This window comes from Ictalurus punctatus, chromosome 5 (assembly GCF_001660625.3).
Source record: "Ictalurus punctatus breed USDA103 chromosome 5, Coco_2.0, whole genome shotgun sequence".
NCBI classification, from domain to species: Eukaryota; Metazoa; Chordata; class Actinopteri; order Siluriformes; family Ictaluridae; genus Ictalurus; species Ictalurus punctatus.
In genome coordinates this window covers 15604906-15676994 of record NC_030420.2, presented here as the reverse complement: position 1 = coordinate 15676994, position 72089 = coordinate 15604906, and the positions used below count along the sequence as shown (strand labels likewise).

At 40.2% G+C, this 72089-nt stretch overlaps 1 protein-coding gene and 1 pseudogene across 4 annotated transcripts; one reads left to right on the top strand and one right to left on the bottom strand.

The window, feature by feature from the left end:
• Positions 1-34808: 34808 nt before the first annotated feature.
• Positions 34809-57955, top strand: LOC128632877 (uncharacterized; annotated as a pseudogene).
• A 5361-nt stretch (positions 57956-63316) lies between these two features.
• Positions 63317-71540, bottom strand: snap29 (synaptosome associated protein 29). 4 transcript variants are annotated; one of them, XM_017466819.3, is made up of 6 exons: positions 71401-71540; positions 68556-68828; positions 64813-65006; positions 64480-64565; positions 64066-64161; positions 63317-63917 (listed from the first exon to the last, which is right to left on the bottom strand). In XM_017466819.3, exons 2-6 carry the CDS (start codon positions 68790-68792, stop codon positions 63757-63759), a joined length of 774 nt encoding a protein of 257 aa, XP_017322308.1. In that variant the 5' UTR covers positions 68793-68828; positions 71401-71540; the 3' UTR covers positions 63317-63756. The 4 variants fall into 4 exon arrangements, with proteins under 4 accessions (XP_017322308.1, XP_017322310.1, XP_053535969.1 ...); XM_017466821.2 differs by lacking the exon at positions 71401-71540 and adding an exon at positions 71304-71328; XM_053679994.1 differs by lacking the exon at positions 71401-71540 and adding an exon at positions 70192-70246.
• Positions 71541-72089: the final 549 nt, after the last annotated feature.

Genomic DNA, 72089 nt, shown 5'->3' with positions numbered 1-72089 from the left:
TCTCAAACCTTCGATGGTGAAGATCGAGAAGCCCTCGCCATCAAGTGGGCCATTGAGGAACTGTGCTACTACTTGGTGGGCCGACATTTCACCCTGGTCATGGACTATGCCCCCCTGCAATGGATGGACTGGGCTAAAGACACAAATGCCAGAGTCAAAAAGTTGTTCCCCACCCTACAGGACTTCTTGTTCCAATTTCAACACTGGGCAGGGGTCCAGCACAGGAAAGTGGATGGTCTCTCAAGAAGGTATGCCCTCTGGACCTAACACAGGCTAGCAGCAGTAGGCTCAGAGCCGAGGGGGAGTACTGTGACAGTGGACACACAACAAGAAGCATGCTCCTTGTACAACTGCTGGCGAGATGCTGAAGGGACAGCACCATTTTCAGCACCTGGAGCGCACATGCATGCAAGGAGTGGTGGCAGAAACACCCATGGCTGGTGGCCAATGATTTGAGCAGCTTCTCTCCACCATCCAGCAGAAGAGATGTTGCTATAAACAGGAGCGGAATCCCCAGTGGGGTGAGTTTGTGCTCTGATTGCATGCATGCTAACGTGTCTCTCTCTCTCTCATTATAGATGCTGACAAAGAGGAGGACAGCAGAGAAGAAACTCCCTGGCTGTGCTACACCTGTCCAGACCTTCCTCAGCCTCCTCAATAGCTCCTCAGTCTCTCCAAGTGGCGGCTCCAGCCCCTTTGTCACCCATGCACTCACAGGATGGCACTTCCCCCTCTCTCCATCCTCACCCTTGCACACACCCTCCAATTCCTCAGTATAAATGAATAGCACTGGTTTGGCACCACCTCAGCCTCCTGTGTCTGTGTTCTGCCTTTGATATATATATATATATATATATATATATATATATATATATATATATATATATATATATTGTCGCGACGGACTGACAGCCGGCGCGCAGGAGAAGAAAGGCGCTCCTTCCCCAACTGCCGCACTGGCACGAAGCGGACAGCCTCGTGCCAAACACACCAGCAGCCGGAAGGACCGGCACGGCGGGGCGGGACTGCTGACACTACGCCGGCCGGCGATTGGGGAGTCAGGCGGGAAAAGTCCACCAATCAGGCGAAAGAGGAGGAGGATAAAAGGGCGCGCTTCCGGCCATACGGGAGGAGGAAGACCGACGGTGAAGGAACAGAATCCGTGCGTGCACACCGGTAATATTGACTCACGCAGACCACTAATCTCTCTCTCTCTCTCTCTCCCCTCTTCTCCCCGAAGGTGTGAGCGCGGCGAGGCCACCGGGCAGTGAAAACGCACGCACCGGTGGATGACGGCACGGGAGACCCACGCCCTCGCCTCGGGAACCCCGACACGCCCTCAAGAAGGTCACGCGACAGCCACACCCCCCACGCACTCACACACACTCGCACTAAGCTAAAATAAAACACCCTTAATAACTGCAACCTGTCTCTTGTGGGTCTGTGCTCTGCCCTTCCCCCGAGCTAACTCCCTACACTGGTGGAGGATGCAGGCATAGGAGCACAGACTCACCTGCAACGAGCACAAACAAAAAAAAAAAAAAAAAAGGGGGGGGACCCTGAGAGAGAAAAAAAGAGAGAGGAAAAAAGGCGAAGACAACCATGGATCCCACACTGAAGCACCTGCTGGAGGCCAGCCTCCAGCAGCAAGCAGTGACCCAGCAGCTCAGCTGGGTCAAGCCTTCAGCTTGCCACCCAGGCGCTGATTGACCTGAGGACGGAGACCCCCGCAGCCGCCGTGCCCCTCCCCAACCCGAGCCGCGAGATCCGCCACCTGCTTCAGACTTCCATCGCTGGACTTACCGACCGGGGGCCCGACCACGCGGCCAGCTGAACACCCTCCTCCGGATCACCAAGAGATGGCTCCGGCCGGATCAGCATACCGCCGCAGAGGTGACAGAGAAAGTCTCGCCCGCTTTCTGAGGGCGCTACCCCAGACAGAGCGCCAGGCAGTGGGGGCACAAGCCCCGACCACGACCCAGGAGCTCCTGACGGCCCTCGAACGAACCATGGCCACCCTGGAGCTCGACCAAGCTGAGCAGCCGCCCCTCGACCGACTCCGCGGTGCCCCTGTACCCCGGCCCAACCGCCAGTCCCCCCCCCCCCCGCGCCTGGAGGGCTCGCCAGAGGTCGCCCATTCCTGGAACCCCCCCGGATGAGCCCATGCCTACAGAGCCGGAGAGGGAACCCTCCTGGCCGCTTTCAAAGCCATGGCTGGCGGCCTGCGCCCTCCACCTACAGCAGCCATGGCGACGCACGAAGAGGAGCCAGGCCCGGCAGGCCTACCTGGCCCAGGACGGCGGAGAGACCTCCACGGAAGGTAAGACCCCCCAACCCACTAACCCTCTGTGGTCTGTCTTTTCCCAGGTGAACCGGGAGGGGAAGTTCGACCGGGAGCAGAAGGAGGACGACCGTCTGAAGCACTGCTGGGCCCAGGTGCGACTGATAGAGGGGGTCGACCAGAGCCCCGACCTGAGACTCCCCGCTTCGTACTTCCTCGTCCGGAACGGGCTCCTCTACCAACGGACCTGCCGGCGTGGGGAGCAGGTGGACCTACTGGTGGTCCCCAAACCCAGGACACCCACCGTCATGCATCTGGCCCATACACATCCACTCGGCGGCCACCTAGGGCCACGAAACACCCTGGAGAAGCTGAGGGATCGCTTTGTGTGGCCCGGGATGGACGCGGATGTCCGGGCCTTCTGCCAGCAATGCCCGCAGTGCCAGCACACGGCCCCACGGCCGCCCCCCCCGGCTCCCCTTATCCCTCTACCCATCATCAGCGTCCCCTTCGAGCGTGTGGGCATGGACCTCGTGGGCCCCCTACCCAAGTCTGCCCGGGGCCACGAGTACATCCTGATCATTGTGGACTACGCCACTCGGTACCCCGACCACTAATCTCTCTCTCTCTCTCTCTCCCCTGTTCTCCCCGAAGGTGTGAGCGCGGACGAGGCCACCGGGCGGTGAAAACGCACGCACCGGTGGATGACGGCACGGGAGACCCACGCCCTCGCCTCGGGAACCCCGACACGCCCTCGCCTCGGGAACCCCGACACGCCCTCAAGAAGGTCACACGACAGCCACACCCCCCACGCACTCACACACACTCGCACTAAGCTAAAATAAAACACCCTTAATAACTGCAACCTGTCTCTTGTGGGTCTGTGCTCTGCCCTTCCCCCGAGCTAACTCCCTACACTGGTGGAGGATGCAGGCATAGGAGCACAGACTCACCTGCAACGAGCACAAACAAAAAAAAAAAAAAAAAGGGGGGGGACCCTGAGAGAGAAAAAAAGAGAGAGGAAAAAAGGCGAAGACAACCATGGATCCCACACTGAAGCACCTGCTGGAGGCCAGCCTCCAGCAGCAAGCAGTGACCCAGCAGCTCAGCTGGGTCAAGCCTTCAGCTTGCCACCCAGGCGCTGATTGACCTGAGGACGGAGACCCCCGCAGCCGCCGTGCCCCTCCCCAACCCGAGCCGCGAGATCCGCCACCTGCTTCAAACTTCCATCGCTGGACTTACCGACTGGGGGCCCGACCACGCGGCCAGCTGAACACCCTCCTCCGGATCACCAAGAGATGGCTCCGGCCGGATCAGCATACCGCCGCAGAGGTGACAGAGAAAGTCTCGCCCGCTTTCTGAGGGCGCTACCCCAGACAGAGCGCCAGGCAGTGGGGGCACAAGCCCCGACCACGACCCAGGAGCTCCTGACGGCCCTCGAACGAACCATGGCCACCCTGGAGCTCGACCAAGCTGAGCAGCCGCCCCTCGACCGACTCCGCGGTGCCCCTGTACCCCGGCCCAACCGCCAGTCCCCCCCCCCCCCCGCGCCTGGAGGGCTCGCCAGAGGTCGCCCATTCCTGGAACCTCCCCGGATGAGCCCATGCCTACGGAGCCGGAGAGGGAACCCGCCTGGCCGCTTTCGAAGCCATGGCTGGCGGCCTGCGCCCTCCACCTACAGCAGCCATGGCGACGCACGAAGAGGAGCCAGGCCCGGCAGGCCTACCTGGCCCAGGACGGCGGAGAGACCTCCACGGAAGGTAAGACCCCCCAACCCACTAACCCTCTGTGGTCTGTCTTTTCCCAGGTGAACCGGGAGGGGAAGTTCGACCATATATATATATATATGGATAACAAATACCTCTATTTGCCAAGATAACAGCTCTGAGATTTCTCCTATAATGCCTGATGAGGTCCAAGAATATATGTCAAGGGATCTGAGACCATTCCTCCATACAGAATCTCTCCAGAGCCTTCAAATTTCCAGATCCACGCTGGTGGACTCTACTCTTAAGTTCACAACACATGTTTTCCACGGGTTTCAAGTCAGAGGACTGGGATGGCCATGGCAGGACTTCAATTTTGTAGTCAGTAAACCATTTTTGTGTTGATTTTGATGTATGATTTAGATCATTGTACGTTGAAAGATGCAGCCACAGCCCATTTTAAACTTTCTGACAGAAGCAGTCAGGTTTTCTTTTAATATCTGTTGATATTACCTCCTCTGGTGTTTATTGCCAAAAAGCTCCATTTTGGTTTTATCTGACCATAGAACCCAATCCCATTTGAAGTTGGGATTAGAAGTTGATGAGAGTAGAGGCTTTTTTCTTGAAACCCTTCCAAACAACTTGTGGTGATATAGGTGACTAGTTTTAGAGACTTTCTGACCCCAAGACCCAACTAACTTCTCCAATACTCCAGCTGTGATCCTTGGAGATTTTCTGGCATCCTCTTCACAGTGAGTTGAGACAATAGAGACACACGTCCAATTCCAGGTTGATTCATAACATTTCCAGTTGACTGGAAACTTCTCAATTACTACCCTAATGTTGGAAATGGGCATTTTCAATGCTTGCGCTATTTTCTTATAGCCAATTCCCAGTTTGTGAAGCTCAACAACCTTTATCTACACATCACAGCTCTATTCCTTGTTCTTACCCATTGTTATGAATGCCTAAGGGAATTTGGCCTACGTGTTGCCTCATATTTATACCCCCATGAAACAGGAAGTCATGGTTGAACAGGTTCCTGTTCCTAGTCACCCAGATGTACTAAAAAAATGTAAATCTCAATGCGAATATACTTCAAATATATTTATTCTCATATGAATTCATAAGGGTGCCAATAATTGTTGCACACCTATACTTAACAAATATTTCTTTTCTTTTTTGATAAACCTGTGTTGTGTTTGCAATTTATTGATATCCATGAGAGCAGAGTATTTTTGTGATTTCTTTTTAACAAAAGATCAAAAGGTTAAACAATAAAGACAATTTTTCACAGCCATATTTGCTCATATTTACCAAGGGTACCAATGTTAGTGGAGGGCACTATATATATATATATATATATATATATATATATATATATATATATATATATATATATATATATATATATATATATATATATATTAGCTATTGGGATTGCTATTCTGCTTTGGTGTTTATCTTGTTTCCTGGTTCCTGATTGTAGTCCTTGTAAGGCTTTGCCTGTTGTAACATTTACGATGTAATGCCTTACATTTTAAATTTAAAAAAGAAAGCATTACAACCTGCACCTGCAGTCATCTCTGCTGCCTGACAGAATACTTTGACTTCCACATGGATGAAGAAGCTGAAAAAGAAGCTAAAGAAGAAGATACAAGTAAGTAGCAAGTTGAATGTTGACCTGCTGGTGTCTTTGGTGTCTGAACGCCGAGAGCTTTATGATAAATGCCATAGCAACTACAAGAATGTTGATAGAGAGTTGTTGTGGCAAGGAATTTCAGACAAAATAGGATTTGATGATGAGTTTCATCACCGTTTCATCACCATTTCCTCACCAATCGCCTACCTGGTGTCCTACCCTCAGGTCACCCCGCAGACCTCTACAAACTATGAGTGCCACAACATTAGGTCTTGGCCACAACAGTAGATATGTGTATTTATATGCAATTTTATTTATCTGTAAATTTATCTTTTTAATGTACATACAAGAAATACTTTGTTTACAAATCTAGTTCTTCTGTTAATAGCACTAATGTTTTGCTACTTGTTTGCACCACCATTCACGGTTTGCACCGTTTATTATTGTTATTGTTGCAAAACATTGTTCATTCATAACAATAAATGTTGGACTTTTCACAGATTTTTCAGCTGTATTATTTCAGAACAATGTTATTCAACATACAAAATGAAACCTCTTTACTAGCATCCACCATTTTAATGAGAGTGACATATCTGAAATAAAATGCTCACTGCTAATAAATCCCTCTGCATACACACATAAAAAAGTATGCTTTGAAAGCACCAGATTAAAAAAAACCCACTATATAATAAATATACTATACAGTGGGGGAAATAAGTATTGGATGCGTCAACATTTTCTTCAGTAAATTTATTTCCAATGAACATAAAATTTTCAAAAGACATCAGTATTAATTATTCAAGAAATCCAGAAATATAAAGAATTCACAACATTAAAGTCCATAAATAAAGTTGTGTAATAAAGTGTAATGACCAAATAAAAGTATTGAACTCACTAAGGAAAAGCAGTTCTCCAAGTCAAGGTAAGGCAAGGAACCAGCTGAAATCCGTAAGTAATTATACCCATATCTGTGCAAATTTATATCAGCTGGGTTAGTAAATTGATGGTCTATAAAAAGACTTTTCATTACCGAGGTGTCACACAAGAAACATCTCATGATGGGTAAAAGCAAAGAGTTCTCCCAAGACCAAGGGAAAAGACATTGGAGAGTGACTTCTGTCTCTAAGCATAGGACTAGCATTCGTTATTCTAGCAGCTGGTAGTGACTGGAACAAACCTCTAAAAGCTGCCTACTGTCAGGGATGACCAAGTATCCATGGATTCATTCTTTGACCTCTCATTTGTCTAAACCATCTGGTATGGAACCACGGGCAATGAAGGGCTGAGTTGAACCCAGTCTCAGAACCAAATGCACCAGAGCCCATGCAAGTTGGAAAGGTCAAGCTTGGTTAGCTTGACCTGTCAAACTTGCATAGGCGCTGGTGCACTTGGTTTTGCACATAATAAATTTTGTAAAATTTATTATGTGGCTGTGGCATTCCAGAGAAACCTCTCTGGAATGCCACAGCCACGATAAATTTTACAAAATTCCTCCACACTCTTTCAAATAAGGCACTCAGAACTTATTTCTACTATTTCAGCCCTGATCAACTCTGGAGCAGCTGGGAAATTCATTTTCTGTTTTCTGTTTCTGTTCAATTTTCAGAAAATTGGAAATGAAGCTTTCCATCTGACTGGAACTATGGTTCTTCGTAACAGTGAGGTTTTGGAATTTAAGTTGGTCCTGGATGAATGGCATCAATGGCTGGAGGGGGCTGCACACATTCATAATCTACACAGACCACAAGAACCTGTAATATATAAAGGCTGCTCAAAGGGTGAAATCTTGACAAGCAAGGTGGGCACTATCCTACACCAGGTTTCATTTCACCCTCTCGGATTGCCCTGGCTCTAAGAATACTTACGCTTACTCCCTCTCGTGCTTATTCCCCGCTCCTCCTTAGAAGCAAAATGAGGAGATTTCTTACCAAAGACCTGTTTTGTAAGTGTTTTAACTTGGGAGTCGGCCCAAGAAATTGACCATGCCCCGGAACAACAAGTACCCTCTTAATGTCCATCTTGCAGAAAATATGTACCACCATATCTTCAAGACAATCTCACCATCTGGGCACACACCTCCCCAATGTGCCAATTGTCCAGGCACCAATAAAAAACCATCAGCTCCTGCAATGCAAATAGTGGTGGCCTGATATGCTTTGTATTTTGGATTTGCCTGCCAGTTTTAAAAATTAAGCATTTAAACGTGCACCTGCAAACATTTTTGCATTTTGCATGTGTGCAAAAAAAAATCTCACCCAAGCAAAATATGCGAAATCTAAATGTCCAGTTTGTTTTTGTAAGAGTAGAAAAAATCCTGTTGGTAAAAAATTCTGTTCATGTTTATTTATTTATTTATTTATTTATTTTTATTTTTGGCAGTAAAATAAAGCCAAAGTCTTTGTTCCTTTAAATGGCCTCACAGGTTTTGTACTAAGCCCTTTTACTTACCATAAAATCACTCCTCATTCATATCTTAGGTAGAAGTATGAATCATATTTTAGAATATTTAATTTAAAAGGCTGTAGTAAGTTCTATTCAATTGTTCTAACTGATTCTAATACAGAATCATATCTGGGTAAATTAGGCTTCATTTATAAAGTTTTAATATATTTAAATTCTGTATTCTCTACTAGTTCAGATTTATAATATGTTAATTTTAAAATTGAATCTCTGCAATTTGCATGTTGCCTTTTTTCTCTTTTAGCCCTGGTCATAACTCACTTTTAATGGAATTTAATGGACACTATGGAAGGTTGGTGGCTGCAGGTAGCAAACTTGCAGACAGAGACTGATTTTCCCAGCAAGATATTCTGACACAGCACTCTGAGAATAAAAGGTCTTTCCACAGACATCAATGGTGGTGGATCAGAGGGCAGACATGTCTGTTTTTTCCCTTCCTCTCTGTGCATTGTTTCTGTGCTTGTCTTTAAGGGAGCTACCAAGCCATGGCTGGTGACAAATAGAGAAGGTTGAGAAGTGGCCGCTTGGTGCCTGGCATCAGCGTCATCATGGTCTTCAAGCCAAAGTGGGGAGAGACACTGTTGCCAGTGGAGATGAGCTTCCTCAAGGGGCCTGCAGGGCAAAACGGACCCCCATAAATCAGTCTGTTTGAAAGACCAGACCACGGAGTTCTACTCACCATCCATCTCAGCCTTAATGTCCCAGAGGAGACAGAGTACAAGAGAAAGAGATAGAGAGAGACAGAGAAAGAGCAGCGCATAGAGCAAAGAGAGAGTGAAAAGCCTTGAGTGAAAAGCAAGCGTGTGTGATGTGACTAAACTAAATTATAGCAGGAGTGTATATGTGTATAAAGAGGGAAAGAAAGAGTGCTGTTAGTCATTGTTGTATGTGTAATGCTGTATTCCTTCATAGGGATGCAGAATCTGTTAACATATAAAATCACTTGTACTAATGTGGCCTCATTCATGCTTTTACAGGCTGAACTGTGTTGTGTGCATTGATGTGTTAAACTGCAGTATATATCCATACATATCCATACAATTAAAAATAAATATATGGTACATGAAAGGAAGAGTGATGTGAATGTATGATTTATTCCTTATATGTCAGCTACACTTAATAGGCCCTATAAATATCTTATGTCTTTATGTAATAAAATACAGGAAATGTACTTCTGTAATCAGATCTCCTAAAAGAAATTAAAAACGATAAATCTCTTATGAGTTATACTTCTGTGTGTGTGTGTGTGTGTGTGTGTGTGTGTGTGTGTTACCTGAGGCCATGACAAGGGGTGTTCAAACAGTAGTGTGGGGCTCTGTAAGCACTATAGCTAGGGGCTCTGCAAAAAGAGATGCTGCTGTAGGGTCTCAGACAGCAGAGCCACATCTTCAAAGGTATCAGACACTACCACAGGCAAACACAGCTAGGCTCAACACATCTGATCTTCCTCTGTCTTGTCTATACACATGCACATATGCTATTATAACTGACCTTCTAATTCAGGTGCTTCTCTCCATAACATAGATTCCAGCTCCATAACTTTCACACACATCATACATGATGTTAATGCACTGGTGTTGATTTTTCTTCCTCTAGAGTTCATACTTGTGAGAAAGCAAGGTATGGATTTGGAGGCTGAAGAGATAACCACAGAGTGGGAGCAAAAAAATAGGCAAGCAGAAAGAGAGATAAAGATTTAAAGAGGTTGATTTTTCATTCCCCATCACACACAGCTGTGAATTTTGTATGGTAAAATCTTCCCCAGAGCTTCAGCTGAGCCAAAAGCAAGCTGATAAATAACAGTCACCATTCTTCAAATGAATGCTAATTTCTGCTCTCTCTCCCTTTCTCTCCCTCCCCTCAACTTTGCTCACATATTGATGTGCTCTGAAATCAACTTCAAATGGTGCCAAAGATATCGCTGAGAAAGGGATCCCTGATTCCCCATCAACCCAAATCCACCCACCACCCCCACCCCACACACACCTCCCACCCCAAACCAACTGCAGTCATGTCCTGAATGGTGGTTTCGTTAGCCAGCTGCTAATTAGCCTCCTTCTACTGATTTGCAAGTCAATGAAGGTGGCTGCAGGACAGGCAGCTTTGAGCCCCTTTCCCCCTCTCATCTTGGGGTTCCTCCCTTCCCCTCATCCACTTCACAGAGCGCTGCAGCCATTGGACAATTAGTTCTAAAAAATTCACATTCTTCTCCACAGATTCATTATTCATATTGTCTCCATACTTAAATAAATCATAATGTTCTGGAGTGTTCAGCTGAATGTACCCATATCTTACACTATTGGGCCTGTAGAGAAATCTTATAAAATGACCTTAGCACACTCACAACCCTTTTTCTTTCAGAAACTCCAAAACATACTACAGTTTTACAGGAAAACTACGAAATGTCAGTGGCTCAATCCATACACCCTCTAAGAATTTAGATTAGCAAAGGTCACTAGAGTTCAAACTAATCCATCAATACAGCCTAGGGCAGAAGGCTGTGTGGTGAGTGGTTTCACACATCTGGTGTTGATCAAGTGTCTTGGCTTATTTTGGAGCGGCGCTAAATGGACAGACATGCCACAGTCATTTCAATGATTTAGCCACCTCACTTTGTGCTATCATTAATTTTTTATTAAGGGAGGCCAATTCCAGCCAAGGGGCTTGCATGTTTTATAACTACAGGAGGGCAAACCTAGTGTTCTTTCCAACTCACTACTTCATTTAAGAAATAGGAGAAGAGACTCATTCGCAGACGGAGGCATAAATGTGAACAAACTAATATGGCAAGGTTCAACGTGTGCCAGCAGAGACAAAAAAGAGGTTTGGGGTTATAAGATCTGACAGTGGACTTAAGCTTATGATGCTATCGACTAGAGGACATAACTTGTAATTCTCAACCACCGACCAGGAAGAAAAGAAAATGTGCCCTCAACTTGGAATTCCAACGCAGGTACTCGGGATGGTCTCTTTAACTTTAACAAGTTCAGCAAGTGATGGCACCGTGCGGTGTGCCAATACTTTTGAGCGCCGGCCAGATAGGGTACCAATACTTCTGAGAGCCAAACAGATCGAGTGCCAATACATTTTAGAGCCAAATGTGTACGGAGGCAATACTTTTAGAGCTTTCTGTTTAGAGGGCCAATACTTTCGCAACTCAATGCAAGTCTATGGGAAATATTCTGAATTTGAGCTTCTTTACTGGGAATGCCGACATTCTGATCACTTCTGAAAGTCATAGCACACCTCTCCTCAATAAGCCGATCGATTTGACACCTCACCTGTCGATCTCCGACAAACGGTGCGGGACAAGTTACGCGCCGAAAAAAAAGTGGAAGAAGAATAATAATTATAACTAGACCGGTACTTTTCCTGAAGAAAATGTGAGTGGTGCTTGACGTGGCGAAACCAGGATGCGGCGCCAATACTTTCGAGAGCCGCCCGCATAGGGCGCCAATACTTTTGAGAGCTGGACAGTTAGGGCTCCAGCACTGTTAGAGCTGGCAGTGTAGTGCTCCAATACTTTTTAGAGCCGACCCTCAAGGGCGCCCGTACTTTTGAGAGCTGGCCATGCGGGGACCCTGCCAATATTTTTGAGAGCCGGCCGGATAGGGTGCCAATACTTCTGAGAGCCAAACAGATTGGGTGCCAACACATTTTACAGCTGAATGTGTACCGAGGCAATACATTTATAGCTTTCTCTTTAGAGGGCCAATACTTTCGCAACTCAATGCAAGTCTATGGGAAATTTTCCGACTTTGAGCTTCCGTAATGGGAATTCCGGCATTCCGATCGCTTATAAAAGTCATAGCCCACCTCCCCTCAATAAGCCGATCGATTTGACACCTCACCCATCGATCTCCAACAAATGGTGTGGGACTAGTTACGCGAAAAAAAAAAGTAGAAGAAGAATAATTATAATTATAATTATAATAAGTATGCAAGCGATTGGAATTCTGGCATTCCGATCGCTTATAAAAGTCATAGCACACCTCTCCTCAATAAGTCGATCAATTTGACACCTCACCCGTCAATCTCCGACAAACGGTGCGGGACTAGTTACGCGGCGAAAAAAAAAAAGTGGAAGAAGAGGAATAATTATAATAATAACTAGAACGGTACATTTCCTGAAGAAAATGTGAGTGGTGCTTGCGGTGGCGAAACAGGGATGGGGCGCCAATACTTTCGAGAGGCGACAACGTAGGGCATCAATACTTTCAAGAGCCGGACAGATAGGGCACCAGCATTGTTAGAGCCGGCCGTGTAGTGCGCCAATACTTTTTAGAGCCGACCGTCACAGGCGCCAGTACTTTTGAGAGCTGGCCGTGCGGGGTGCCAATACTTTTGAGAGTCGGTTAGTTAGGGTACAAAACTTGATTCTTGTGTAGTTTCTTCTGACTATTGGGTATTGTAATTTCTGACCATGCGCCTCTACAATTAGATATTCATTTTTCTATTTATAAACGTAGCCCACCGCCTTGGAGATTTAATTCTCTTCTTTTAGCAGACAGTGAATTCTGTGAGTTCATTTCTACTTCTATTGATGACTTTCTTTTCTTCAATCAGAATGATTGGAAGGTGACTCCACCTCTTATTCATTGTTATGGGAGACACTTAAATCCTATATCAGAGGGCAGATTATTTCTTATTCTGCTCGGTGTAATAAAAAACGCACTGCTAGGGTTAACGAACTTACATCTGCGATCAGTAACCTCAATCAAAGATGTGCATTGAACCCCTCTCCAGAACTTCTTAAACAGCGTCTTGACTTGCAGGCAGAATTTAATCTTATGTATTGTTACGTACTCGTGGTTCATATTATGAACATGGCGACAAGCCGAATCGTTTACTGGCACATCAGCTATGGCGACAGGCCACTTCCCGTCTCATACCTAGTATAAAAAACACTTATAATATTGTCACTACAGATCCCATGGAAATTAATGCTACTGTTAAATCGTTTTACTCTTCGCTTTATAAGTCCGACATTCCAATAGACAATACTAAAGTGAATGCATTTCTTCAAAATCTTTGTAACCCTGTTATTGATTCGAATACTGCTATGCAACTGGACTCCCCACTCTCTCTTGAAGAAATTTTAATTTCAGTTAAAACTATGCAATCTAACAAAGCTCCTGGCCCGGATGGGTTTCCAATTGAATTTTTTTAAACTTTATTGGAAAACTAGCTCCATTGCTTTTGGCTATGTTCAACGAATCTTTGGAATGTTCTGCTTCTTAAGGAGGGTAAGGATCCATCCTCTTGCGGTTCTTATAGACCACTGTCTCTGCTTAATGCAGATGTAAAGGTGTTGGCAAAAGTAATGGCATCTCGTTTAGAGAATGTACTCCCTTATATTATATCTGAAGAGCAGAACGGTTTTATAAAGGGACGTCAATTGTTTTTTAATATCCGTACACTCTTTAATATAATTTATTCAAAGCATTCGTCTGTGCTCCCTCAGATTGTGATTTCATTAGATGCTGAAAAAGCATTTGATAGGGTTGAGTGGGAGTATTTGTTTGCAGTCTTGAGGAAGTTCGGATTTGGGGATAAGTTTATTTCTTGGATTAGCCTCCTTTACTCATCCCCAAATACCAGGGTTCAGACAAAGAATATTTATTCAGATTATTTTCCTCTCGGACGAGGGTGTCATCAAGGTTGTCCTTTATCTCCTCTGCTTTTTGCTGTCGCTATCGATCCACTGTCTATTGCACTAAAATCTTCTCCCTTGTTTAAAGGAATAGTTCGATACGGTGTAGAATACAAATTGTCGCTATATGCTGATGATTTGTTATTGTATGTAACCGATCCAACTGCCTCTATGCCAGCTGTGTTGGGTGTTCTGGAGTCCTTCGGTGTTGTCTCTGGTTATAAATTAAATTTACATAAAAGCGACTGTTTTCCTGTCAATACTGCAGCATTTTCTCTCCAACAGTCAGATTTACCATTTCGATTTAGTCAGTCAGGTTTTAAATACCTAGGTATCAACGTGACACGTTCTTTATCTAATCTTTTATCAGCTAACTTCACTCCCCTTATCTCAAAGGTTAAATCTAACATTCAGAGTTGGGGTAACTTACCCCTTTCTCTAATTGGCAGGATCACTGTCGTCAAAATGAATATATTACCGAAGTTTCTTTTCTTGTTCCAGCAAGTGCCTATTTCTCTGCCAAAATCATTCTTTGATTCATGGGATAAGATAATTAGTACATTTATTTGGGGAGGGAAGATCGGGTGCCAATACATTTTACAGCTGAATGTGTACCGAGGCATACTTTTACAGCTTTCTGTTTAGATGGCCAATACTTTCGCAACTCAATGCAAGTCTATGGGAAATTTTCCGAATTTGAGCTTCCATACCAGGAATGCCGACATTCCGATCGCTTATAAAAGTCATAGCCCACCTCCCCTCAATAAGCCGATCGATTTGACACCTCACCCATCGATCTCCAACAAACGGTGCGGGACTAGTTACGCGCCGAAAAAAAAGTGGAAGAAGAATAATAATTATAATTATAATTATAATAAGTATGCCGAATAACAATAGTAGTGCTTTTCAAGCACCACTAATAATTAAAATAATAATTATAAGTATGCAAGAGAACAATAGTAGTGCTTTTCAAGCACCACTAATAATAATAATAATAATAATAGTAATAATAATAATAATAAGTATGCAAGAGAACAATAGTAGTGCTTTTCAAGCACCACTAATAATAATAATAATAATAATAATAATAATAATAATAATAATAATAATAATAAGTATGCAAGAGAACAATAATAGTGCTTTTCAAGCACCTCTAATAATAATAATAATAATAATAATAATAATAATAATAATAATAATAATAATAATAAGTATGCAAGAGAACAATAGTAGTGCTTTTCAATCACGACTAATGATAATAATAATATGTATGTAAGAGAACAATAGTAGTGCTTTTCAATCACCACTAATAATTATAATAAGTATGCCGAATAACAATAGTAGTGTTTTTCAAGCACCACTAATAATAAGTATGCCGAATAACAATAGTAGTGTTTTTCAAGCACCACTAATTATAATTATTATTAGTGGTGCTTGAAAAGCACTACTATTGTTCTTGTGCATTATAATTGTACTTATTATAATAAGTATGCACAATAACAATAGTAGTGCTTTTCAGGCACCAGTAATTATAATAAGTATGCACAAGAACAATAGTAGTGCTTTTCAAGCACCACTAACTAGACTGGTACATTTCCTGAAGAAAACGTGATGTAGCAAAACCTGGTTGGGGCGCCAATACTTTCGAGAGCCACCCATGTAGGGCGCCAATACTTCTGAGAGCCAGACTGATAGGTTGCTAGCAGATTTTGGCATGATGCTAACATGTTTTAGCGTGATGCTAGCAAGTTTTAGCATGTTTTAGCATCATGCTAGCATGTTTTAGTATCATGCTAGCATGTCTTAGTATGTTTTAGCATCATTTTAGCATGTTTTAGCATGATTCTAGCATGTTTATCATGATGCTAGCATGTTTTAGCATCATGCTAACATGTTTTAGCATATGTTAGCATGATGCTAGCATGTTTTAGCTTGATGCTAGCTTGTTTTAGCATCATGCTAGCATGTTTTAGCATGTTTCAGGGCCTTTTGGACCCTTAACATGCTCAAAAACTTGAAAATTTACAAAAAAAAAATTTCCACACCTGTGTGAAGTTGGTCCCCCACCCAACGCAAAACCTCGGCAAAATAATCTCAATCGTTTGTGCTCCGTTTGTGCTGGTTTGTGCCGATAAGTTTCGTTTTTGCGGCTGTCTTTTTTTTACAATACAGTTGAAGAAACAAGGTAAAATCCAAACGACAAAACAAATTGTGAACGGATATTGGATATCTTGAACGGTGTTCCCTTGGCAAGGGATTAAAGTAATGACAAAAAAGAAAACAGGAGGAATCTCATATCTTCTAAACAATAAATTATACAACAGTTATTTCCATATAAAATAACACATAACATATTTTAGAAAAAAAAAACACATTTTATTCTATTTTTTTGTATTGCACATGTATGTGTAAGTTAAAAATAGGCAGATTGGTGCTATCTGGTTGAAATAAACAAATGTAAAATCAAAGTATATACATAGTATAACCACTAGATGGTAGCATAGGCCTATTTTTAAATGGTTGAGAAAACTTGATATCACTGTGTTGCTGTGATTACAGTGTTGCTGGGATCACTGTTTGTTGAGAACACTGTTTTCAGGTATAATTACTTTTAGTAGGTATTGTATTTGGAGGTATATTTAGACATGATCTAAGACTAATTTCTGTCACAGTATAGATTTTCTTTTGTTTAAAATGTTGAATCTTCTGGCTCAACTAACTGGTAAACAGTTAGAGCATTTGATCTATCTCTCTCTCTCTCTCTCTCACTCTCTCTCTCTCTCTCTCTCTGTGTGTGTGTGTGTGTGTGTGTGTGTGTGTGTGTGTGTGTGTGTGTGTGTCAGTTACACTCTTGATGGTTTAGCATTTAACCCTTTCACTGCTGTGTGCTTTGGCCTGCAATAAAGGATACGAATTTATAGAACTTATATTCAAACTTATAGAAAAAGACAAAGCCTAAGACATCTTAGGCCTTGTCTTTTTCTATAAGTTTGAATAACAAAATAATGGCATAGAACCATTTCATTTGTAGGTCACTGACAACATAGTTGTATATAATTTGTTTAATAATTACGTAATAAAAATATTTTTAAAAGACCTTTAAATACTAGATACTACTAATACTAGATTTCTGATGTTACAAAGTTTTGAGCTGCAAATGATACCTTCACACTCATTAGATATGACATCCTATGACATCCTATAACATGAAATTTATCTAAATTTAAATGATCTTGTGGATATGGCTGTTGTGGTTTTGGTCATAGTGGCACCAGCTGGCTGCTGTGAATGTGGCATATTCAAAAGATTTGAACATTTACCCACTTTAAAGGCAAATTGCCCACCATGCACAGCTGCCCTAAAGCCACCGGGGTAGCGGTGGCTCTGGGCTTGGGCCCATCATCACTGCTGGCAGCTATATTTTATTATTTTAGTAAAACAATACTTATTATTATATTATATTGTTTTCATTAGTTTTCTTCTTCTTCTTCTTCTTCTTCTTCTTCTTCTTCTTCTTCTTCTTCTTCTTCTTCTTCTGCTTTGGAAGTCTATGGCAGCACATAGAACCTCTTGTGGGAAAGTTATGAAATGAATGAATGCCTTTTTATTGTCACTATACATATGTACAATGAAATTAAGAGCCACTCCTTTTTGTTCCATGCAAACATGTACATTCAATAAACAAGAAGAATAAACAGATAAATACACAGATAAATAAACAAGATAAATAAACAAGATATACAAGATATGCAAGATAGATATTGGGGTGGATGGGGGAGGTACTATGAAATGCACAGTTTTGAGACACTATATACATATGCTGTGGACTCAGTACATGTATTTGTTTATAATGGTAATAGCTTTCGGGAAGAAACTATTCTTAAATCTACTAGTCCTTGTTTTGATGCACCTGTAACGTCTCCCTGAGGGCAACAGATTGAACAGATCAAAGCCAGGGTGAGAACTGTCCTTAATGATGGTTTTTCCTCTGCTGAGGCAACGGGAAGTGTAAATATCCATCAGGGAGGGGAGAGGGCAGCCAATGATCTTCTGTGCTGCTCTTACTACTCTCTGAAGCCTCTCCCTGTCTGCTGTGGTGCAGCTACCGTACCACACCGTGATACAGTATGTCAGCAGGCTCTCGACGGATGAGCGGTAGAAGATCAGCAGCAGATTGGAGTCCAAATTGTACTTCCTGAGAACCCTCAGGAAGTGTAGCCGCGTTTGAGCCTTCTTGATAACCGCTGTGATGTTGTCCGTCCAGGAGATGTTTGCAGAGATAAGGATGCCAAGAAACCGGACGGTGTGGACCTTCTCCACACACTCACCATTAATGAAGAGGGGGGCCAGCTCAGTGTTGTGTTTTCTGAAGTCTACAATAAGTTCCTTGGTTTTCTTGGTGTTTAGAGTCAGATTGTTCTTTGAACACCAGGCTGCCAAGTTTAGGACTTCCTCTCTGTAGGCTGCCTCCTCTCCTTTTGAGATAAGTCCGACCACTGTGGTGTCGTCAGCAAACTTGATGATAAGATTATTGTTGTAGACTGGTCTACAGTCCTATGTGTAGAGACAGTACAGGAGGGGGCTCAACACACAGCCCTGTGGAGAACCTGTGCTCAACGTGCGAGTGGAGGAGAGGTGGGGTCCAAGTCTCACTGTCTGGGACCGGTTGGTGAGAAAGTCCTTTATCCAGGCACACGTGAGGCGGGGGAGGCCAAGGGTGACCAATTTGGTGACGAGAATGTCCGGAATTATTGTATTAAAAGCCGAACTGTAATCCACAAAAAGCATCCGGACGTAGCTCTGTTGCTGCTCTAGATGTCTCAACACGTAGTGGACAGCTACGGCGATAGCATCCTCTGTGGATCTGTTTGCACGATAAGCAAATTGAAAAGGATCGAAATCCGGGGGGAGGTAGTCCTTGATGTGCTGAAGAACCAATCTCTCAAAGCACTTCATGATAACTGGAGTGAGGGCCACAGGACGATAATCATTCAGGCTAGTGGTGGGTGACTTCTTTGGCACTGGGATGATTATGGCTGATTTTAGGCAGGCCGGGATGACTGCTTGGGCCAGGGAGAGATTGAAAATTCTGGTAAAGATGTGGGCAAGCTGGTGGGCACATGATCTGAGCACGTTACCAGGTACACCGTCTGGGCCAGCAGCCTTCCTGGGGTTCACTGCCAGAAACATCCGTCTAACATCGTGTTCCCTCACAGTAAGTAGAGTGGTGCAGGAACCAGAAGGGGATGGAGGCAGGGCTGGACTGGTACGGGGGCCAGATGAGGGTGGAGGTGGGGCTGGAGCAGATGAGTGCTGTTGTTGTGATGTTTCAAAGTGAGCAAAGAAGCAATTTAGCTCTTCTGCCAGCATCGCACTCAGGTCTCCTGTTGTCGCCTCACGGCCTCTGTAGTTCGTGATGTTATGTATGCCCTGCCACACCTCCCGTTTATTTGGTATACAGATAGAGGACAGTCTGTTCTGTTAAAACAGCAAATTTTCAGTCTCTGCCTCAATCCCTCTAGCGCCACCAACTGTACAAATTTGCACTCACGTTTATGTTAATAACTTTTGAACTGTGAGTCCTAGAAATGAAATTCTTTTTTCTCCGATTCCGTGGCTCAAGCCCTATGATGTCATTTTCCTTCATGAGAATGTTTCTGCCATTTTGAATTTTCTGTGAAGCCTACTTTTTTGAACTCCTCCTAGGCCCTTTGTCTGATTTGCACAGAAATTGGCCTGTGTCATCTAGAGATACTCCCGACAAAAAGGTATTAAAAGAATTTTGATACACAATACCCTTTTCAAATGGCACTTTAATGAATTTGACAGCGAGCATGCCAAAAAAGATGTGACAGTATATTTCCATAACCCTTTGAGGGATTGTGATGAAACTTGATATCAACATTAGGCCCTGAGGTTAACTGCAGAGATTCTGCACATTCACCCCTACTGGTCAAGTGATAGTAATGGCATTTCTAGTAAATAACTCTTGAACACTTTCCTGCATGATAACCCTCATGTCCAGATGCTACCTGAGCGGTTTCAGAACAGCACCAAATACTGGACAAAATTTCTAAGAAGTAGCTAAGTAAAATTATTGTTATTATTAGTGACCAACCTCCAGAGGTGTGCTGGCACTTATTGTATCTGTTAGTGGTCCTCTTTTTATTATTAGTGGGTGGCAAAGCACCAACAGTGTATAGGCATCTATTGTTATGTTGGTTTGAGAAAGCCAACATACTGAAATGTTATTTATGTTGGCTTGAGGAAACCAACATAATGAAATGCTATTTAGTGGTACTTGCTATGCAAAGCATCACTATTGTTCTCTTGCATACTTGAGAAAGCCAATATACTGATTTGCTTTAATTCAATTCAATTCAATTTTATTTGTATAGTGCTTTTTACAATAGACATTGTCTCAAAGCAGCTATACAGAAACATATAAACATGTTATACAGATTTTAAATGTGCAAATTTATCCCAATTGAGCAAGCTGGTGGCGATGGTGGCAAGGAAAAACTCCCTAAGATATTAAGAGGAAGAAACCTTGAGAGGAACCAGACTCAGAAGGGAACCCATCCTCATCTGGGTAACAACAGATAGTGTAAAAAAGTTAATTATGGTTTTATATGAAGTATGTTTGGCCTTAGAAGCAGCCCTAGTCCCCGCAATCTGGAACTGGTGTAATGAGAGCTCCACCCAGAGGTAGGACCTCCAAAACGGATCAGGAAGGTCCGGAGAGCAGAAAGGATCAAGATCTCTAGTATCTCCATAAAATCATGTGTGGATCGACAGGAGGAGAGAGTGAGAGAAGAGATTGTTAGGACTGTGCTTAGCATAACAGAAAGTCTAGTCATGGTAGGCTTGAGTAAATAAATATATTTGAAGCCTAGATTTAAACACTGAGACTGTGTCTGAGTACCGAACACTAATTGGAAGGCTATTCCATAACTGTGGGACTCTATAAGAGAAAGTTCTTCCCCCTACTTTTGCCTTCGCTAAAGCTTTGTATGCTTTATAAGCTTCTAAATTATTGCTCTATTTATTATTATTATTATTATTATTATTATTATTATTATTATTATTATTATGTTGGACTGAAAAAGTCAATATACTGATTAACGTTATAAGCTTATAATAATAATAATAATAATAATAAATAATAATAATAATAATAACAATTATTATTATTATTATTATTATTATTATTATTAATCTAACTCTACAACCATCGGCACTCTATCTATCTGTCTGTATTTCTAGCTTTCTATGTTCTATTCCCCTGTACAATTATTGGCACACTATCTATCTAAGTTTACAACTATCGGCACTCTATCAATGTATCAGTCTATCTATCTATCTATCTAGATATCTATCTATCTATCTATCTATCTATCTATCTATCTATCTATCTATCTGTCTATCTATCTACTTTACTAACCAATTCTACAACTATTGGCACTCTATCTATCTATCTATCTATCTATCTATCTATCTGTCTATCTATCTACTTTACTAACCAATTCTACAACTATTGGCACTCTATCTATCTATCTATCTATCTATCTATCTATCTATCTATCTCTAATACCATTGGCACTCTATCAGTCTATCTATCTATCTACCTATATATCTATCCAGTTCTACAACTGCATGGCATGCTATCTATCTATCTATCTATCTATCTATCTAGGAAAGTCACATTTAAACACAGAGGTCCTTTAGTCTCTCTTAAGATTCCACTCTATCTGTCTATCTGTTTATCTATCTAACTCTAAAACTATTACCTCTTCTACGCCTGAGAGGACAAGACGAGAATTATCTATCTATCTATCTATCTATCTATCTATCTATCTATCTATCTATCTATCTCCCAATACACACTAATGTAAAAAAAAAAAAAAGTCTAGAGAGAAACAGAAAAACTGTTTTTGCTATCTCCATAGGAAATATTCTGCACCTAACTAGTCCCACAGACTCACAGTCACGGATCATACGTCGAATCTCTCGGAATTGCTGGGATATGTGTGCGATTGCTTTCTTCACTGAAAGCATAATATATATATATATATATATATATATATATATATATATATATATATATATATATATATATATATATATATATATAAGGGTCTAAGGATATAAGGGTATAAGGATTATTTTTCATAGTTGAATCATTTTCAATCAATGACTGCCTGAGCTCTGGAACCCATGGGCATCATTAATTGTTGTTTCCTCCCTTGAGATGCTTTGCCAGACCTTTACTGTAGCCGCATTCAATTGCTGCTTGTTTGTGGAACTGCCTTCAGTTTTGTCTTCAGTAAGTGAAAAACATGCTTTGTTGGGTTGAGCTCAGGTCACTGACTTTGCCATTTAAGAACATTCCATTTCTTTGCCTTCAGAAGCTTTTGGGTTGCTTTTGTGGTATGTTTTGGGGCATTATCCAGCTGTACTGTGAAGTGCTATCCTATCAGTTTTGCAGCATTTGACTGAAACTGAGCAGAAAGTATAGCTCGATATACTTCAGAATTCCTCCTGCTACTTCTATCAACACCTCATTGGACCACATATTGAGAGTTCCCATGAACAGCTAGCAAATGCAAATTCAACACTTGGAATCAACTCCAGATCTTTTATCTCCTTAATTTGCACTTCAGTAAATTGTCCAATTACTTTTGACCCTGCGACATTAGGGGGGCTATTTAAAAAAATGGCTGTAATTCCTAAACAGTTAATGCAATATTTTTGTTAAACCACTTGAATTAAAGTTGAAAGTATACACTTCTATCACTTTCCAAATACTTATGGACCCCACTGTAAATACCTTTTTGCTTTACAAGGGTACACTTACTATATTATACTACTCTTAAATAGTACTATTCTTAAATGAGGTGCCTTACCACTTTAATAGCACTGAATACCTTGAGATGGACATAGTGACCAAAAATATAGTGTTATATGTGTTAGCTTAATGAAAATATTTGTATTTAAAACTAGCTTTGCTATAAGAATAGCATGTGGAGATTCAAAGTATCATTTGGGAGAAAACATTAACAACGAAATGTCATATTTAAATATCAGGTAAAGCAATTTGCTTACTACCAATGTGTATCTTCCACAATGACTGCCAAAATTTGCTCCCCTTCAGCAGTCAGTTCAAGTTCTGTAAGCTATTAGAGATTTTCAGTGGACTCGTTGAGAGCAGCAAATAAGCAAATATGAATATTTGCCTTCATTTGTCTATCCAATTAGGATGCTGTTTGTGCATTTGTTACATTTTTAAAGTGTTCAAAATGCTTACGTGTTCCAAAACTGCTCTTTAGAGAGGGGCACAGACCCATTTTGGATGATTTGTAGCACAGATTGTCCATTTCTTTGTGTGGGTCAGAAACACTGACTCAGTGAATCAAAGGTGAAGAAAATGGGGCACCCCACAATTTTAGCAAGTCTGCTGAATCTCTAATGAAAGGAGAAGGGGAGGGTGAAACTGATTGGGAGAGTGAGAAGAATGAAAATAAAAGTCAGGGGGGCAAGGCAGACAGAACAATACACATTGTGTCAACCGAATCATTTAAACCAGACCTAATTATAGATGAGAACTGTGAGGGAAGCAAGTCATTTTTAAAGGTAACACTAATCAATGAGCTGACTATAATCAATAAGCTGACTCTAATCTGTCAGATAGACAAGTCATCATTTGAGGGTCATTACATCCCTGCTGCCCAGTGTGTTACCACAAAAAGCACAGAGAAAACAAAGGCTCCTGTGGCATCTGTATAATAGTCTACAAACACTCATTTGTTAGCTCTATTGCTCTATCAATTCCCAATGAGTTGCACATGTAAAAGAAAGAATTTGTATTGTGGCCTACTACAACTCTCAAAGCTGCCAACACTGTTAACCTAGTAGCAGTAGTGCTAACCCGTGCTCAACTGGAAACTAAGGGCTGCATATAAATGCCATTTTGTGCTGATCTTGACCTGCAACTGGGGTAGTTTATGGGCCTTTCCATGCACCACCCAGGGGAGATTGTGATGTGTGTGGCAGGGGTCAAGGTGGCAGCACTAACTTGGCTGACCATGGCTTGTTGCATAAAGCCCCAGTGTTCTTACTTGCCATCTGTCATGATGATGGTGTAAGCCAGAGTTTCAAGAACAATGCTGGCTCTGCTGGCTGTATGCATGGCAGCTGGAGTCATCACACAGCATGTATTGGCAGGGGAGTACATTGATTTCTTGTCAGCACATTTTTACATCTTATAACATGGGCCATATTTGCACCTGGCCATGTGGGCCTTTCTGTATTGTCATAATCTATCCGTGTATCTTAGCTGAGAAGGATCCTGGAGGAGATTGCTTAGGATAATACAATCAGTTTTAAGGATGGCATTGCATAGGGAGGAGATTTCAAAGCCCCTGGGGGCTAATTAAAAAGAACTTTAAAAAGGCACCCACAATGTTGTTACATTGTGGTTTGTATTAACAATCTCCGATTTCTTTTTGTAATACTTAAGAGCGTGTCCCACTATGACCCTCGTTAGATCCTCATTAGAAAAACAATGCAAATAACAAAAAATAATGATAATTCTATTTAATTACACATTTAATCATACATATACAGTAGGGTAGATTATATAAATTCCAATTTTATACATTTAATTGATCTAGTTATAATTTGAAAATACAGTTTAGCCAATCTGCACTGATGAACAGTGATATTTTTTGCCCACCTAAATGAAATATATATTCTATCAAACAAAAATTACAGGAAATAGATAAGAAACTCAAAGTGAGAGAGGGAAGTTGACAGAGAGAAGTGACTGACAGAAACCAGGGAAATTATTTATAGCTTTAGTGTGTGTGTGATCTTTTATAGAAATCCACAGTTTGGAATAGAAGAGTATTCCAGTCCCTATCGATCTGGTTCATTTTTCACATCCTGCTGCCCAGGCCAAGAGCCCATTTTACTCCCCTGGATAAGGCTGGCATAGGCCAATGAAACATTGGTTTATGAATATGAAACAGAAACAGAGAGAGAGAGAGAGAGAGAGAGAGAGAGAGAGAGAAAGTGAGAGAAAATAACAGATAAAGATTTTGTTATAACATCTGATTAATTCAGAAGTGCTAATTTGGAACCATAACTAAGTTCTTTAAGCTTAAATTACTTTCATAGAACAAGTATGAGTCTCTACAAGTAAGAATCATTATTTCTCATATTATTATTGAGCTCCTTAGTGCAATCTTGCATCGTTTGCTGTAAAAATCTATTTGTCCTTTGTCCACATTTTATTCGTTATCCAGTCCACATTTTATTTGTTATTCAAATCTGAGATGTGAAAGGTGTTTATGAAACTCTGACAAATAAATCCCTTTTCCATCATAGTCAAGACAGTGTATATACTAATTAATAAAGATATGTCCTTGCAAATATAACCAATCAACAAATAAGGTAAATATGTTAAGTCAGTTGCCTGTCCAGGGGTGGATAATTCAACCTACATAATTGAAGCATAATTCAACCTCGATAATTCAAGCCCTCCACTAATATTGGCACCCTTGGTAAATATGAGCAAAGAAGGCTGTGAAAAATTGTCTTTATCGTTTAACCTTTTGATATTTTGTTCAATTATTTCACAAAAATACTCTGCTCCCATGGATACCAAACAATTGCAAACAAAACACGTTTATCAAAAAAAAATCATTGTTAAATATAGGTGTGCAACAATTATTGGTACACTTATGAATTCATATGTGAAAAATATTTTTGAAGTACATTGATATTTTAAATTTTTTAGTACACCTGTGTGACTAGGAACAAGAAATTGTTCAACCATGACTTCCTGTTTCACAGGAGTATAAATATGAGGTAGCACATAGACCAAATTCCCTCCGTCATTCATAACAATGGGTAAGACCAAGGAATATAGCTGTGATGTGCGGCAAAAGGTTGTGGAGCTTCAGAAAATGGGAAGTGGTTATAAGAAAATAGCACAAGCATTGAAAATGCCCATTTCCACCATCAGGGCAATAATTAAGAAGTTCCAGTCAACTGGAAATGTTATTAATCAACCTGGAATTGGATGTGTGTCTATATGGTCTCAATGCACTGTGAAGGTTCGAGGGTCCAAAAAATCTCCAAGGATCACAGCTGGAGAATTGCAGAAGTTATTTGTGTTTGGGGTCAGAAAGTCTCCAAAACTACAATCTGAAGTCACCTACATCACCACAAGTTGTTTGAAAGGGTTTAGCCATAGAGGTAGCCATATGGAAAAGTACCTCATGTCCATGGTTAAATATGTCTGTCAGAGGACCTGGACATTTTGTTAGGATACATGGCATCATGGACCACAAAATCAAGGTTTTGCCATGGACATCCCAGCCCCTTGACATGAAACCCATAGAAACTAAATCCTAGTAAAGGGATTGAACTGAAGAGGAGAGTACACCAGTGTGGACATTAAGATTTGAAGGATCTGGAGAGATTCTGTATGGAGGAATGGTCTCAGATCCCTTGCCATATATTTTCCAACCTTATCAGGCATTATAGGAGTGTCACGTAATGGAGGTTAGGACGGATGCAAGTCCAGATATGAGCTTTATCAGAGATAGGCAGACAAATTTAAATCGAAAGGCAAAGGCATGGTAATAAACAGGCAACAGGTCAGGTGACTGGCAAATGGCCATAAACTAGGCTAAACAAGAATCGAATAATGAGGGCAAGAACAAGATCAAAAGGCTTTGTATTTGGAAAACACACAATGAACATTGAGACATGAGGGATTTTAATAATAAATTAATTCAGAGGTGAAACAGAAAACAACTGAATACAATGAATACAATGAATACACATATAAGAGAAACAATCAATAGGAATTCAGCAGGTGACCTTGTAGGTCTCATGCTGGAACTCTGGGGATGAGGTCACCACGTTGATCTCTGGATGGAGCTCTGCAGGGGAGACCACCTTGTGGTTCTCCGGTAGGGCTCTGGAGATAAGGTTGCCACATTGACTGCTGACTGGAGTACAGCAGGTGAGACGAGACCACCTTGTAGGTCTTATGCTGGAACTCTGGGGAGGAGGTCGCTATGTTGACCTCTGGCTGTGGCTTTGGGGGTGAGGTCGCTTCATTGACCTCTGGCAGGAACTCTGCAGGTGAGACCACCTCTTGGAGCTCAGACTGGAGTTCTGGGGATGAGGTTAACACATTGACCTCCAGCTGGAGCTCTGAAGATGAGACCACCTCGTGGGTCTCAGATTGGAGCTCTGGAGATGAGGTCATCACACTGACCTCTAGCTGTAGCTCTGCAGATGAGAACACCTTGTTGGTCTCAGGCTGGAGCTGTTGAGAGGAGGTCTCTGAGTTGACCTCTGGCTGGAGCTCTGCTCTTGCTCTCTTGTGGAGCCATTTGTGGGTATGCCAGCTGCTTTGTAAACATTCCGGTGAGCAGAAATAGGATCCATGGATCCAGAGTTTACTGCACATTGGACACTGAAGGTTGGCTTCTTTACTGCAGCCCTCGGACTTACATGCCTGTGTCACCCCCATTGCCGCCTTGTCTGCCTGGGGCTGAAGCTGAGCTATGGAGGCAGCCCTGTCAATCCACTCATAAAAGGTGTGGAACAGCAGATCTGGCTTGCGCATCATGCTGACTCCCCTCAAAAGTTGATCCAGGTTGTAATTCTGCCCTGGACTCCCAAACATTTTCATAAATAGTTCCACAAACTAAGATACATTATTGAGGGCACTGGACTCTGTTCTGGCAAGAAGCTCCATTCACTCGCAGGCTGGGCAATAAAGCTGGGACACAATGAACCGAAGCCACTGCCTCTTGTCTGACTTGGGGTTCGCCAGGCTCAAAAAGTACATTTGGCATTGGAACATGAACTGCCTCAGGTACTCAAACAATCCATAATTTGGGGCCAGGAGGTCTATGGCTGTCAACTGGGGAAACTGGACTGACATGAATGGTGGCCAGACATCCCTTGGTAAGCTGGCGTGATGCTCTCCTGCTGCTTCCATGTTGTGGTGAAGTATTGTGTCACATAATGGAAATTATGATGCATGCAAGTGCAGATGAAAGCTTTATTAGAGATAGGCAGACAAGTCAAAATCAAAAGGCATGTTAATAAACAGGCAACAGGTCAGGCGATTGGCAAATGGGCATTAACTAGGCTAAACAAGAATCGAATAATAAGGGTGAGAACAAGATCAAAACTATGAAACATAAAATGAGGAACAAAGGCTTGGTATATGGAAAACACACTTAATACTTCATGATGAACAATGAGACCTGAGGGGTTTAAATACTAAACGAAATCAGGGGTAAAACACAAAACAGCTGAATACATTTAAGGGAAACAACCAATGACGATACCGGGGCGGAGACAGGACATAAACCATAACAAACTACACCTGACCAAAGTAAACAAAGTCAATGTCACTGTAAAACCTGGAAGCGCGCACCTTCGCTTCGATCTTCGGAGCGCTCCGAGCTCCCGTGCTAGCTTGAGGGGAAATTGTGACAAGGAGAAGACTCAGAGCTGTTATCTTGGCAAAGGCAGGTAGCACAAAATAACTAAAGGGGTGCCAATAATTGTTGCACCCCTATGTATAACAAAGATTTTTTTTTGGATGAACCTGTGTTTTGTTAGCAATTGTATGATATCCATGAGAGCAGAGTATTTTTGTGAATGTTTTGAACAAAAGATCAAAAAGTTAAACAATGAAGACAATTATTCATAGCCTTCTTTGCTCATATTTACCAAGGGTGCCAATATTAGTGTAGGGCACTGTAGGCACCCAGAGCAAGCAGATTAGATATTACAAGAGGTATTCATCATATTTGAGGCTAAAAGTTTACATAAACATAGGCCAAAGATATTCATGTTACCATACATTTCTTGTTAAGGCAATTATGGTCTGCACTTATATAGCGCTTTTATCCAAAAGCACTTTACACTGTGTCTCATTCACCTATTCACACACCTATGATAGCAGAGCTGCTATGCAAGGCACTAACTTGTCATCGGGAGCAAATTGGGGTTCAGTGTCTTGCCCAAAGACACTTCGGCATGTGGAGTCATGTGGGTCGGGAATCGAACTGCCAAACGTACGATTAGTGGACAACCCGCTCTACCACCTGAGCCACAGCTACCCAATTAGCATTTGTACTTTGCTTCCATAAAGCGATTTATTTCAGCTTTTATTTGTGATATCAGATTTTTAGTGGATAATTCTTCCTGACAGAACTGATGTAACTCAGTCAGTTTTGTGGGCCTCCTTGTTTGGACATGCTTTTTAGTTTGTTTAGTCCACAAATTTGTGATTCAGGTGAGAGTCTTATATTTCATCAATTTAAACACAATCTATCTGACTGTGGATTGGTGGAGTCTAATCTATTTAGAGATGGTTTTGTAACCTTTTCCAGCCTCAGAAATGTCCTTTATTCATGCCATAATACACTGTCACAAACATGTGTTGTGAAGATCAGACTTTGATAGATACTTGATCTTTAAATAAAACAGGGTGCTTACTCATACCTGATTGTTACCCCATTGATTGAAAACACCTGACTCTAATTTCATCTTCATATTAACTGCTAATCCTAGAGGTTTGCATACTTTTGCCACTCACAAATATTAAATATTGGATTATTTTCTTCAGGAAATAAATGGCCATGTATAATATTTGTATCTCATTTGTTTAATTGGGTTCTCTTTGTCTACGTCTTTGACTTCTGATGATGTTTTAGGTCATATTTATGCTGATACTCTATAAGGAAAATTCTAAAGGGTTCACAAATTTTCAAGCACCACTGTACCTTGCTGGGTGCTAAGGGAATGCACTGATTAGCTTGCTGATGTCCTTACAGGCATTTTCAGACCTCTCCCTAAGACAAGCTTCTGTCCCTGCAAGATGAGCACCATCTTCCCTGTGCCAAAGAGTCTGTCTGTGTCTTACCTGAATGAATACTGGCCATTGCACTCACAACTATCATAATGAAGTGCTTTAAGTGGCTAATCCGGAAACAAAAGATCACCCTTCCCACCACAGTGGACTGATTTTGAGCCTGAATCACAACATTTCAGCCACCAAATAACCACACCTGGGCCAGAATCATGACTTCATTGTGCAAGATTTAGTGTGGGTTTGGGTTATTTCCAATTCAGTTTGATTTAATTCAATTACCTCCAAATTGATTTTATTTCAAGTTCATATCTAATACCCCACCAGAGATATTCAACCCAAAACTGAGGGAAATAAAAAAAAAGAGTAAAATAAACCAAGTAAAATAAAAAATTAAAAAATAACAATACAAGAGCCAATACATAGAGGTAATCACTCGAAGAAAAAAAAATGGAAAATTAAAAATAGTCAAGCAAACAACTTTTATTGGACCACTTGAAATGGAATGACCAGAAAAAAATCATGACAGAATACAATTAGCCTATAAAATGTATTTATTTTTAACCAGAACCCTGGAGCTATGACATACAGTCATGGGAAAAAATAAAGTGCACCCTCCTTCAATTCTAGGTTTTTATGCATCAGGGCATAAATAACAATTGTGTGGTCCTCACCAACCTCTGTAAAAAAAACAAATTCTCTCAGGTGACAACAAAACAACAGATTCCCTTTCAAAGGGAACTCCATGTTGCGTTAGCTTAATGCTGTGGGAAAGCTCCCTTGCGTGTGACCGGTATAAGCTTGTGTAGCATCATGCCTATTTATAGGCCTGCCATGATCAGGTGACGTGGCAATTAAGCGTGTCGCATGATATATAAATGACACCTGTGAACTGCACTCTCAGCCTTAATATCCTCAGCGAGACTGCATGTCGATCATTTGTGTAATGCTCACAAAAAGACTCTTCATTTCCTCTCTATCTTTTCCAAAAAAAAGAAAAATTTCTTTTCTTTTCTGTCCCTTTGAAAAAAGTAGAAAAGTATAAGTGAGAGAATTCAGGAAGTGTGTTATGCCAACATATTTTCTGTATGAAGTGTCTAGGGATGATGCAGGTCAGGGCAGCCCTTGAGAGGTCTGACTGTGCGCATTGTGAAACAAGTAGGCAGCTCCGCTCACGACTCGCTCTTTTCTTGGCTGAAGCGAGTTGGGTTTCAGAGCCTCGCGGATCTGGGCCGGCCGCTGCAGGGGCAACCAGTCGTCTCAGGTCCTGGGGATCTCGTATGGATCTGGAAGAGGAGCCAAAGACAAGAGCTGCTCTATCTTTTGCTGTCTTATGGACCGGCTCTCCGTTGGATTTTGGAGCTTGCGTCGTGACTCCTCTTACCACTATGGAAAGCCAAAAAATTCTCTGATTCCGAGGAGTCAAAGGGGTGTGCTAAAAACTGAGAGCAGCAAATAAAGAGCTGCTTGAATGGTCTGCACTTATATAGCGCTTTTATCCAAAGCACTTTACACTGTGTTTCATTCACCCATTCACAATACTGGTAGCAGAGTTGCCATGCAAGGCACTAACTTGCCATCGGGAGCAACTTGGGTTTCAGTGTCTTCCCCAAGGACACTTCGGTATGTGGAGTCATGTGGGCTGGGGAATCGAACCGCCAACCCTACGATTAGTGGACAACCTGCTCTACCACCTGAGCCACAGCTGCCCGAAGTGATTTACTGAGGCTGGATGAGCTTTTTTCTCCCCAGTGAAAAAAAATTCCTCACACTGCAGAAAACTCCCCTTTTTTCCAGAAGTGAATGACAAAATATCACGCTTCTGGGCGAAAAAACATGCATAAGACGTATTTATAAGCCTGCGATGTCTGATTATTCGGCCATCATGGGAATGAGCGGCATGGCTATTTAGCTATGATGAAGCTGGAGGAGGCGCTTGGCAGCTACCTCTCCGTCGATGGCAGGTAATTTAGGGGGGCCGGCTTTGCCATCCAAGCCATGTAAGGCCACTTTGGCATTGGTGGGCAAGGTCTATGCAGTAGTGGGTCTTGCTGGTGAGTCACTGCAGACAATGGCAGTGTTGCAGGCCTACCAAGCAGACCTGCTGAGTGAGCTCAACATACGGCGGCATTCAGCCAGTTCCTTCCCTGTTGTGTCGAGTTCACCCAGGCATCTACGAGCACAACCAGGCCAGCGGTAGTGCAAGGGAGGCACAGAAGACGAGTACAGCAGCCCGCCTCCACCCACAGACAGCCAGGGGAAGTGGGCGGCCACAGTCGGGGCCTGCTACTAGGCCTGATCTGAGAATGGTCATAATGGCCAAGCAGACAAAGGAGGAGTGGTCCTGAGGGGCCATGGAGTGACGTATCAGGGGACATGAGGTTGTTAGGGCAGTTAGCCCCCAGTACTACTATAGGGCCTCCCCTAGTCAAGGCTGTCCTAAGTTTTCAGTGTTCACTGGCCAGTGAGCTGTCACAGGGCAATGAACATCTGAAGCTTTCCCTCCAATAGAATGTGGAATAGTTAACGTTACTAGAAGCCCGGCTGGCAGCGTGGAAACTATTGCCAAATGTGTCTCCATGAGTTCTGTGTACCGTAGAAAAGGGTTACCCGGTCTGTATTTTATTTCTGTTTTTAATACAATCATTCCCCAGCCACTGATACATAAATTGGAGATTCTTAGACTGAGCTATTAACTGTACAACTGGCTATTGGACTTTTTAAACAATAAAAGACAGTCTGTAAAGATCCATAACGTTATTTCCTCCCCCATTGTTCTCAACACCGTCTTGCCACAGGGATGTGTCCTGAGCCTGCTGCTGTACACTCTGCTGACATATGATTGAGCTGCCAGACATCCGAGTAACCATATTGTCAAGTTTGCAGACGATACTGTTGTGGTGGGGATGTGGGGAAACATTTGGCGCTTTCAGATGTACTGCCTTTTCTTGGAAATTCCATGCATTTTACTTTTAGAGGTGATATGTGAACAGGGCCTTTTTGGAAATACCGGTAAATCAGTTTAGGCAATTTCCATGGATGGGAAATTGTAACATTACAGGTAAATTTCCATTTTAATGCTTAGTTTCCCTAAGTAAATAAACAAGACTGGATAACTGGGTTTTCTGCTTTTCAGATTTTTAAATCAGGCAAACAAATGTAATTTGGATAGTTCGCTACATTGAGTGTATTAACCCAGATTGCGTGTTTAATCGAAATAGCCATTAAACATGAAGAACGCCTATTTTTTACATTCTTGATTAGCAGACTTACCAAATCTAGTAGGTCAACATGACACTGGTTTCAGTCTTTTAAGTGTTCAACTGTCGGTGCTATACACATTATAAAAAGAGTTGCTATAAAAAATTTTTTTTTAAAGATTTTGGAATGGAGGACTGCGTCACCTGCGTCACCGGAATGACGCATAACATATGCTATTATTTACATGTTTATGACAGTGCATTGCAGATTTATAAAAGTGTGGAAATTTCCAAAAGAAATCTTATTTTCAAGCCATAAACTATCTTTACTGAGATGCCACAAACACCAACAATCCTGCTTCACAAAGGCATCAGAAACACTATTGCATTCAGATTAGTTGTAATGTAATCAGGTCCACTTCATGAGATTGATGCACTGTCATACTCCACTCCTCTTTTACCGAGCATCCACTGATGCATTTTGAAATAGGCGGATAATTGTCATTTGACTGACTAACTGAAATAGTTTTAAATAATTAACTGAATACAGTTAGAAATCAGCAAGGTATCTCACCTCGCTATAATGAAAAAAAAAAAAAAAAAAATTCGTCTTGATATATTTCAACTGATATTAAACTGTTTCAGAACAGAGAATATTTTAGGCCACAGCCCCCCTGCAATACCACATTTTGGGCATTGTACTCGAGATAATAACATAACTAATCAACTTGTTATTTCTGATCTAATTTACTTAGTGTGTGATCGCTTGTCTCTCACTATTCCATTTTCCTTTAGTCAGTTTTAAAAAGCGGTTAATCTATGCTGTGGTGTACAGATCCTCAGGATGTTGATGTGGGGTTTGGGCAGTTTTGGTTTTGTTGACAGTGTGGCAATGTTCATCTTCTCCTTGCTTTCAGTTGTCAGTTTTGCTGTAGTGTGCTGTGCCTAATCAGTGTTGCACAGTGCCTGTGAGTTCTTCTGCTGCTGTTGTGCAAGGTCAGGATTATCCTCAGTGCAGACATTAGGGACAGGGTCATTGCATGCTCTAATGCCAAAAGCAGTATCAGGTTTAGGGTGCAGTGTTTCTTTCAGTATTGAATTTATTTTATAGTTACTTTTTGAGGGTGTTCACACTTGGGTACATTCTTTACAAGAACCAACTCTTCTTCATTTTCAAGCGTTAAACCCTCAAGCTTTTATTTTGGCAGAAAACGACAAGGAGACCTTTAGGTTTTTGTGTTTAGTTGACAACAGGTTTATAAATGTTTCTCATTACAAATCTGGTGAAATGCTGTAAGCTTCTGTCCACAAAAATGTTGGAAATTATGTGAATGTGAAAATAAAGTGAACCCAAAGCATGTTGCATTCCCAAATGCAGGTTATAAGTGACTCAGAGTCACAGGACATGCAGAGATGGAGTTCATGTGAAGCAGCATTTACTGTGAACCGAGCTGCTCTGAGATGCTGAAAACACTGTATCATGAGCTGCATGCATGTAAAGGAACACAGTACCACACTTCACTCTGAAATGACAGAGCAACAGACTATATTTAATTTAACAGACTTACTTAATTAAATTGCACTAAACCATATCACCATTTCAATTTTATTTCCTAGAATTTAACACATTGTTCTTAATGGACTTACCTGTAGAGATAAATATTAATAAAAATAATTATTATTCTTATTAGATGCATTCTGGTCATTTAAAAAAATGTCATCTCAAACAGCTTAATCCTCCCCATCACTGAGCCCTGGTGGTCATCAATCTGAAGGTAACTGCACCAAAATTGCATAGTGTATTGTTATACAATGTTGATTTTTAAAAGATATCAGTGTTTCTGCATTGGTTTTGTTGAGCTTTTACCTTGTCATTCATTCCAAGTCCAATGTGATGTGTTAAGATTAACTGAAAATTTACTAATGCAGCTAAGCAAAGGGTTTCATGAGGTCATGGTTCTGCCAGAGGACATCGTGCTACCTCTGAAGAATAGGCTGACGCTAGACGAGCTTACACATCAGCTTTCTGATAATGTGGATCTTCAAGAGAAATTGGTAATTTGGCATGAACATGAAATTGAACAGGAAACACAAAGGAGTTAACATCAGGGGCTTCATGTGTAAAAACTTTGCAGAAGGCCAGAAACATATTTCACGCAATTATGAGAACACAGACACATTAGATACTTGTGTAAAGTATGTTTCTGGCCTGAAAGTGTGCAAGAAAAACTCCTTGAGCTATTAAGCTACTTTCACAAAACTCAGCACAGTCCTTCAGGCTGTTGTAACTGATCAGACTTATGGTTTTCCCATAGAAGACGATCAAAAATCCCCAAAATTCCCATTCACTTACACTGACGGATTTCAAACTCAAAGACTTCAAACTCCAATTGTCAAAACTTACACACATCTGCGTGCACATGGCCTGAAGCTGCTCTTCTCTCCCTCTCAGTCTGTCAATGTACTTGTAACAGACACTCTCACTTCATCTATCTACAGTGAGAGAAAGAAGTTTATTTTACAGGTGAGGTTTTTGGCCTGGGGGGGTATCAAAGGATGCTTCCTTTCCTTTTTTCTATTGACCTGTCCAGGCTATGCAACTGGACGGACTTGGGGCAGATGATCTCTTTCAAGCAGCTAGCTTTGAAAAACATTGATCACAGTTATTATTATTAGTCATTAAGTTATCATTATCATTGATTCATTTACTGGAAATAAACCTGGAGACAGTTTTGACTTCAAAACTAGTTTAATCTGTTAGCTGCCACACCCATTTTTGAGCATGGACCTGAAAATGAAATATCCAACATTCCTGGCCTTACACTGATGAACAAAAACTGATGGCAATTCTTCTGTGATTTCAGGAGCTATAACAAAGAACCCCTCAGCAAGAGAGGCAACAGAGGGGAGCCTCCAAGAGGTGGTGTCCAAATTTTTTTGAAGGGAGCTGCTGACCGAGAGGGGGGCAGGAAACAAAGGGAGGCAAACTGAGGCTCCAATACATAATAATAATAATAATAATAATAATAATAATAATATATATATATATTTATATATATATATATATATATTTATATATATATATATATATAAATGTATATATATATATATATATATATATATATATATATATATATATATATATATATATATATATATATATATATATATATATATATTGTTAGTGTGCTTAGGATCATTGTCTTGTTGAAAGGTCCACTTATAGTTCAACTTCAACTTTTGTACAGATGGCCTCACATTATCTTCAAGTACTCTTTGATATGATGCAGAATTAATAGTTGAATCACTGAATGCGAGCTTTCCAGTCCCGGAGGCAGTGAAGCAACCACAAGCCATAACATTTATACCACCATGCTTCATAGTTGGTATGAGGTGCTTCTCCTGAAGAGCTGTCTTAGGTCTGTGCCAAATATGTCTGCTGTTACTGTGGCCACGCAACTCTATCTTTGAGTCCTCTGTCCAGAGTACATTATTCCAAAAGGCCTGGTCTTTGCCTATATGCTCATTGGCAAACTGTAGTCTTGTTTTAATGTTCTTTTTAGACAGCAAAGGCTTTTTCCTGGCATGTCTCCCTTGCAAATCAAATTTGTGCAATCTTTTTTTGATTGTAGAAGCATGCACTTTGACACAAACTGTTGCAAGACTTACTAGCAGATCCTGTGACAAAATTTTGGGGTTCTTGGAGAAGGACCATCAGACGGTTTACACTTGGGCTGAATTTGCTGGGATGGCTAGTCCTGTACATGCCAGTGCTGGCAGTCATTTGAAATCTTTGCCATTTGTAGATGATTCCCCAATAATTTAGAGATCTTTTTAAATCCCTTGCCAGACTCATTTTTCTAAAGGCCTTACAGAACTCTTTAGATCTTGGCATGATTACAGCACACATCTCAATAGCAAAGGGAACACCAGCCACTAGATGTGAGAGATTTAAATAACACCTGCACTCTCTAAGCAGGTTCTAATCACTGGCACCCAATCTTGAACACCTGTTTGTAATTTTATGGATTTGAAGATTTTTAAATGTAGGGGTGTACTAACTTTTTCCCTGTCACTGATCTGTTTTATGTTAATTTTAATTGTGAAAATTACTAGAAAATGTGTTTTTTGTGTCATTTGATAAAGTGTATCAGCATTATTTCAAAGAGGATCAAATGTTTGCTTGTCCAAATATGTAAAAAAAAAAAAAAAAAAGCCAACAATTTCCATGGGGTGTACTTACATTTTCACATGACTGTAAGTAAATCTTAAAGTACATTTACATTTCTTCATTTAGCAGAAGCTTCTATCCAAAGCGACTTACAAATGAGGAACATTCCAATCAATTTATCATAAGAGCTAACAATATTTGTTCAATGTTCTGAAGATGAAAAAAATCAAACTGCTTTAAGAATAGGCAGTGATTTCATTTTGTTTTAACAAACATAATTTAACACAATAATGTTACAAATATTTTTTTTAGGTTTTTCGATCTACAGTCTAATAAAAGTTTAACAGAAAAATTTAATTGTAGCTTATACAACTGCACCTGTTTCTGAATATTGCTTGACCTAAATATTCTACAAAAACGAATAAAAATCACAAAAATGACACTTGTAAATAAAATAATTTTGTATATATACAATTTAATTATATATAATATAGTTGTCTTGAATATCTCTGCAGCTCGTCAAAAATCTAAATGTGGCATCCACCAATTGAAAGCATGTTGTCGGAGTTAAAATTAAAAGTAAAACACACAAACAGAATTTGTGTATTTAGTTACTTCTGTTTCTGAATAAATAGGCAATATGTCATCAAATCACAAGTATGTTTTTTATTTAATGGTCAGAAGCTCTCACATGATGAATAGCCTAAAAACATGACACTGGTAAATAAAATTATTTTATATATACAATTTATTAACATGTAATAGTGCTATAATTTTATTTCAATTGGATAAGGAAAATAAAGTGTGAATTTTAGAGTTGTTATCTGAGGCTAATGGCAGCATCCATAATCTGAGGGCATGACGTCTGAGTTCAAGTGTTGACGGCTCCATTGATGTAGACTATTTAAAAATGTTAAATACACAAATAAAATGTTTAGGTTAAAACTGCACCAGTCTCTGAAAAAAATCAGCAGTGATTGATTTAATGTTATTTTTATTTTCAAAGCTTATTATGCACAATGTACTCTCATTATAAAAAGAATGTTATTAACCGTTCTTTTATTTCATTCTAGGAGACCATGGAACTCCTAGACGGTGACATTAAGATAACTATATGCCTTTTGTGATGACATTGCTGTTTGTTTTTATAATATTCTATATAATATAATATTTTGCAGTATTCTTCTGCGATAGTATGATTTGGACAGCTTAGAAACTTTTTTAGATAGTGGATAGATAGTGGTGAGATATAAAGGAGCCAATTAGTGAAACTACAGAATATTGTGAGCATTCTCCCCATATATTAGTGACACTGTAAATCCTGTATTGGGGACATAAAAGAGAAACACTGCTGTGGAAAAATATGGTGTCAGGGGGGCCTTTGAGACAACTGTGCCCAGGGAACATCATAATCCATCCCTGCTCATTTTATGAAAGTTGTAATAGTCTTAGTCTCAGCAAGTAAAAATTTAAAAGTAAATATGTAAGTAAAAAGTAGATATTCTGAATACTTTCATTATCTCATTTAGATCCTAAACATTGGCCACCCCTGAAGAACCTTAAAATAAAAAATAGCTAAATGGTAAAAAAAAAAAAAAAAAAAAAAAAAAAAAAAAAAACACAACAAAAAAATAAACAATTGTTGGCATTATAAGAAAGAATGTATTTTGTTGGTGGTTTGCACCATCTGGACATGTTCTATTTGTGTAATAAGCTCATCTTCATGATTTCTTAACATTTGCACTGTGGGAACTGTATCCTTTGCTTTCACTTTACTTAAAGCCATCAATGATGCAGTTATAAAGGTTAGTAATTGTATTATAGCTCACAATAAGTATTCATAAGGCACACAACTATGAACAACAATATAACATAGAATAGATCTAGAAATAGGACATAGAAATAGATCTGTGTTACTAATAAATCATTGTAACTATAATATAATAACTTTATAAAAATGCAGGCTGCATTTTTATGAATACATTAATGGAACCATAAGACTGACCAATTAATGCATTATGTATGAGGATGGGCACTGAAAAAGGAAGTGTATCACTTACAATTAATTATAACAATAATATAAATGTAGCTATAACTGTTATTATAACGAAGTATAGGTCTTTATGTGTCCTTATAAATGTGTTTTTATAGAGCAGTATTACTTGCATATAAATAATTATAAATGTGGATATAATTCATTACAAGCATGGGCTTCATAGAAAGTGTTACTGGAATTTTTCCTGAACTGCAGTCTTCTATAGCATTTCTAACTTACATGTTCTTACTGTTTTCAGCTTCTGTACAGAAAAGTGTGATGAAAAGAGACTTGGACTATTGAGATAATGGGCCATTGTAAGCTCATGTTTAGTTGCCAAGGAGAGTGGAATGTTTTTGAAATTGTGGGCATCATTCACCACACTTTTAAAATAGCTGTGCTTGGCATCAAATCTGATTAGCCAGAGCTTGACTAATGGCCCAAAGCAGTAAATCAAGTGTGGGTAGTGCTCCACATAGTGGTGTTTCAGTCACAATTTCAGGTTTGGGATTATTTCTCTGAGTTGTTGTCAATGTTCTAATACTTTTCCTTCTAAAAAGGACAGGGTTGCTGCATTACCAACTCCACTATCTCTCTCAAGTCCATCAAAATCTCACAAACTGGCAAGATTAACAATCATTAATAATAATAAGCTGTCATGACTGTGAGGCGGAGATGGATGCACATGCAGAGATAACGTTTAATAAAAAACTTTAAACAACAACAAAAATTAACAGAACAACACACAAACAAGAATATATGAGGCAAGAGAGCATAATGTGACAACAGGAACAAACAAAACCCAACACCGAGTGCTGTGCAAATCGTGACTTAAATACACACAGGAGCTTGTTAACAGAATGAGTGTCTGGTGTGGGTGGTCATGTGACCATGAAGCAGGGGTGCAGAGGCTGCTGGGAATTGGAGTCCCGAATTCCTTCCGGAGATTAATAACAGAGCCCCCCCCCCCCCCCCCGACCTTTAACGTGTAGCTCCCAAAGCATGTAAAAATTTTGGGAGGGGGTCCTGGATACCCAGAACAGAGGTACAGTGAGGGAAAAAAGTATTTGATCCCCTGCTGATTTTGTACGTTTGCCCACTGACAAAGAAATGATCAGTCTATAATTTTAATGGTAGATTTATTTGAACAGTGAGAGACAGAATAACAACAAAAAAATCCAGAAAAACGCATGTCAAAAATGTTATAAATTGATTTGCATTTTAATGAGGGAAATATGTATTTGACCCCTCTGCAAAACATGACTTAGTACTTGGTGGCAAAACCCTTGTTGGCAATCACAGAGGTCAGACGTTTCTTGTAGTTGGCCACCAGGTTTGCACACATCTCAGGAGGGATTTTGTCCCACCCCCTTTGCAGGGGGTGCAAATGACTTTTTTAATGACCACCCTTAATGACTTTGGTCTCCAAGTCATTAAGGTTTCGAGGCTGACGTTTGGCAACTCGAACCTTCAGCTCCCTCCACAGATTTTCTATGGGATTAAGGTCTGGAGACTGGCTAGACCACTCAAGGACCTTAATGTGCTTCTTCTTGAGCCACTCCTTTGTTGCATTGGTAGTGTGTTTTGGGTCATTATCATGCTGGAATACCCATCCACGACCCATTTTCAATGCCCTGGCTGAGGGAAGGAGGTTCTCACCCAAGATTTGACGGAACATGGCCCCGTCCATCGTCCCTTTGATGCGGTGAAGTTTTCCTGTCCCCTTAGCAGAAAAACACCCCCAAAGCATAATGTTTCCACCTCCATGTTTGACGGTGGGGATGGTGTTCTTGGGGTCATCGGCAGCATTCCTCCTCCTCCAAACACGACGAGTTGAGTTGATGCCAAAGAGCTCCATTTTGGTCTCATCTGACCACAACACTTTCACCCAGTTGTCCTCCGAATCATTCAGATGTTCATTGGCAAACTTCAGACGGGCATGTATATGTGCTTTCTTGAGCAGGGGGACCTTGCGGGCGCTGCAGGATTTCAGTCCTTCACGGCGTAGTGTATTACCAATTGTTTTCTTGGTGACTATGGTCCCAGCTGCCTTGAGATCATTGATAAGATCCTCCCGTGTAGTTCTGGGCTGATTCCTCACTGTTCCCATGATCATTGCAACTCCACGAGGTGAGATCTTGCATGGAGCCCCAGGCTGAGGGAGATTGACAGTTCTTTTGTGTTTCTTCCATTTGCGAATAAACTGTTGTCACCTTCTCACCAAGCTGCTTGGCAATGGTCTTGTAGCCCATTCCAGACTTGTGTAGGTCTACAATCTTGTCCCTGACATCCTTGGAGAGCTCTTTGGTCTTGGCCATGGTGGAGAGTTTGGAATCTGATTGATTGATTGCTTCTGTGGACAGGTGTCTTTTATACAGTTAACAAGCTGAGATTAGGAGCACTCCCTTTAAGAGTGTGTTCCTAATCTCAGCTCGTTACCTGTATAAAAGACACCTGGGAGCCAGAAATCTTTCTGATTGAGAGGGGGTCAAATACTTATTTCCCTCATTAAAATGCAAATCAATTTATAACATTTTTGACATGCGTTTTTTCTGGATTTTCTTGTTGTTATTCTGTCTCTCACTGTTCAAATAAACCTACCATTAAAATTATAGACTGATCATTTCTTTGTCAGTGGGCAAACATACAAAATCAGCAGGGGATCAAATACTTCTTTCCCTCACTGTAGCTTCTGAGGCCAAGGGGGTACTTACTTTTTCCACAGAAGAATATCACATATATTGATATTTCTGTTGAATAAATGATTGAAAAAGCTAATTTTCTTTTTTTGTTTACGTATAACAACTTAATTAATAAGCACTGTTTCAAAGATGATCAAATGTTTGCTTGTCCAAATATGACAAAAAAGCCAACAATGTCCATGGGGTGTACTTGTTTTTTCACATGACTTTGTAAATATAATGCACATTTTGCAAGCTATTTTCTAAGCATATTCCACATGGAATTTTAAGCAATTTTCACAAACAAAAAATTTAGTCGACAAAACTTAAAGTTTCCCCACAAGGACTTTTATTTTAAATACTTTTTTAGAATACTAAAATACTAACAAATACATTTAAGTTATTTAAACTAAACAGTATTTAGTTCTCAAAGGCAAGGAATACCAAGCTAATATCATGTATTAAAAACTATTAAAGTATATATTTTTTATAGTGTACAGTGTGTCCTTTTTTAATCCCATGCTGGGGGCTGGGGGGTGTTACTATATTGTTTGCAATTTTATAATGGGTCTTATTGAGCAACTGATCCTTATTTTCACTGTTCAACTAGTTACAGTTGTGACCGAGAAAAAAAGGTTTTCTCTTCAAACTTCAGCAGGATCAGACAGGAGACCAAGGCCAAAACGCATTGCTGTGCTTTTGTTTCTAATCCCACATAACATTTACCAGGACTGGGTAGGTTCCGTCAACTCTGTTGGCTCCAAGGGGAAAAACGCCACACCTAACAACCTGTGGCAAACATTAACAGAGATGGTTGGTAGGAAATTCCATGACCTTACACCCTGTGAATGTAAGGCGATAACTAACCTCTCTGTAGCAGAAGACTGTCTTTCCCCATTGTTTGAAGCCATTGTTATGTTATTGTTGGACTGTAACAATACCAACTATAACAAAAAGTACTTTTTGCAATTTAAAAATGTATTTTTTTTGTAATTATTTAATGTATTTGTTGTAAGCACTACTAATTATTTCCTCCTATTTCCTTCCTATTTTTGTTATTACTTTGATGTCACACAGGTGTGAGTGGGGTGGGGAGTCCTTTGTCCCTGAGAGGTGATAATAGTGGTAAATTCCCTTTGTCAGATTCATGACAAAGGACTCTGTAGTGGCCAAAAAACTTAAAGGGAAGGGACCTATTATTTAAAGGTGAGATCCATCTGTCAAAACAGTATCTGGTGAAAGAAAAGTAGCAGGATTCGTCTTCTTCAGAAAGACAAATAATTTTTTTTGTTGCTGAACCCAATCCTGAAGTCAGATTTAACAAAATCTTCAACATCCTTTTATTGCATTGATTAAGATGCTGGCTTGGCTTTCTATCTTTGTGATAATCATGCTGTTTTTCTACCATTAATATGTGTTATTCTCAAAATGATCGCTAGTGCATCTCTTGAGGCCAGGGGAGTGACGAACCAGCTGGCCTCTATTACTGTTCAATGAAATTATAAAATGACTGTTCCTATAACATTTCAATAATAAAGCATTGGTCAAATATCAGGGCCTTAGCTTTTAAATAACACATTGTTAATCGAGATTAATTCATTCATTTAACTGCTCAATATAATGTAAATAGACATCACGCAGAGCGTAGGGTTCTCCTAGTCCTTACGCCTAGCAGTTACATTATATGTAGCATGTAAGATAAAATGATAAATGTGTGCTCCATCCAAAATTATAAATGCCTCTTTACATAATGGCATCCACAGTCATCTCATGTTCAGTACACCTTAAAAAATCAGTGTTTGCTCAAAGAATGTGACACAACTGCCACCTAACGGCCTTGTCTTGCCTGACTGACTGAGTGACTGAGTTGGGCTGGCACTCGATACATATTCAGTCAAAACACTCCAAGGAGATATCGCCATCTCAGAGGTCTGTCTCTTTAAGCAATAGAACACCCATACACCCTCTGCATGATGAACTTTTCAGTCATGTCGAGCTGTGGAAGATATACAAAAATGAAAAACTTGTAACAAGGTCAAGGCAAAATTCAGAAGACATGCGCATACTGGAGGAGATAACAGTCAGGATAGAAGTAAAAGATGTCCAAAGCTCCTCTACTCACCTCTTGTGGAAAAACATTCCACTGAAAAAAAAAACAGTTGGCACAGAACTCTCAAATGTCTCAAATGTACAATAAGCAAACTTAGGCTATGTAATGAAAGTTCCACAATCTGCAGTTGCACATAATCAAGGGTGGTACTTTTCTCACCACATAGTCCATCTTAATGAAAATAACAATTGTTTTAAACTGCTCCTTAAATTACAAGGGCCTGAGCGTAAATGAACATCCTCTTCCTGGACCTACATTAGGTGCAACACTGCTTGTAGTACTTCTCCATTTCAAGGAATATGCTGGGGCCATTAGCAGTGATATAAAGGGGATGTTTCATTAAGTCTGTCTTTTGTCAGAAGACCAAGCATTCCTGAAGTTTCTGTGGCGAGACTCAAATCCAAACAAACCACCTGATGTCAACCAATGGTCAGTGTTACTCTTTGGAACCATATGCAGCCCATGCTGCAGAATGTTTGCTCTACAAAAGCATGCTGCAGACCATAACCAACCTGACAATGATGTATGTGCATCTGTAGAGTGCTGCTTCTATGTGGATAACTGAAAGAATCCCTTCCCTTGAGACTGCCAGGAAATTAGTGGATGACCAGTGACATCTGCTTACAGATAGTGGATTTGAAATGCACCAGTGGGCTAGCAACACTCCACAACTAATAAAACAGGTTCCTCAAGAGATCAGATTGGAAAGTTATGAACTTTGGTTTAGTCTGAACTAAACCAAAGTTCATAGCGTTCTGATCTGATCTCCTGAGGAAGGTGATTTATTAGTTGTGGAGTGCTTTTTCTTCCTGGGCTGAGTAGACCCTCAGGAGTGCACACTTGTAGTTAGGTGGCAGTGCTGATCTGACATGCTGGGCTATAAACATGGCCATCTAGTGAAAGTTGAACCCATTATGCAAAATATTATATATCACAATCTCTCCAGACAGTGTGATCCATTGGGATTCATAATACCCTTCACCACCCAAGCTAAGATCCTAGTTCAAAAACTTTGGGACAAGAAAAAATGTGGGATGATCCTGAACTACCTACTGCTCTCTGACATGGATGAAGGAGGAAAACTGAGGACTAACCAAGATTGCAACAGCACTGAAAAGCAGCAAAGGCACTGTGAAGTGCTCATATGACGTAATTGGTCACCTCCCTGCTCCCACACTGCTGTGTATGATGGGCTCTGGGGTTGAAGCAACCGGAGTTATAGTGATGGCTTGGGAGAGGAGGTTCATCTTTGTGTCAAGCTCTGCGAGTTGCCGCCGATGGTCACCCATTAACTGCCCATGAGCCACAATGACTTGACACCAATCCAGCTCTTCTGCTGCCTACATAAAGACAAAGTATTCTGTCACATAATGTAAGAGGAGACAGATGCAGATAAGGCACTTTAATAAAAGTCCAGGTAAATAATCCAAATCAAAAGACAGTACTCAAAATCAGGGACAGGCTAAGGTCAGGCGATCTACAAACAGGATATTAGAGGTTACGTGAAAGCACATCGACAAAAACAGGATAAGGGTCAAAACCAGCAAAGAACAGACACAATGTAAGGTTTGGTATCGACAGAGACAAAAGGCAACTCAGCGTATTGTATAGTTCGCAAAGTTTTGGTCGTAGAAAGTCTCTATATAAAGGCCGTGTGTGTGTGTGTGTGTGTGTGTGTGTGTGTGTGTGTGTGTGTGTGTGTGTGTGTGTGAGAATGTGTAATAGGGATCGGATGTGCACAGTCAAAGTGACTGAGAGCGAAGTAGTGTGTGTGTATGTTATGGGGAGTGGAGTCAGTGGCAGCCATGTCTGCAGGCTGTGCATTATGGGAACTAAGAATTCTGTGCTGGTTATACAAATGTAATTAACACATTAAAATAAAATTTAAAAAATTCATTCGCAAACTAGTTTATTTTGTAAGGATCAAATGGCTCTTAATCCACTGGCTACAAAATGGATTAAATCTCACATAAGCACGTGAGCCAGTCTGTCTGTCTGTCTCACTCACTCACTCACTCACTCACACACACACACACACTCTCACACACACACACAGACACACACACAGACACACACACACAGACACACACACACAGACACACACACACAGACACACACACACAGACACACACACACAGACACACACACACACAGACACACACACACACACACACACACACACACAAACCTTTGCCTTCTAAAAACAATAATAAACAGGCACCTTCTAAAAAAAAAAAGAGAAACAGGACAAGAAAGTAAACCACGCCCTCTGCTGGGCCTGCTGTAGCATCACACCTTGGGGGGAAAAAAAGAATAAGAAAGTAAAAAGCTCGCTCTGCTGGCTTGTGTATCGAGCTCTGCATATCCTGATCACTGATGCTGCAGCAGGCCCAGCAGAGTTCCGTGTTTATTTTCTTGATTGTGCGATGCTACATAGCTTCATAGAACTATGTAGCTTCGCACAAACAAGAAAATAAACACGGCACTCTGTTGGACCTGCTGTAGCATCAGTGATCAGGAAATTCAAAGCTTGATACACACACCTCACACACATGCCTGAGAAAACACACACACCCCTATGCTAGAGTTCCTCTCTCCTTCCCACACACACAAGCAGGGCCTGTCATTCAATCTCATACACTCACAAACTCACTCCTGCTTTCATGCAACATTCAAACCAAAGATGCACATCCGACAAATATAATACAATGACAACCCAAACGCTAAGACAACTCAACACAATACAATGACAAACTCACAACAAGCACAACACAATTCCAAACACAAGGCCTTTTAAGCAAACAATATGAATTCTACCCACTGAGTGAAACCCAAATAAAGCCTTTACTGGAGCAGAAACTATTGACCTTTACACTGGTTTTCTTCACAAACAAACAACACAACAAAAATAGATCCACACAACAAAATACAAATACACACAAAAGCAGACAATATGAATTCTACCCACTGAGTGAAACCCATATAAAGCCTTTCCTGGAGTAGAAACTATTGAACAGCACACAGGTTTCACGACGTCAGGAATTTTAACCACCCAGCCTCCTTGGGAGGATCAGGAAGGTGGTTTCCTATTTCCAGAGAAGTACAATGGTAGCTAATGTGCTTAAGATCAAGCAAGAAATGCTACAGCTACCAGCCCACAAACCCATACACGATGTCACAACAAGATGAAACTCCACTTATGACATGTTGGAGCACTATCTTGAGCAGCACTGACAGAAAAGACACTTAAAAAATACGTCCCCACGCCACGCTTTCCGATGTTCAATCCAGAATTTCACGTGAATTTCAACATACAGCTCATCTTTGTTATGGTGCCGTATAGTTTTGGGTGTTTCTATTTTTAATTTCACGAAAGCTTCAAGTGCAGTTAATTATTTGTCATGCTATACGTGCAAATAGACGATTGCTTGAAGCCATGGGCTGCGTCCGAAACGGCGTACTTACCTACTATATAGTAGCCGAGATACATGCATTTCACCTACTATATAGTAGGTAAGTATGCCGTTTCGGACGCAGCCTCGCTCTCTTGTTTGCTGTCAAATGGCTGAGCACTGCCGTGTGTATGTAAGATAGAGGTGATGTGGTCATATCTTCTGGTTCTAGTAAGTACTCTTGCAGCTGCATTATGTACTAACTAGAACTTGTATATGCACCTACTAGAACAGTCAGACAGTAATGCATTACAATAATCCAACCCACAAACAATTTTCTCTGCCTCATGTAGTGACATTCTAGTTCTTATCTTAGCAATATTTCTGAGATGAAAGAAGGCTATCCTACTAATGTTATCTACATAAGCTTCAAATGAAAGACTGGTGTCAATAATCACACCAAGTCTTTTACTGCTGCACATGATGAAACAGAAAGGCCATCCAGAGTTACTATGTACAGTACACAGAGTACATAAAGTTTACTTCTAGCTGCATGTGGACCTAGTGCAAATCAGAATTAAGTAAAAGGAAGTTAATAAGCATCCAGTGTCTAATGTCCTTTATACATTCCACAACTTTATTAAGCTGGTGTCTGTCATCCCAGCTAACTCGTTACGTTGTGAAGACTGGACCGAACCATATTCGTTGCAATGACGTACCAAATAACGGTCCAGTGACGTAACTTTGTGATTCCTGTATTTGTCATGACGATGGTATAGTTGTACGTTGTTGGAACATTGTGACTATGTTCCAACAACCAACCTGGTACATTGTAAAGAAGTAACTGGACCAGACCATATTAGTCACAGCAACATACGTACCAAATAACGTTCCAGCCATGTAAACTTGTGATTCCCGTATTCGTCATGGCTACATTATAACTATATTACATTATAATGTTATAATGTTATAATATATTACGTTGCTGGAACGTAGCCAGTATGTCTCAATGACCATGTTGGGACTTTGATAATTTAATCCTTTCAATCACAACTCTAGCACATATGCTGCAGCTGCTTACCTGTCTCCAGTGACAATTCTTCAGCCTCAACTCCACCTTTATTTCTAACATATCTCACTCGTTTGGTCAGGGGTGGATATGCAATTCTCGAGCCATTCCTTTATGGACAGGAAGCAAATTTGTTTACTTTGAAACCCATATAGGACTGGCTTTCATTCCCTGCCTTCAAATTCAAATGTTTTAATGGAAATTGCATTGGTTTTGATGGAAGGAATTAAAACACTGCAATTATAATGGTATTTGCTGTGGAATTTCTATTCGACCCATCATCTCAAAATGTACTCAATAATATGCACCTGTGCCTCAAGTAACATCAAGCAACAATCAGCAACACATTTATAGCATTTATTCATCAGCATTTTGTAATTTTCCTCTAAACATACTAAGATAATACCTAACCATTAAGCTAAATAATTATTTTGCAGTCTTACCAACAAATTCATATGCAGGACAAAAAAGTGAACTTCATAAATATTAGCAATCTATAAATTATTAATTAACCATATAAATTAATAAATTAATGTAACCAAAGGGGAAAAAAGCCTTATTCTTCAAAAAGTACAACTGTCTCATCATCATCATCATCTTAGTTGTTGCTGCTGTGAAGCCTATCTCTGGTCCTTCTGCTGAAAATGAACAGCATAGTTTAGTAGCACAAAGTATTGACTGAAAGGGTGCCAATAATTGTTGCATATTCAATAAAGATATATATATATTTTTGATAAACCTGTGTTCTGTTCGCAATTGTTTGATATCCATGAGAGCAGAGTATTTTTGTGAATTTTTTTAACAAAAGATCAAAAGGTTTTCACATTAAAGACTAATTTTCACAGCCTTCTTTGCTCATATTTACGCAAGGTGCCAATATTAGTGGAGGGCACTGTACACACATGGGCCGTATGTGCAGCTGCATGTCTCTGTCGAATTTTGCACGGGCAAGCACCACTCACATTTTCTTCAGAAAATGTAAAATCTAATTAGTGGTGCTTGCTATGCAAAGTATCACTATTGTTCTCTTGCATACTTAAATTATTATTATGATGATGATGTTGGCTTGAGAAGGCCAACGTACTGATTTGCTTTATAAGCTTTATTATTATTAGTGGTGCTTGCAAAGCATCACTATTGTTCTCTTGCATACATATTATTATTATTATTATTATTATTATTATTAGTAGTAGTAGTAGTAGTAGTAGTAGTAGGTGGTGCTTGCAAAGTATCACAATTGTTCTCGTGAATACTTAATAATAATAATAATAATAATAATAATAATAATAATAATAATAATAGTGCTTGAAAAGCACTACTATTGTTATTGTGCATATTTATTATAATTATTAGTGGTGCTTAAAAAGCACTACTATTGTTATTCGGTATACTTATTATAATAAGTATGCACAAGAACAATAGTAGTGCTTTTCAGGCACCACTAATTATAATTATAATTATAAGTATGCACAAGAACAAAAGTTCTAATTATTATAATAATGATAAGTATGCCGAATAACAATAGTAATGCTTTTCAAGTACCACTAATTATAACTAGACCGGTACATTTCCTGAAGAAAATGTGAGTGGTGCTTGCCGTGGCGAAAAAGGGATGGGGCGCCAATACTTTCAAGAGCTGATGGGAAAGGGCGCCAATACTTTCGAGAGCCGGACAGATAGGGTATCAGCACTGTTAGAGCTGGCAGTGTAGTGCACCAATACTTCTTAGAGCCGACCATAAAGGGCACCAATACTTTTGAGAGTAGGCCATGCGGGGCACCAATACTTTCGAGAGCCGCTCACATATGGCGCCAATACTTGCCAAGAGCCGGCCATATAGCATGTTTTAGCATCATGCTAGCATGTTTTAACATCATGCTAGCATGTTTTAGTAAGTTTTAGCATCATGCGAGCACGTGTTAGCATCATGCTAGCACGTGTTAGCATCATGCTAGCACGTGTTAGCATCATGCTAGCACGTGTTAGCATCATGCTAGCACGTGTTAGCATCATGCTAGCACGTGTTAGCATCATGCTAGCACGTGTTAGCATCATGCTAGCACGTTTTAGCATCATGCTAGCACGTTTTAGCATCATGCTAGCATGTTTTAGCATCATGCTAGCATGTTTTAGCATTATGTTGGCATGTTTTAGCATCATGCTGGCATGTTGATAGCATGTGTTAGCACTATCCTGGCCATGTGGGGTGCCAATACTTTTAAAGGTGGACAAATAGGGCCCCAATACTTTCGAATGCCGGACTCGTAGGGCACCAATACTTTCGAGTGCCGGACGCATCGGGCGCCAATACTTTCAAGAGCCTGACACGTCGGGTGCCAATACTTTCAAGTGCCGGATAGATAGGGCGCCAGCATTGTTAGAGCCGGCCATGTAGTGCGCCGATACATTTTAGAGCCGAACGTGTACGGAGGCAAAACTTTTAGAGCTTTCTCTTTAGAGGGCCAATACTTTCAAAACTCAATGCAAGTCTATGGGAAATTTTCCGACTTTGAGCTTCCGTAGCGGGAATTCCACCATTCCGATCACTTATAAAAGTCATAGCACACCTCTCCTCAATAAGCCGATTTGACACCTCACCCGTTGATCTCCGACAAACGGTGCGGGACTAGTTACATGCCGAAAAAAAAAGCGGAAGAAGAAGAATAATAACTAGAACGGTACATTTCCTGAAGAAAATGTGAGTGGTGCTTGCGTGGCAAAATTCAGATCGGGCGCCAGTACTTTTGAGAGCCGGACGGATAGGTTGCTAGAGGGTTTTAGCATGATGCTCTCATGTTTTAGCATCATGCTGGCATGTTACTAGCATGTGTTAGCACTATACTGGCCGTGTAGGGTGCCAATACTTTTAAAGCTGGTCAAATAGGGCGCCAATACTTTCGTGTGCCAGACGCGTTGGGCGCCAATACTTTCGAGTGCCGGACAGATAGGGCGCCAGCATTGTGAGAGCCGGCCATGTAGTGCGCCAATACTTTTTAGAGCCGACCGTCAAGGGCGCCAGTACTTTTGAGAGTTGGCCGTGCGGGGTGCCAATACTTTTGAGCGCTGGCCGGATAGGGTGCCAATACTTCTGAGAGCCGAACAGATCGTGTGCCAATACATTTTAGAGCCGAATGTGTACGGAGGCAAAACTTTTAGAGCTTTCTCTTTAGAGGGCAAATACTTTTGAAACGCAATGCAAGTCTATGGGAAATTTTCCGACTTTGAGCTTTCCGATCGCTTATAAAAGTCATAGCACACCTCTCCTCAATAAGCCGATCGATTTGACACCTCACCCGTCGATCTCCGACAAACGGTGAGGGATTAGTTACGCGCCAAAAAAAAAATTGGAAGAAGAAGAAGTAGAAGAATAATTATTATTATTATTATTATTATTATTATTATTATTATTATAAGTATGCAAGAGAACAATAGTAGTGCTTTTCAAGCACCACTAATAATTATAATTATAAATTATAATAAAAAATGAATCACTTTCACTGCACCTTTTGGTTTCTGTTACTCGCTGCCTTTAGACATATTATTTTACTTTTGAGCATAATGTTTTAAGACATTACAGATCTTACTCGCGCTACACTCTGTATCAGCGCATCTACACACGATCAGCAACGCGGCCTTGTTACTAACAGATCACTTCCATTATAATAAACAACACGTGACGATTTCGCCTCTGTCTGATGGCGACTGAGGTCATGTTGGGAATAAAAGGTAATGCTGACAGAAAGTAAACTGAAGAAAGTCATTATCCGTGATTCTGGTTGTGTGCTAATGCTAGCGTGCATATGACGTCATGCACCTTCGTGGCTTATACTTCCGGTTATTAAAAAAAAGCTAGTGTTATATTTGAGGTGAAGTTACCTTTCTAAAATCCACACACTAGAAAGTAGTGCAGAGTGCATAATGTAAGTGTACAGTACTTCATTTGGGACACAATTTTAGTAATTACTCTCGAAGCATGTTTTCTGAACAGAAGTAATGTAATGAGTAAACGGGGTCTGCCCCGTGCTGCGGACAGACCAACTAATCGATAACGAGATTCGTTGACAACGATTTTCATAATCGATTATTATCGATTTAATCGATTAGTTGTTGCAGCTCTAATATAAATATATTTCACAGCTGTAAAACTTGCTCCCCTTTACAATCCTGCAAGACACCTCATTAACTATGTAGTTTATATGTTCCCTCTATGTTAGTTTTGTGTTAAAGTATACTCCCAAGAATCTAAAACACTCTACTTTCTCCAATGTGGTTCCATACATTTCCACCTTGCATTCCTTACCCTTCTTTTTATTTGTAAAGATCATTGCTTTTGTTTTCTCTACTGAGAACTTAAATCCTCATTTTGTTCCCCACTCTTAAACTTGATTAATTCCTTATTTATAAATTATTCATAAATTTCCCATTTCTTCCTCTCTTCAATATAGCTCCATCATCCGCAAATAGGGACCTCCCCATACCCACTGGAAGCTTTGAGTATTAATCATAATGGAAAATACACTGAATACACTCCGTTGCGATGTCCCGATTTCTACATTATATTGATTTGATAAGACTAGTCCTATCTTTACCTGTATAGTCCTTCCTTATAAGAAATCCATGATCTAATTAAACATCTTCCCTCCAATTCCCATTAGATGCAATTTAATTAAAAGTCCCTAACTCCACATCATGTCATACGCCTACTCCACATCAAATATGTGCTCCAACTCTCTTTGTTTACTTAGGCTTTTCTTATCTGATCCTCCAAATTTATTACAGGATCCATTGTATTTCTTCCTTTTCTGAATCCACTTTGACAACTAGCCATAATATCTGTACTCTCCAAAAAATACATGTCTTTCATTTATCATGTTCTCCATTAATTTACATATATGTGACTTTAAAGCAATCAGCCTATAATTCCCCGGTCTACTTAGATCTTTACCATGCTTCCTTATTATTGGGATAATTACTGCCTCTTTCCAACTTTTTGGTAATCTACCCTCCTCCCACACTCTGTTATATAACATCAATAATTTCTCCTGACTTTCTGGACTTAATTTTTTTAGCATACTGCAACATACTTTGTCTTTCCCTGGTGCAGTTTTCCCTGTCCTATTCAATGCCCTTTGCAGCTCTCCCATGCTAAAAGGGGCATCTTGTTCTCCATCTCCACTATTTTTCTAGCATAATGCATTCATGTTCTCTTCCTTTGTTCTTTCTCTATCTCTTTTTCCCCTCATCTGATAAATTATTGGAACTATTTATTTTAACAAAAGCTTTTGCAATCATTTAGACCTTTTCTGTGTTAGAAGGAAATGAAACTGCAGTTACTATCATAACTGGATAACTCCATTCCCTTCTAACCCCCCAACTTTTTAATTATACCACATATTTCTTCTATCGGAGTTGTGTTTCCAATTGAATCACAATATGTTGTACAAAATTTCCTTTTTGCCTGTCTTACTGTCCTCCTTACTTCTGCCTGAGCTTGTTTATACTGAAACATGTGCTGAAAATTGTCATTTTAACTAACTTGAATGGTTTATTCCTACCTTAAATTACTTCCCTGCATTTATCATCCTACCATGGCATTACTTTCTTTTTATTTTTTCCCTTGCTCTTTGGAATGACCTCTGTTGCTGCCAATATCATACCTTGCTTAATTTTGTACTCTAATGTTTCAACATCCATTTCAAAATTAATGTGACTTAGATATCTATTAATTTCCTCCTGAAATTTTACCCAGTCCGCTTTTCCAAGTTTCCACTTGTCACTAATATATTCTACTACTTAATGTTACCTCTGTATTTATTCTGCACCACACTGGGTAATGATCACTGCCCACTGTTCCTTCTCAAAACACTTACCAATCACATATTGCTGCTATGCTGTTTGTCTTACGATACAGGGAGGTGAGGCGGGAGCAGGTGCAGATCAACGTCTTTATTTTTACACAGCAGACGAAAAACAGGAAACGCGGTCTATACTGAGCAAGATTAACGAGGTTAAAACAAGAAACTGGATGCGAGGCAGGGAACAGAACAGGACACGAAAAGAAGACCGCTTAGCATGCGTAAGACATTCACCATTACATTCAAACAATACTGTGCGAAGTGCACAGCAACACAAGGGGTTAAATAACAACCACAATCAAACTAAAGTACCGACACCTGGAGCAAATCAAGACACACCCTCGAACATCAAACAGTGCCTAAACAGGGGGAGAACCAAAACAAACAAAGGCAAAGGAGTCTCGTGCACGCGCGCTCTCTAAAGCTGCTCGTGCATGTCAACGCCGCAGTGCCATCTGCCAGTGGGAGCATAACAGTTTGATACTAATGTAAGGTCCAGTACTGACTCTTTCCCCATGTTTACATCTATTCTTGTACACTCACCATTATTTAGACACAGTAAATTCTTTTCATCTCACTCCTCTTCTATTATTTGTCCATTGTTGTCAGTTCTATCACTCCCCCACAGTGTATTGTGCCCATTAAAATCCCCACATCATACCATGTTTCTAGACTCTTGTCCCGCTCTCATAGAATTTCCTTACCTCTAGTCTTTGACATGAGTTATAATAATTTACTATCATCACCTTCGTTCCAGCCCACACTTTTACCATCACATACTCTTTTTAATTTCCTGTACCCAATACTTGGTATGATACACCCTGTTTTATAAATGTAGCACACCCTCCTCCCCTCTCTCTTCTATGTCTTACAGCCACATAATTACATAAAACAAAATCTAATTGAGTTTTTAACCAAGTCTCTTGTACACATATGACCTCTGTTATTTCTGTCCTATTAGCAACAAATTGCTTAAAGTCTTGTCCTTTAGCTAATAAACTTGCATTCCATTGCAAAATTAATATTAATATTATTACCCAACAGATGAATTCTCTTGACTTGCTTGCATCTTTAGCTCATTCCCACTTCAGTCCTATCATATCTAAATGATGCTCTGTCACTTTCACAATCACCTGAATCCTTTCTGTTTTGATTTTATTTCAAACGTTGCATTTATTACCCCTGCAATGAAAGTGGCCAGTTTATTCTTCTCCATCCATGCATTCCTCTTATCTTGCTGTTCATTTACTTTTCCTTGCTCTTTATTCCCACTTCCCTCCTTATTCTGCTTTTTCTGCCCAGCCAAATTAAATCCATCAGCGTATGATACCTTCTCTTTTAAGCTTATCTGTTACACCTCCACTTCTTTTTTAAGTACCTCACATCCACAGTATGCTACGCTGTCAGTTCCTCCACAGTTACAACACTTAGGTTTCTTTCCCTCGCCACACTTCCCATATACATGCCCCCCCCCTCCCAACCACATCTAGCACATCTTTCCTTCCCTTTACACATTTTGGCTATGTGTGCAAACTCTTGACATTTGTAACGCCTCATTGGTTTTGTTACATACTCCCTTTACATTATATCTTACAAAACCTAGTCTACCTCCTTGGGTAGCTCTTTTTCCTCAAATTCTATTAATACAGATTCTATTTCCTTTTTCTCTACCCCTCTCGTCAATCTTCTTACACTTTTCACTGTGCCATTTCTCATTTTAATGCTTTCCATTGGTTCTCTTACATTAACACGATTGGAAACCCCATAGATAACACCCTTGCATCCACTGATTCTCTTTTCCCCCACTCTTACAACCTTAAGAACTTTTATTTTTCCAACATTTGCCAGCTTTCTAGCCTTTACCGTTTGGACTTCATTATTACACCCAATTAACAAGTTCCCATCTCCTAGAATTCTAGCATATTTCACGTCTACAATCTGTCCCTTAATGATTTTTGGTAATTTAATTGGGTCAGCTTTCTTTATTCCTCCCTCTCCTTCAAATCTAGAAACTACATTTATTATACCCTCTTTCATTATTTTCTCTCTTTCTTCACTTCCTTCACTTTTCAATTCTCCAATGCTGGATGTTTCTTTTTTCTCCCTGACATTTTCCCTTCTTTCCCTTTCTTAAATTTCTTCTGCCCCAAACCTCCCTCACTCATACAGGTTATTCTACATAATTAGTATTTAAAATCAAGAGGGTTGGTGTGGTCTTCTTCGTCTTCTTCCTCTAAAAACTTATGGTGTGTATACTGCCACCTACTGGATGGAGCATTTTAATTTGTTTGTACTGATTGGTCAGGGAGTATCTTCTATGCGTGCGTCATATTTTTGGGTGGATGTGTATGGAAATTCATTAATCATTTACTTATTATTTCATCAGCCTTATGTGTGTGTGTGTGTGTGTGTGTGTGTGTGTGTGTGTGTGTGTGTGTGTGTGTGTGTGTGTGTGTGAATGCACCTGAATGTATTGAAGTGAAGGACTATCATTATTAATCATTTACCTAGGACCTTATTATTTCATCAGATGTGTGTGGGAATGCACCAGAAACGGATTTAAAGTTTACTATTGACAAAAATCATTTAGCAATGACCTAAATATTTATTACACAGCAGATTACAACAACTTAACATTATTTATCTATAAACTTCATCTGTCAAGATGGTTGATCTATGTGAAGGAACAAACCTAACATTATCTATAATGTAATCTATAACATTATCTATAACCTTCAAAGGTTGTTCTGATTGATCTATGTGAAAGAACACACATAACATTATTTATCTTTGACCTACATCTGTCAAGGATGATTGGTGATGACCTTTTGACCAAGACATGTCAACATTATACTGTAAAAACAGCACCGTATTGTGTCCCTGTCACTATACTGGGGCATTAGGCCCCACACAAAACACAAGGTGAGCACTCCCTGCTGGCCTCACTTCCAGCAGAAACCTTAGTTTTCCCCAAGAGGTCTCCCACCCAGGTACCTGCCAGGCTCAATCCTGCTTAGTTTCAGTGGAAACCAGGCAAGAACTGCAGGGAGATATAACTCTGGTTTGTGTTAGAACAAGCCAGCTGCTCGACCCCCCCACCCCTCTCTGATGCATCAAGAACTTGTGTTCAACATGTAAATAGAAACAATATGTTGGCTCATCTGAGAAAAGATCCTTTATTCATCAGGTGGAACCATAAGCCACAGCTCAAGAAGGCAGCTGATTAATATGGTTGTGTCAGAAGGCAGTTAGAGGAGCTTCCTGCAGGAGAAAATGATGAGATGTTAGAAGAAAAGTGCAAGCAAATGGTAGTGCTTCATTCTACTGAAGGATTGTCTGGAGCAGATAAGGGAGAACTTCACAAGTTGATGGAGGTCATATATTACCATCAGTGCTGTGCTATAAATGCCACTCCACCTCAGTCACTGTCTGAACTAAAGAGCTCATGGCCTTACCTGTTTTGTCTCAAGGGGCTCTCCTTACATTTCCATTTGCTTACTGACATGTCTTTGCTCCGGATACATCATGGTGAGAATTGAAGTGAAAGGGAAGAGGATTCTAAGATTTCTTTTTTTTTTTTTTTTTTTTTAAGAAAAGCCAGCAAACATTCAGGTGCATGCTATTCTATCAAAGTATCAAGAGGGAAATTCTCTGCAACTCCTAATGGCCCATTTTAAAGAGAGAACAGAATCCATTCTAATCAAAGATGTAAGTAATATTACTTGATTTTTCATGTCTGTTTTGTGGGTAGCAGCAACTGCAGCAGATATGGAAGCAGATGGATTAACAGAATCACCCAGATTGATCATCCAAGGCAATTTGCTTTACTCACAGTGTCAGTTACACACACATCCCTTGCTTTCTAGCTCTGTACATTCATACATCTTTGTCCCCTACTTTTTGTTTCACTTTTACAATCTGTTTAAATCTATTTCTGCATGTTTTTGTTGTTGTTGTTGTTTTGTTTCTATCTCTCTCTGTGACCCATTACTGTCAGTGTCTCTCAACCTTTCTCTCTCTCCTTAATTAACTAACAGTAACTTCAATATAACAAATATTGGTAACACAGTTTTATTTGTATTTGCTAAGGTTGTATTTGTTAATATTAACACTATTTAGTTCACATGAGCTATCCATGGACAATATGTTTATAGCACTTATTAATCTGAAATTTGCTTTTCCAATTTTTTAAATAGGTGAATCAATAATGAGTCTTTATTGGTCACATATACAGTAGAGCACAGTGGAATTGTTCTCTTCGCATGACACCATGCAGGTGGATGTCAGTGGAAAGCTGTCCTGGGCCCATGTTCAGGGGCATTTGTTGAGGGCCTGGCAGCATTATTTGCAACTTACCACAACTTCAACCTTGCTTATCAGGATGAAGCTGCCTGCACACTTGAATTTATTTATAAGTCAAAGCTTTAACGCTCTCATTATTTATTCTAGACGTCCACATTTTCTTGACTTTTTTATGTAATTGTCCTTACTCAAAAGTTATCGTAAACATGTATTTCCACTTCAGTTTGGACTCCTGGTTCTCATGTCCATTAGGGTCAAATTAACCCCACTCAAAAATAGCTTATATCGCCAATAAGAATGTTTGAGATTCCAGGTTTTTATTAGCATTAAATATTTTGTGGAAACACTTTCACAAATAGGGGAAAGGAACCTCTTAAGATTTATAACAGTGGTTCTCAAACATTTTCAGCATGAGGCACCCATTGTGTAGGATGTGGCCCACTAGAGTAGTCAAATTTTCACAATTTCATTTTTTTCACGCTAGGCTCTTCTGTATTAACTTTCTCAGCTAAGAGACTGTATCCTCTATAAAAACAACCATTTTAAATAGTCTTAGGTTATATCAGCATGTGGCTAACAGTACTGTGTCCTAGTGTTCTATGTAGAGTTGATTTCATTTATTACTTCTTATTTTTATGTACATCATAATTCAACGGTTTACAATCCCCACTAAAAGATTATTTTTAATAATCTTCTAGAATTTCTATGCATCCCCCCTGGCACCATCTGGCAGCCCCCAGTTTGAGAACCACTGATTTAGAACCAGGCAGACAGTTAACATCGCTGGGTTTCCAGCTAACAATTTTTATGTGAATTTTAAATTTGGTCTTATGAGAACCATGTACAATTGCTCCAAATCTGCCACTACAACTCTTGCCAAACATCTTAGGGAGATCATTCACTGCTCAATCATCACAAGACAGACTCCCTTAAGATAATGTGCATGATGCAGCACAATGATTTGCATTTTCTTTAGCTGAATTTTTAGAAAAACAGCAAGGTCAATTTATTTGTTTCTGCTATACACCAAATACATTTGTGTTTGAGATAAAAAAGATGGATATCAAGAGAGAGTTGAGGATTTCAGTTTTTATTTCCTGGTATTTACCAGATGTATGTGTTAAACAACATAAAATTATAGGCAAGCAAAAATATAGGAACAGATAAGACTTCAGGTAAATTAAGGTAAATAACACTTAATATTTGGTTGCATAGCCCAGTGGTTTTCAAAGTGGGGGCCATGGCCCCCTTGGGGGCCGCCAGGGGGTGCCCGAGGGGACTTAACAATTTGGTGTGAAAAATAAATAAATACATGATTTTTTCTTTCACATTCTCAGACAACCACACACACACACAATCAATTCCTATTGTCATGTGATGAAAATATGTAAGATGTAATTATTAATAAAAATAAAGGGGAATATATTCCAAAGTCTGTATTTTTAATGTGTTTTAAAGACATCTTGCAAAAGGGGGGCCTCGGTCAAATGTTAATGCCGTTTGGGGGGCCTTGCCCTGGAAAAGTTTAGGAACCACTGGCATAGCCCTTGCCTGCAATAACTGCATCAAGCCTGTGACTCACTGTTGAAAATTGTTGGTTTCTTCTAATGTGATGCATTTCCAGGCTTCAACCGCAGCTTTGTTCCATTGTTGTTTGTTTCGGGGTGTTCTCCTTTCAGTACCCTCTTCAAAAGGTGAAATTCTGCTGAACTGGGTTAAGGTCTGGTGATTGCCAGTCTAAAACCTTCCACTTTTCCCCCCAATAAAGTCCTTAGTTGAGTTGGCAGTGTGTTTTGGATCATTGTCTTGCTGCATGATAAAGTTCCTCCCAATTCATTTGGATGCATTTCTCTGTAAACTGGGAGACAAAATGTTCCTGTAAACTTCTGAATTAATTCTGCTGCTACCATCATGAGTTACATCATCAATAAAGATTAGTGAGCCTGTTCCAGAAGTAGCCCTGCAAGCCTAAGGCATGATACTACCTCCACCATATTTCACAGATCATGATCCATGATTCATCATGTTTTGAATTATGAGCAGATCCTTTCTTTCTCCACACTTTGGCAGAGGTTAATATAATAACTTTTGTGGCCCAGCTCTGTATTTCTTTGCGAATTCCAATCTGGCTTTCTGATTCTTACTGCTGAGTGATTTGCATCTTGTAGAATGGCCTTTCTATTTCTGCTCCCAAAGTCTTCTTCAAATGGTGGATTGTGATACCTTCACCCCTGGCCTGTGGAGGTTGCTGATGTCTATTGTTTTTGTGTTTTTCTTCACATCTCATCAGCTTTTGTTCTTTTCCTTGTCCGACCCATTTAGTATCTCTTGCTCAGTACACCAGTGGTTTCTTTCTTTCTCAGGACATTCCAAATTGTTGTACTGGCTATGCCCAATGTTCCCTTTCAAAGGGAACTCCACGTTGCGTTTAGCAACGGGACCAGCATCTGAAGCTTGTGTAAAATCATGCCTATTTATAGGCCTGCCATGATCAGGTGACGTGACAATTAAGCGCGTCGCGTGATATATATATATGGAACGTGTGAACCGCGCCGTCAGCCTTATTATCTTCAGCGAGACTGCATGTCGGTTGTTTGTATAAAGGAACAAAAAGATGCTTAATTTCCTCTCCATCTTTTCTCAAAATTTCAGAACTTTTCTATTCCTTTAAAAAAAGAGAAGATAAAAGGAATGAGAGAGAGAGAAAAATATGAGTGAGAGCATTCAGAACGTGTGTTACGGTTTGCTCCCATTTCATCACGGGAGCACTTTCTGTCTGAAGTGTCTAGGGTTGGAGCATGCGATGGCAGCCTAGAGAGGATACGCATTGTAACGCCTACATCGGCCAGCTCCGCTCGTGACTCGCTCTCTTCTTGGAAGCCGAAGGCAAGTTGGGTTTCAGAGCCTCGTGGATCTGGGCCGGCCGCTGTGGAGGCAGCTAGCCGTCTCAGGTCCGGGGGATCTCTTATGGATCCGGAAGAGGAGCTGGAGAAGAGCGCTGCTCTATCTCGTGCTCGGTCTTCCGGGTCCGGCTCGCCGCTGGATTTTAGAGCTCGCGTCGCAACTCCTCCTTCCACTATGGAAAGCCAAAAGGGAGGAAAAAAAGAAAAAAAAAAACACGCACAAAAATCATAGTAATAATTCCACTCTGACTCTGAGGAATCAGAATGGTGTACTAAAAACTGAGCAGCATATAAAGAGCTGCTTGAAGTGATTACTAAGGCTGGATGAGCTTTTTCTCCCCAGTGAAACTAAATCCCGTCAAACTGCAGAAAACTCCCCTTTCCTCCAGAAATGCATGACAAAATATCAGGCTTCTAGGGGAAAACCATGCATAAGCCGTATTTATAACCCCACAATGTTGGATTATTCGGCCATTGTGGGGAATAAACAGCACGGCTATTTAGCTATGCTGAAGGTGGAGGAGGTGCTTGCGAGCTACCTCTCTCCATTGACAGCAGGTAATTTAGGGGGCCGGCTTTGCTATCTAAGCCACCGTGTAAGGCCACCGTAAGGCCTCCCCTAGCCAAGGCTGTCCCAAGTTTTCAGTGTTCTCTGGTCAGCAAGCTGTCACAGGGGAACGAAAATCTGATGCTTTCCCTCCAATAGAATGTGGAATAGTTAATGTCACTAAAAGACCGTCTGGCAGCATGGAAACTACTGCCTGTTGAACCTCAGAAAAGTATGCTTTCTCCAGTGCAGTGGACAACTTTTCTAGGGGTTATATGATTCTACTACGATGAGGGCGATTCCATCCCCAACATGTGTAGGGTCAATCCTATCAACACTGAGCAAGATAAAGCTGGATCTTGGCATCCCCTCCAGTCTCTATGGGAGACTATTGGAGCTTATGGGCAGCCAACGTCATAACATTGGGCCTACAGCACAGGATACCATTTCAGTAGTGGCTGAGAAGTTGGGGGTTTTGTCCAAGGACGAAACCTCTGAGAGTAATCAGTGTCCCGTGGCGATGTCTACGTGCTCTGAGAATTTGAGCGTCCCCAGTTTCTAGCCTTGGATCACACTCTAGGGGTGTCTCCTTAGCGCAAGACGGTAATGATCTGTTGGAGACACCTCCCTCATGTGCTGGAGCGCAGTCTTAGACAGCTGTCCAGCTCACAGTCTCTGAAGCGGCCCTCATCTGGAGTGCCATATAAATTGCCTAGAAATGTGGGCCACATTTCTAGCACTGAAATTCCTTCTTCCTCAAATCAGAGGTCACCTTGTGTTTACAGACAACACAGCAGTGGTCTCATAAATTGTCCACCAGGGAGGATTATGTCCGCACCCCATTCAGATGTGTCATGATTTCCCTCAATAAATAAATAACCAAGTATAATATTGTTGTCTCATTTGTTTAATTGGGTTATCTTTGTCTAATTTTAGGACTTATGTGAAAATTTGCTGATGTTTTAGGTTATATTTGTGCAGATATACAGAAAATCCTAAAGGGGCCACAAACTTTCCAGCACCACTGTAGGTATTTATGCATTCTACAGTTTTGTGCTATACATGTGCATTTGGGTGGAAAATTAGGCACTTCTGAGATACTTTACTATGTTGGTTGCCCATAACTAGCCCATTTTTTACCTCAAAAAGTATTTAGATCTTGATATGTGTTATGCAAAAATACACGTTGCACAAACATTTATTAGCTGCCCCAACAAATACCCTTAAACATCTATTGTATGTAAGTTTCAAGTAAGTAGGTTTTCTTGTCTCTGTACTGAGAAATGTGTCAAAATTCTTGTTTGATAGGTAGTAATCATACTGAAAAAGATTGAATGTTCCTTTGAACCTCACACTCAAAAAGTAATGACATGATAGAAACAAACATTATTTGTCATTACTGTATAAAATGGGTATTCTTTATTTACTGTAACATATCATTGCCAACTTTTATTTTAAGACATTTTATAGACCATATACTTGCCTAGAAAAGCCTTACACAAAATAACCACAGGTTAGGTGAAATGTTTGATGTGATCTGGCTAAAAGATAAAAAATAAGATTAAAAATAAAAAGCTCTTTAGCTAAATATGTAGAGGAGTCGTCACATTCCTATTCTGCATATACTGATGCTTATGAAAACAGTAGAAGGTACAGAAAAGCAAGTATTAGCCTTCACCATCTGAAACTGATACCACTGTCATATGGTGGGGAGAGACCATCTAAGCTAAGACTCACTAATTAAATTGGTAAAACTGTAAATTGGCTAATGGTCAAATAATATCCAAGAATGCACCAATATATAGATGACAATGAAATTAATGTCAGTCTCTAATCTCATTTTAGATTTTTGAGTTGGCGGTTGGTGGAGCTTATCTTGCCTTCCATAGAGTCCACTTTATTTATCACAGAGTCCAGTAAGACATCTTGATCATCAATCTCTGCTTGCAAGCCCAGACCCAAATTCCTCAGTCGACTCAGACCCTTAGACATCTCATCTTGATACATCACACACACACACACACACACACACACACACACACACACACACACACACACACAGTTTGAATGCACAAAGCAGGTAGTTTATTTAAAAAAAAATAATGTTTGTTCATTCCTTATTTTATTTCTTAATTAATTTCTCACCTAAGTTATTGTCCAGATGCTGATGAGCAGCTTTCAAATCTATATTGTTTGAGTATCCATTTTGAGATGATTCATTATCAAATGAAGCTCCAAAACCTATTTGGCCAAACATAAGATGTGAGCTTTATCTTGAACAAATAATGAAAAAAAAAATTATTTATTTTTTGGTTCCATAAATGATTATGTCTTTATTGACACCCACTGCATGTATATTCACACAGACAGATAAACATGACAGCTTTTCAGTAAAGAATATTACTTGCCACAAAACCAATTCCAGATATCCAGATAGTTCAAATAGCTAAAAGAACAAATAGCTCAAAAGATTTGATATGGCTCAAAGCTGCAATGATGTCTGTATTTGCACATCAGCGAAACCACAGAGCCACTTCAAATAAGAAGAAAAAGACTTACCAGATGTGTCTGGTATCCTCAGGTTGGGATGGCTGGCCTCATATTTCCCTTCATGCTTCTTGCTTTCTGCCAGTGTATTCTGTAATCTAACCGTTAGTCCACAAATGACATACAAGGACAAAAACATTTCATAGCTGGCAGTAAATGTACATTTTATACTCAAAATGTCTGAGTAGATTACTTGAGTAACAGTAATACTCAAGTTGCTCTTTACTCTGTAGTCTTTGTAGTGTACAATATTGACTCCTAGCATTATTTTACAGTGAGCTATACAACATTTATAGCATATATAACTTAGTTTGACCATAATGAACAAATGTATAGACTTTTTACCTGTTGCTGGCCTCATAGACTGGTTGTTCCTTCTGTGGAGGCCTTGGCTCAGAATTTCCTTTGAAATAGTTAACCAAACCTCCCCATACACTCTTAATAGAGTTTATGTGCTTTTGACTAGTCTTCATGTCCTGTGCCATATTATCAACCATTCTCTCTGTCCTCTTCAAGGCCTCACCCTGACGAATCAACTCCTATTGAGACAAAGAACAAATTACACATACATATACATACAGTGTATGGCCAAAAGTATGTGGACACCTGACCAGCACACCCATATTTGGGCCTTCCCCAAACTGTTGCCACAATGTAGTAACCACATGATTGTCTAGAATATGTTTGTATGCTGTAGCTTTAAGACATCCTTTCACTGGAACTAAAGGGCCTAATCCTTTTTACAAGATTAACAATGCCCCTCTGTACAAAGTGAGCTCCATAAAGACATGGCAATGTTTATGTAGAAAAACTCAAGTGGCCCAAGCCCTGACCGCCACTAAACACATTTGGAATGAATTGGACTGCACACAATTGGACTGCACACCAATCCTAGTCATAGGGGTGGGCGATCTTCCCAAAAAATCATATCATGACCTTCATAACACAAACAGAAATTCACCATCCACGATCTGAATTGCATTGTATTTGAGATGTACTATCGAGAATAACCAGACCGGAACAAACCTAGGGACTTATCTATTTGCACAATTAAAAACTTTTAATATTGCTTTAAAGAATCAGTTGTCAAGATGGTCATTAAAATGTATGTTAAACTTTATTTTAAATATTAAAGTTATCAACCGTTAATAGATAACACAAACATTAAATAAGATTAATTATAGTTAGTTCTGATATATTAATATTATTAATTAATAATAATAATAATATTAATGAATATTATTCATTAATATAAATTAATATATAAACAACATTAATAATAGTTGAGTTCTGAGTAATTACTTCTAGTGCTTTGATTCTAGTGCTTTCTTCAGATTGTTGGCAATTAGCTCCCCAGTGTGGTTTTCAGGGCAGTAGTTTGTTTGAAGACATTCACTTTTTAGCTTCCAGTCATCAATAAAATTGCTGGTTAGACTCAGGTATGTCTCAGATGTATGACTGGACCATAAGTCACTCATCGGTGCAAAAAATTTGTCGTGCTTTATTTGTGCAGTAATCCTCTGTCGGCATTCACTATACATATGGGGAATGGCGGTATTAGAAAAATATTTGCGACTGGGCAGATCATAACATGCATCGAAAGTGTACATCAGTCCCTTGTTGTCCACAGCTTTGAATGGCACTATTTCCTTGGCTAGATAGAATGTGACCACCTCAGACACCTCTTTCCATCGTTTGCTGCTTTCATAATATTATTTACATCATATTATACAATTTACATCATATGTTGTACCGACCTCAGTGAAACATTCGCGGCATTTTCCTTTGGATTCTTAATTTTATGGTGGTTGAAAAGATTTGTAATATTACCTCCGGAAGTGCTGACAACGTTTACAGATAACTTTGCTTTGAGAAATATCTGACTATGCATAGCCAAATCGCCGCCACACTACTGACGCCGAGTCCTTTTTTGGCACCAGCTCCTCATCTGGGGCGGCTGTGGTTCAGGTGGTAGAGCGGGTTGTCCTCTAATCGTAGGGTTAGCGGTTATCCACCATGCTGCTAGCTCATGTTGGTTTTCTAATACGTCAGGCATGAAAGATACATGATAGACACATGATATAATTTGGCCAATCTGCATAGCCATCTAGTAGGCGATCATTCTGTTGTAGTTTTAACATTATTATGAGTACATAAAAGGTCATGATCTCCACGATTCGCTTGAAAAGTAGAATGTGGACATCTTCAAGATCCATCACGATAGAAAATAGTCAGATCAAGAGGCCAAACAACCAGTAACCTCATCTACCCTCCTCTGTTGTCTAAGTCTCAAACAGCAATGGTAGGTGGGCTCTGGAATTGTCTGCTGTAAAGAAAGCTGACTTTATCTTAGCTTTAGCTTCTCATTACTCTCTTTACTTTCTGGCACAAACCGAGACCTGGATATCGCCACAGATCTCAGCTACACCAGCTGCTCTGTCCTCTGCCTATGCTTTCTATCACACTCCATGAAAATCTGGCAGGGGTGATGATACAGGTCAGCTGTTGTCTCAGAGATGGTGCTTCACACCTCTCTCCCTTTCTTATCTCAACATCTCATCCTTCGAATTCCATGCAGTTACTGGTACCCCCGATAACCTTCTCATCATTGTCATCTACTGCCTTACTGGTGCCTTAGGAGACTTCCACTGAAGAAATGGACATGCTCCTCAGTCTTTTCCCTACTGACAGCACTCCTCTTACTGTCCTCAGAGACTTCAACCTCCCATCCATCAAGCTCCAGTCCTCTTGCCTTCTCCTTCTTCTGCATTCCTTCTCCTTCACATTCTCCTTGACACAAGAAGGCTTGGCATGAAGTTGGTGTTACAATTATTCCCAAAGTTCAATAGGGTGGAAATTAGGGGTGCATGAGTGCAGGCCAATTAAGTTCTTCCAAACCAACCTTGGTAAAGCATATCTTTATAGACCTCTCCTTGTGCACAGGAAAAATGTCATGCTGAGACAGGTTTGGGCTTGGCCCAATAGAGTTCCAATGAAAGGAAATCTTAATGCTACAGCATACAAAGACATTCTAGACAACTATGGGTTTCCAATGTTGTGGCAACAGTTTGGGGAATGTCCAAATACAGGTGTGATAGTCAGGTGTCCACATACTTTTGGCCATATAGTATACAGCTTAAAGAATTTTTATTCTAAAAATGGTGCATTTATGTTTTTAGTAAACTTTAGCAAAGTGCCAACTCACATCCCATTTTCACTCTAACCTCCACCCAGTTATCTACATAATAAAACAGACCCTCAATATTCATATTCATAGTAGTTCAGTAACAAAGAAGAGCAATGAATTTATACTACAGTTTAGCAGCAGTAACTAGCTACTGTAGGCAGTGTTAGCAATAAATCTGCTGATTGTGTGTGTGGAAGTGGGGGTGTGCTCGAGTGCCAGTTTGTGAATGGAGGGCGGAGCCTGAGAAAGTGAATGGTAAGGAGTGCACACCTGTAGGGAATTCTACTAATGAGTGTGTGTTTGTTTGCAGTGAGCTGAGGCAAGGATGAGGGAGAGAGACAAAGAGAGAGAGAGAGAGAGAGCGCGCGCGCGCTGCGAGAGAGAGAAAGAGAGAGAGCACGCGTGTGCAACCAGCAGAGAGCCATGTGTGTGCGTGCATGTGATTAAAGAGCTGAAAAGCTAAAGTAAAAATTAAAGAGCCTTTTGAGTTGTTCCAAGCCTGCCTCTGGCTTCCTCATTTCTGCCCGAACTTGGGAAAGTGTAGCAGTATGCTTAATATGAGGATCAACATACACAGTCAGCTTCGATGATAATAGTGTTGTGTAATCTGTTGTTCCAAAATGTGTTATAACCTCTATGGGGCGTTTAAATAATATCTATGAATGTCAATAATTTTCACATATTTTTTTGAGAAAAATTTGTGGTAAAGTCCTCACAATCTTCTAGCCTATTTATATTAGAGGAAAGGCAAGTACATGCACAAAATTTGAATCGCTATATAAATGTTGATTTTATAACTTTTATATTATACTTTTTGCTCATATTCCCCAAAAGGTGTTGTTAATTCTGGAGTTTACTATAATTCCTTTGTGAGCATTTTTGTCATGTAAAATTCTCTAACCTCTGCTGTCTCTGTCCCGATTTTCTCAGAATCATAGATGAGGCAGAGGGAACGACTGCTGCTGTCCATGGCAGAGTGAGCTGTGCGCATCACCTCTTGCTTCAGCTGCCTCTGGCGTCGATCTGCTGGGTTCATTGTGCTTTCTCCTTCATAACCATCATCGAAGTTAAAGCATTTTGCTGCTGGTGTGGCATGCTCTTCATCATCTGCAAACGGGTTGTGTGAGTTTGGATACATTGCCACCCTCAGACAAGGTCTGGATTATGTGGAAGCCTATATCAAAAAGAATTGGAAATGGTTGAATCTTCTCAAGTCTTTGCAATAAAATGTGTAAATATGTACAATGTGTAAATAAGGCAACCGGCCAATAACAGGTCTAATTAGCTGCTTAATTACCCACCCACAGACTAGCCCATGCTAATTTAGGGGAGAGCACTTAGAGAATGCCTCCACAGCCAAAGAGTTTAGTCGTACATCTGACCTTGCTGTGACCGTGACTCTGATATGTTCTCATCTGTTGGTTTCAATTTCCATATTCTAAAAACATTCAACCACTTGTTCTTGAGCTTTTGTGCTAATCACACACACACACACACACACACACACACAAAACCCAAAAACATACTGTGGTGGAGGACTAACAAAGCAATTCATTTACCTTGCAGCATCTGCAGGAAGCAGATTATGGACAAAAAATTTCTCCAGAAAAAAAAAAAAAACAATGGTGAAAAAAGGTGAATAAGCTAAATAAAGAAAGTGGGTAAACTAGTTATTACTATATTCGTGGTGTCTCACTGAGGTCTTCACGCCCTTGACATGCACTACAAGATAATACATGTTATTTGCATCATCTAATATATTATATTATATTATATATATAGAAAAATCTGGAATTTTTTAACATTTCAATTCAATATTCAAGATGTTGCACAATTTCTGGGGGGACTATTTAAATTTGAGCAAATATTGTGATACTGTATTATTGACTATGACCACTGACCACACACAAATGGATTTGATCTAACATGGATCATCAGGTTTTGCACAAACTTGTGGAGTCTGTGTCAGCTTGACTGCACACTGTCATTAAGGAAAAAATTGACATACAAAATACTAAGAAACTCTTAAATTCATACAGTGGTGCTTGAGCTCATTTTGTGAAATTTAAGAATTTAGTTTAAGTTTTCGAAAGTTTAGAATTTTCTATATTTCTGCATAAATGTGACCTAAAACATGGACTAAAATGTCTCCAAGCCGATGTGCAGGAATAACCGACAGTTATAGGAAACATATACTTGCAGTTATTGCTGCACAATTGGGTCACATCAGATACTGAAAGCAAAGGTTCACATACTTTTGCCATTCACAGATATGTAATAATGAATCATTTTCCATAAAAAATTACCAAGTGTAATATTTTTGTCTCATTTGTTTAACTGGGTTCGTGTTGTCTACTTTTAGGACTTGTGTGAAAATCTGATGATATTTTAGGTCATATTTATACAGAAACATAGAAAAATCTAAAGGGTTCACACCACTGTATTTCTATGATTCTGCTTTTCACTCAAGTTGTTTCAATATCATTTGTAATGAAAACCTTGTGTGGTGTTCCGGGTATGTAGTGGTAAGTACCTACCAAAAGTGTTTCAAGGAAAGACAACTGGTGAACTGGTGTCAGGCTCATGTGGACAGCCAGGTGTGTGTGCATTGCTTACCTGGAGAAGAGGTGGCACCAAGATGCATTATGGGAAGAAGGCAAGCCACCATAGACAGTGTGATGCTCTGGGAAATTTTCTGCTCGGAAACCTTGGGTCCTGGCATTCATGTAGATGTTACTTTGACATGTACCACCTACCTAAACATTGTTGCAGACCAAGTAAACCCCTTCATCGCAACAGTATTTCCTAATGGCAGTGGCCTCTTACAGCAGGATAATGCACCCTGCCACGCACAAAATTTGTTCAGGATTGACCTGACCTCCAAATCCCCCAGGTCTCAATCCAATCAAGTATCCATGGGATGTGCTGGACGAATAAGTCCGATCCATGGAATTCCCACTTCACAACTTACAGTACTTAAAGGATCTGCTGCTAATGTCTTGGTGCCAGACACCACAGCACAACTCCGGAGGTCTTGTGGAGTCCATGCCACGACGGGTCAGAGCAGTTTTTGGTGGCACAAGGGGACCTACACAATATTAGGCCGTTGTTTTACTCATAAGCCTGAGTGCCTCTTCTAAAGCATCCATTTTTTCGTTTCGCGATTCGGGAAGTGTTTAAGTACCTAAAGAGAGTAACCGATATGCGTGCTACAAGATTAAATATTGGCAAGTAACACAGTTAAACATATTTTTTTCATTTATATGTATATCTGGATGGGAGTAAAAGTGTCAGAGGACCACTGAGATTGGCGAAGAACAGTAGGTAATAATTCAGCCTGTTATTTTCTCAGAGGAGGACGGATAAAAACATCCACAAAACCGATCCAAAATACAATAACAGAGTAACACTTGTGAAATAGTTCTTTTTTTCCGAATAGACCTTTTGGAAATCTCTAGCAATGTAAGAACTACATCCAAGTTGACATTGGATGGAAAAATATAATGTATACAATGTATAATTACACACTTGTATTGTTGGTTTAATTGAAAGCGGAATTCGACTGCTACTGACAAAGCATAGGCAGAAAACAGCAGCAATAGGTTCCATGTCGACAACCTCATGATTTACACCTAATTTAACGACTTACACTTCATGTAATGACTCCTTTCGTGACATTTTTCTAACACCAGCTTCAAGAAACATACTATTATAGTCATTTAAAAAATACCAAGAGCAGACCTTACCCGTTATCGCTGAAGGTAAGCGCTGTCAGATTGTCCAAAATACTTCCTGTCCAGGCGTTGACGTCAAAAGGTGTGTTCGAAGCAACTGCTGCTGTATATGGTCGAAACTCGTGATTTCCAACCTCCGACTAGGAGAAGAAAACAAAAACAAAGACGCGCTCCCTTAACCCGGAACTGCTACCCAGTAACTCGGGATGATCTCCTTTTTAAAACAAAAATAATAATTGAATCAAAGAGACATACAACCATATATTTTGCATAATAACAACAGGGGAATAAATGACACAACTCCAAATTCAGCATAAATTATAACATATTGAGCAAAGTACTCTATTTAAAAAAAATAACGAGATGTATTCATAGACTTCATGTTCCGTCGCCCTGTTCACTGAGTCATAAAACATTTTTAAATCTATAGCCTACGAAAAATCTGAAAAAGGGTTTGATGGCGGTTACCTTCGCTTTATGCAAATAAAAATGTCGAAGCAAAATTAACAATTTTATAGTGTCATGAACTAGACAAGCCAGTGTTACAGTCTAAAAAGAATCCGCTTGTTAATTCTGACGTCATGTGTGACATAAAGCCATTTCAGTTGTTCCGAATAGTTCAGGGGGGTATTCCAGAAAGCAGGGTTAATTTACTGTCACATAAACCCTGAACTCACGGTTGATTAACCCAAACCTTGCTT

What these genes read in the sequence shown, in the direction of transcription:
- snap29 (XM_017466819.3), bottom strand. Translation starts at nt 68,792, where the DNA reads ATGTATCCAAACTCACACAACCCGTTTGCAGATGATGAAGAGCATGCC. An exon ending in TCGGGACAGAGACAGCAGAG is followed by an intron (nt 65,007 to 68,555) that starts GTTAGAGAATTT and finishes TTGTCTCAATAG; the next exon opens with GAGTTGATTCGTCAGGGTGA. An exon ending in GCATCTGGACAATAACTTAG is followed by an intron (nt 63,918 to 64,065) that starts GTGAGAAATTAA and finishes TGATGTATCAAG; the next exon opens with ATGAGATGTCTAAGGGTCTG.